At 39.2% G+C, this 71,624-nt stretch overlaps 4 protein-coding genes across 7 annotated transcripts in view; all 4 read left to right on the plus strand.

Annotated features, from left to right (window-relative positions):
• The first annotated feature begins 13,981 nt into the window (after positions 1-13,981).
• rad50 (RAD50 homolog, double strand break repair protein) lies at positions 13,982-43,744 on the plus strand. Of its 3 annotated transcripts, none has more exons than XM_085174976.1 (28): positions 13,982-14,240; positions 14,769-14,906; positions 15,082-15,165; positions 15,572-15,723; positions 15,855-16,040; positions 16,125-16,329; positions 17,376-17,504; positions 18,179-18,344; positions 18,589-18,647; positions 18,822-18,956; positions 19,426-19,632; positions 21,148-21,330; positions 21,611-21,768; positions 21,883-22,058; positions 22,914-23,151; positions 25,542-25,731; positions 25,950-26,076; positions 26,676-26,869; positions 27,140-27,250; positions 27,557-27,649; positions 27,904-28,017; positions 28,162-28,289; positions 28,465-28,566; positions 30,158-30,280; positions 41,777-41,862; positions 41,967-42,109; positions 42,255-42,388; positions 43,079-43,744. In XM_085174976.1, exons 2-28 carry the CDS (start codon positions 14,778-14,780, stop codon positions 43,263-43,265), a joined length of 3,939 nt encoding a protein of 1,312 aa, XP_085031102.1. In that variant the 5' UTR covers positions 13,982-14,240; positions 14,769-14,777; the 3' UTR covers positions 43,266-43,744. The 3 variants fall into 3 exon arrangements, with proteins under 3 accessions (XP_085031102.1, XP_085031103.1, XP_085031101.1); XM_085174977.1 differs by having other exon boundaries at positions 13,990-14,087; XM_085174975.1 differs by having other exon boundaries at positions 13,998-14,071.
• A 206-nt stretch (positions 43,745-43,950) lies between these two features.
• Positions 43,951-47,063, plus strand: LOC146510179 (uncharacterized). 2 transcript variants are annotated; one of them, XM_085174980.1, is made up of 4 exons: positions 43,951-44,467; positions 44,619-44,663; positions 44,798-44,899; positions 45,028-47,063. In XM_085174980.1, the coding sequence occupies exons 1-4, from the start codon at positions 44,333-44,335 to the stop codon at positions 45,142-45,144; spliced, it is 399 nt and encodes a 132-aa protein (XP_085031106.1). In that variant the 5' UTR covers positions 43,951-44,332; the 3' UTR covers positions 45,145-47,063. The 2 variants fall into 2 exon arrangements, with proteins under 2 accessions (XP_085031106.1, XP_085031105.1); XM_085174979.1 differs by having other exon boundaries at positions 44,616-44,663; positions 45,028-47,056.
• A 160-nt stretch (positions 47,064-47,223) lies between these two features.
• On the plus strand, positions 47,224-50,805 carry LOC146510180 (uncharacterized). The gene is made up of 4 exons (XM_085174978.1): positions 47,224-48,836; positions 48,976-49,023; positions 49,179-49,292; positions 49,459-50,805. The coding sequence occupies exons 1-4, from the start codon at positions 48,702-48,704 to the stop codon at positions 49,573-49,575; spliced, it is 414 nt and encodes a 137-aa protein (XP_085031104.1). The 5' UTR covers positions 47,224-48,701; the 3' UTR covers positions 49,576-50,805.
• Positions 50,806-63,992: 13,187 nt separating this feature from the next.
• Positions 63,993-71,624, plus strand: part of LOC146510181 (uncharacterized) — an 8,938-nt gene continuing 1,306 nt past the window's right edge. Inside the window, exons 1-5 of the mRNA XM_085174720.1 lie at positions 63,993-64,531; positions 64,751-64,798; positions 64,997-65,095; positions 65,319-71,058; positions 71,283-71,624. The exon at positions 71,283-71,624 is cut by the window's right edge and continues 1,306 nt beyond it. Coding sequence (XP_085030846.1) covers positions 64,397-64,531; positions 64,751-64,798; positions 64,997-65,095; positions 65,319-65,450 — 414 coding nt within the window. The 5' untranslated portion in view covers positions 63,993-64,396 and the 3' untranslated portion in view covers positions 65,451-71,058; positions 71,283-71,624. The remainder of the gene's footprint in view (positions 64,532-64,750; positions 64,799-64,996; positions 65,096-65,318; positions 71,059-71,282) is intronic.

Consider the following 71,624-nt stretch of genomic DNA (forward strand, 5'->3'; position numbering starts at 1 on the left):
TTTAATATAAATTTATTTTGCCCGAAATGCCAGAATCTCAGGTGAAATCTCACAAAACTTCAACAACCACCAAACAGCTAAAACAGTAAATGAGAGCAGGAACGCGGATTCTGCACAAAGACTTAAACATACAGCGCAGCCCACGGATCAGAATCAGATGTCGAATTTCTCACAGTCGGGGCTGAAAGCCGACAGCTGCTGATTCTGATCTGTCGGCGGGTCCGGGCTTTGTGTTCACGCCCTTTATGCGCTGATTGTAAAGCTGTTAGTTTGATGTCTCTCCAAACAATATTGACCGAACCAGCAGCAAAAGAAGATCCAAACTACACTTCACATAAACATCGTCATGTATTCACTCTTACTTTTACTGTTTTGCTTCTACCATGATGCACAGCTCTCTCTCTCTCTCTCTCTCTCTCTCCCCCTCTCTCTCTCTTTATGGTTTTCTGCATTATTCGCTTGCTTGTTACGCACAAGTCTACCTTTGTTTACAGCGCTATCGGCCGACTTTTTTTTCTTTCCGTTTTATATACTTCCGAAAAGAAAACCTAATTTCTGCCGTTCAATGCTGAACAAATGTAAACTTTTTAAAATTATGCAAAATGCAAAATGCTTAGCCATGTCTCTAATAAAACCGCTGTAACTTCAGAGGTAATGTTCATATGTTGATTAATGGTTTTCTTTCGTTTTTGATGTACTGCAGAATATTTTTATAAAATCCCAGGCCAGGAAAAATCACCTTCATGTGTTTCTGTGTTTTATCTTCAGCTACTTTGACACAAAGGCATCTGCTGTGACGCTCACACCTTTGACAAAGTCTTGCGTGTGTCAGCTTCCTTTTTATAGATACAAAAATATGTAAATGTACTGATCTGAATTATAATATTTCTGACTGTCAAAATTTCCCAGATTCAAATCGAAGTGAATCAAATCGAATCGAATTAAATCGAATCGTGGATCGAATCGATTCTGGACCTTGTGAATCGGAATTGAATCGATTCTAGAAATCAGTGACGATACCCAGCCCTATTTATGACATCTTTTCACGCATCAGGAAACTAAAAAGATCACTAAATGACCTCACTGAGTCATTAGGCCCTTAATTATTCCTTTAAATGATTTCCCTCAGAGCTAAAAGGGTACTTATTTACACCAAATATGATAATGAGGACAGAGGTGAAAGCAAAAAGATGGTATTCTTGCATGATCAAAAAAAAACCCCAGAAATTATTATTAGCTGATAGGTTTCAAAAGTCTAATTTATAAAATGTAAATTTAAAAACAAAAATCAAGTTTAAAACATTTATATGCCACATCCTATTTACAATTGTATTTACTTTGGTGGAACAACTTCAATGGATACCATTATAATCAGGCAAGTCTTACTATCAAATGTATAATGCAACCTGTTGAGATTTTCTGTCCCTTTCTTCTTCTCAGTCTCTTTTGTCTCTTCCTTTATACCCCAGGATAAAAGAATCATTGCATCAGGACCATCTGTCTGCACTTTCATTTGCTAGAGTAGGTTTATAAAGAAGGGGAAGCATCAGTCACGCAAAAGGTTAATCTCTAAGCATTCTGCAAACACATTTAGATTACTATTTTGATATAATGCAATGCTAAGCCCTTTACTCTAACATTAAGCGTCACAACTTAATGCCTCACTCCAATTTTTTACCTTATCCCCAAAACCAAGTGTTACACTTATTGTCTCTGACTCAATCTCATGAAGCCTTTATGGCTATCTGTGTCATGGTACCGGGTCTATGACTCAGTGTTTCTATGTTTCTTATGTTCTTATTTGGTATTGTTTAGTTCCTTGTTCTTCCTAGTTTATTCATTTGTATTTCTAGTTCTGAGTTTCTTGTTCATGTAGGTTATTCCATTTTGTTCCTGCCTGCGTAGTCAGTCATGTCTGTCATGTATGTTAAGTCCTATCTCCATGTTTAGTCATCTGTTTCCCAGTCATGTCTCTCCCGCCCTATGTTCCCTCTATTCACTCAGTCTGTGTCTCAGTGTGTTTCTTGTGTTTCCTGTTTTATTTTGATAGTCCCTTGTCCTGTGTTCACTGTGTTCAGTTTTGCTTCCTCCCTGTTTCATTGTGTCTGATTAGGTGCAGCTGTTTTCCCTTGTGTTTCCCATCCTGTCATTAGTCGTTAGTCCTCTTTCTTCCTCTGTCTGTGGTCATGTTGTCCCACATTGCTGTGTATGTTTCTCTGTGGTCCTTGTTTGGCTCACAGCTCCTAGTTCTTGTTCCCAGTTTAGTTCATTCCTTTGTGTTTTGAGTTCTGCATTTGGGTCCTACCAATGCCTGCCACGCAGCTACATTGTGTGAACCTGATAAAGGATTTCAGAAAATGCTGATCTAATGAGATTTTCCAGTACACTTATCTCTTGGGTTTACAGAGAATGGTCTGAAAAAGCACAACGTATCTAGTGAGTGGCAGTTCTCTGGGTGTGTGCTGGAGTTTGATTAGTGGTTAGAGTAACAGGTTTCACATGTTAGCGCATTTAAAGTGAGAGAATTAATTCAATTTAAATTTAAAAATGGAGTAAAAAATGCAAAAACAACTTCACTTTCAGTACATTTTGCTTGTTGCACTTAATTTGTTTGTTGAATTCTGTCAACCAGCGATATGACTTTTACAGAAAGGTACGCACATCTCAGAAACACAGGGTTATGTCTTGATTTAAAGAAAGTTTATTATATCACATGTTTACCAAGGTAGTTAGCAGGAGGAAACTCATCTGCAACAAAGATAAATAACTGAAGCTCATTTACTTGCCATTGCTAGCTGTGTTTGTTTACGATAAGCAGATCATAACTGATCTCAGGGCAGTGAAAGCTAGAACAATGGCAGCTTTTCTTGCATATCTGCCTTTGTCTCCCATCAATTTATCCACAATGTGCAAGTGCAAAACACCAGAAAAAAGATTACTGGCCTCTGCACCTGCCCAGCTCAATTATTGTTAAAGGGAGCAGACACGACCATGACATGCAGACATCTACAGTTTCCTATGTTCATGAAACAAGTAGAGCTTTCACACACATTCATGTGATGCAAAAAATAAATAAATAAAGCAAGCAGGCAGACAAGTGACTGTAGATTTTCCTTACTGAACTTATAGTAAGCTTCATTAGTGAAACAATTCAGCAGGAGAAAGACCCAAACATAGAAAACATACAAAAATTCAAGTCTGAAATCCAAATTTTTCATCCAAAAACAGGTAACGGTCATACATCGTGTGGCAGTCAGTAAGACAACTACTCCAGAAGAGGAGCAGTTAAAAGTCTAACAAACAGTTGAGAAGTTCGTACACAAGAAAACAAGAAAAACGAGGAACTCTAGAAAACTAGAAGAAATAATAGCTAGAAATCTTGAGTAAGGAATCAAAATGTTCCTGCAAACGAAAGAACAACTGCAGGTATAATGACTAATTACTGGTTGAACACAGGTGGCAGGGAAGGGGGGGAAACAGAACAAAGACTGAGGAATAAGACAGAAATTTCAGGAAAAAAAATACGTGACTAACACAAACTGAGCAAACACAGTAAAAACTAAAGTAAGTAGACCAAAAAATGATCTCCTGCCTCCTTTAACCGATCACTTTTCTTTGACTTCAATGAAAAATGTCAGGAGGTCACGGAAAGGCGTGACAGAGAATTTATAAGGATTTTACTCATGAACGCTCCTTTTGCTATGAACTGTGAGACAAAATTAGCCCACCTGCTTTCATAATGGAAAGTTCATTGCTTAAGGAAGCAATAAAAGAAGCACTGAACCATCTGAGTATTTAGAGGATTTACATAGTAATTATAATGTCTGTCACATGGATACTAAGTGAAATTGACTATTTGACTGCATCCTAACACAAGGATGGAAAACTGACAGCAATATGCAATGAATAAGAAGCTAAGCAGGACATATCTAAACAGTAAACTCCACATCATGACAAATAGTCTCTCTTTTGGCAGCTTGTGAAATGTCAAACAGTATCAACAGAAGCCTCACTTCTTGATGCATTCTCAATCATCCAGGTAAATAAATCTCCAAAAAGTTGATTCTCTTCATCTGGATGTAGCGTTTTCACTACATCCAGTGAGACGCAGTGAGACCTCACTTGTGACAACAGGTCTCACCAAAAATCTCAGCTGCACAACTTTTTGACACACTTGTGGTTACGGTAACTAGTAACACTGAAAATCTTACTAGTTAACTCCAACAGTCAAAACACTGAACTTAAACTATAATTAACTAGTAAAGAACAAAATGCAGGGATGTTCTGGGTTAGGCAGTAAATTGTTGTAGTATCACTAGTAAAGGAGGCAAGCATGAACTAGTCTGAAATAAGGAATTACACTGAAGATGATGTTGTTGAATGAAGCATCTCAAGATACAATTCTGATGATTAATATTGACATATGTATATGAAGTCAGTGCTTCTCACCTAGGGCAGCTATGAGGAATGTAATCAGCAGAGATGAATGGAAACAGAAAAGCCAACACTGGGCAGGATATTTGATGGAAAATGCAAAATTTGAAATGGTACTGAGTGAAAATAATGTTTCCAGAGATGATCATGCTCACAATAATGATTTATTACAGCAGCAGAATTGATGATTTGTTCAATTAGTAGTCCATTAGGATATCAGATAGGGCATTTGCAGGGTTACGGTGCACATCTGCATATTGTTATCACACAGGTCAAACACATAGTGATATGCTGAGGTAGACTTACAGAAGAACAAGGTGGACAAAAACATACAGACACATACCAGTCACACATGTGCAAGCATGTTAAAAAAAATATTTTCACAAATTGCACGATTTTGCACTAATTTATCCTGCACGTGTTTTAAAAGTACATACATGATACTATACATGCTATCCAAAAAGTTACAAATTTAGACAAGTCAGCCAAGAAGGATTCAGTGACATAAATATAGACAAGCAAGAATAAACATTGTTATTATACAGTGTTTAATAAGGTAAGATTAACATTACCAAGAATTAAGGAAGCAAAATGTAGAAAATACTTCCATTTAGCAATTTGAATGATGTTATATGAATTAGTTACTGCTGGGACTTGACAATTTCACAGGGGTATTGTTGTTTCTTATTTATTTTGAATTGTCTCAAAAAAAGGAAGGGAAGCCAACTGGGCTTCGAGGACCGAAACCTCCATGGGGAAAAAAACCAACAATTTAGATGTTGTCATCCACTGCCATGAAAGCGCTGTTGTCACTCTGATACCAGCTGTCACAGGATGCTGTGGAGTCCTTAATAAACCTTCAGAAGAACTGTCAGCACCTGTATGCTTGGTGAAATTGATTTTTGCAGCAAAGTCAAAGTATCTGTGAAATGTCAGATGCAATCATGTCCACGAATCATATTAGATGTTAGCATCACAAATTGATATATTCAAAATTTCATTAGTACAGTTTCTTTAAATTGAAAAAAAAAAACAAAAAAATAAATGTCAGGCTTTACACAAAATAGAAATGCCACCATATAGTGATAAATACACAGACGAGAAAAACAGAAAATAAACAGTTATTGGGGTAAATTAATGTAAATGAATGTGTGTAGTACCCCATGCTTAGTGATAGTCTCCAGTAGGAAAACATATACTAAAACAAATTTTATTAATATGTCTTATATTGTTTTATTATACTTAATCTAGACAACTACAATTGACCGTTACATTTTAGTATTAAATGAAAGGTAATGGTCAATGGTATCTTTGACAATATATAGTCAACAAACACATAATATGATAAACATGAACTACAAAAATGATTTGCCATTGTAACAATTCATCATAGACTTGTCTCTCTATTTCTTTTTTCCTTTATCAAACACTATTATTATTAGATTTCTAAATACAGCAGACGGTACATCAGTAACACCTGAAATATTTAACTCAATTCATTGTCAATTAAACACAAAAGAGTATTAATATCATATTTTAATGGCAAGTAAACCATCAGTATGTACATCCATATATTGCTTTCTGTGACCTTCTCCTCCTTGTCCCCATATAAAGTGCATTAACCACACTGCCATATGTCAGTTGACTATTTTCTTCACTCCCATTGGTATTTATTTCAGTTGCCTCCGTCAAATTTGTAACCCGCTACCTCATTTGCATTCATAGTCTCTCATGAGTGCTTCATGTGGTTTTAATGAGATAAGGTTCCATTTTATGCCATATACTTCCTCCTCAAGCTTGTATCTTGTATCTGAACAGAAACCACATTTGCTATAGAAAGTTGCAGTTGTGAGAAATGTGGAAAGGGGAGAGCGATACACTAGCCACATTATTAGGCATATAAGTTCAACTTCTTTTTAACACAAATATCTAAACAGTCACATGGCAGCAGCTCAATGCATGTAGACATCGTCAAGGCAATCTGCTGAATGCAAACCAAGCATCAGCATGGGGAAGGGTACAGGTAGTACCAACAAAGCTTTAAGCGTCCAGGCTGACCTGAGTATTGTAGCAGACCATAGCCATTCTTTTTTGATCACAGTGTACTCATCTTCCAATACCTTGGGTCCACAATCACTGTTGGGATGTATAGCCAGTAGGCCTGTAGGAACTGTGTGAAACTGTGTGATGCTCTCCCAAAGGGTTGATTCTGTTCATCTGGATGTAGCATTTTTCAGTGGGAGAAATGTTTCGTCACTCATACAAGTGACTTCTTCAGTCTCAGCTGACTGCAGGTTTCCCCAACCTTATAAACAGTACATTGCACAATGACTGAAACTACCACCACTGAATGAATAATGGACTGGGAGGTCCCCGCTATTGTGTCAATATGGACCAAAATGGAAATGTTCAAGAAATGTTTCTAGCAGCTTGTTGAATCTATGTCTCAAATTATTAAGGCTTTTCTAAAGGGCAAATGAGGGTCCAACACAGCACTAGCAAGCTGTACCTAATGAAATGGCCGTTGATTGTAGAGAGGAATGGAAGAAAGCAGAACTGTCCATGTAGCAAGTGTCCAGGGTAGCCAGCAATTGAGCTAGGGACTCTTTCCTTGAAGAGATTTGTGCTTATATAGTATGTGCACCACAACTTTCTTTTTTTTTTTTAACCTCTATCCACGCTCCTTCTTCCTAAAGTCACTGTCAGTTGAGATCGTCACATCTACCACAAGTACTTTCCCTGCATCTTGTCAGCCACCAAGACTGTCTGGTTAGTCTGTCTGGAGCTTGAAGTCCCAAAGGACTTTAACTCTGCTATTCTTACCCACTTTTGGTGGTGTGTTTCGTTGGGATTTGGGGACTTCCAACCCGCAGATGTTCCTTTTCACTGTCCCAGCTACTTTGTTACACCTGTCAGTGTTTGCTGTCCCAGTACACAGCCTGGAACTTGTGTCCTGTCTACTCCTGTCTCCGTGTACTGAGGGCCTGTTTTTGTTCTGCCATGATCAGAACCTAAGAGCTGTTCATCAAGCAGCCTTTTTTATCCACAGGCAGTTTAAAAAATAATAATAATAAAATAATTTAATAAGAAGAAAAGCAGAGACAGCTCACTACAGATAAACTAAGAGACATGAGCACACAAAGCATTGCTTTGTTCTGCACTAGTAATGAGGGATTTTAAAACAACAAAATCATCAGTAATATTTACAACACCTGAGTGTTTCCTACGATAAAAAATCACAAATGGACACTAATACGTATAAAAAACAGTGTACTGTTAAAATACAGTACACTTTTATTCTTGTTTCTACAAATACTCAAGTTTGTAATAGGATATAATGATCTTCTTTTATCGTTCTACCAAGTACTTGGCTTTTTTTAAGCTCCTTCGCTATAACAAGAAAAGAATGAAGCTGATCCTTTCATCCAAGATGCTTTATCAACTTCCCCTTTATCATCAGATGAGCAAGTGCTTCTTTACTGATTATTGAAGCCTCTTCTATCCTGTCCAGCTTGCCATTTAATATCAGACTTTATAAATCAAAAGCAAACATTCTGAGAAAAGATTTGAATTGATAATTTTGTCAGTTTATATAGTTTTTTGTGTCATATTTCATTTTACAAACTAAATATGTTGCTTGGTGAGTCTGGATTTTGGGCATCTCAATAACTGCCTCAAGACAGACCTTCTGACAATGACAAGTGTCTCCCAGCTATCCACCGTTGCCTAAACGTATTTCATAACACTAAGTTTCTAAAACAATGATAGGTTCATACAGCATAAAATGACTGATGCCAAATGTTATGTGGCTAACTGCTTTGACAAAGGGCCATATTCGAAACCCTTCTGTATGAGAACAGAATTGCTTGGATAGACCTTTTACATGAAAGTGTCTCTGTGGGATAAACGCAGCTGCAGCTATGATAAATAACAGTTCTGTCTGATACAGGTGTGCCAGTGTGCGAGCACTGAATAGTCAATTGTATTGTGAAGCAAATGTCGATAATTAGCCCACCTAAATGAAGCATGCACACAAGGTTTATCAGATGCAGCTGCTCATTATATGTCCTTAAGCAGATTTTTAGGTTATGCTTCATTGTTTTAATGTACAAAGTAATTTCTAGGGAATGGAAAAAAAGATATCTGACTGGACATGAGCCTGCAGACATACAGGAAGGACACTCGGTGACCTCATTACTGTTACTCACCCACACCCATTTTCATTATTCCCATCTTCTTTACTAATTTCACTTGTTTATAGCCACCAATCTTTCTCCGTTCGCATAATTACTTGGTTCAAAATCGATGAACTCCTCTTGCCCTAATGATTGGAACGTCACCAGGAGTGGTAACACACCCAAGGGCCTAAAAGCAAGCATGCAGATAAGCAGTTGCTTAGTAAGAAGCGTGTAATTGCTATGCAGACCAAAACAAATGGTCCAGCAAGGCCTATTTATTCTTCAGTTATGGATTTGACTTATTGGGATGCAAAGGACATCTCTGAAATACAGAGATGAAATTAAAGTGTGCAAATATGTTGAGTGGGTAGAAACTGATAGCATGTATTGCATCAGTAAACAGCACAAGCCACTTACAGTTTATCGTAGAAACCTACAGAAGTGCTGTAAAAGAACTTTAAATGAACTCTTCACAAACACCTTTGAATTTTCTCCTTTTCATTCCTTATTGGACTCGATCCTTTTCTTCTAGAAGTGCTTCAGCTGACAAAATCCCACAAATAAGTGTAGCACCAAGTGCAGAGCTATAAAGCTGTGTAGAGCTTGCACAATAACCACAAGCAAGCGGCTGTAAGTAGTGGCCCTGATAACTATGCTGACTAATTTGTGTGTATCACTACACAGTGCCACTCTCTGTCTATGTGTCTTCACATACAGCACTTTGCTGCCCTTTCTTTGGAGCTTTGGACTCAACATTCAGGTGTTGCTATTTGGAACCGGTATAAAAGTTAAGAAGCTATGAAAAACAGTTAAAAAATCACCTTTAAACTCTGTCTGTCTTTGTTAGAAAAGGTATGTTCAGCTGGGGACAGCCTAGCTGTTCCCTCTTTTTACCTTACATAATATTTAATCCTGTCATCAGTCATGTCCTTTCCTGCCTTTTTGACCCAAACTGAGTGGATAAATGTGTAGCCATGCATGAAGACAAAGGGCAGAGTCTTTACTGAAGAACAACAAAAAAGAAAAAAAAGAAAGAAGGAAAACGTCAGACTACGTCAAGGGAGTATTTCTGTTTGTGTTAGCCAAAATTAGCAAAGTGAAGTTCAAAAGGTGTACTGTGAATGGAGAGATGAAAGACAAAACCCTTTAATGTTATCCTTAAAATGTTATGAGGCCTTACCAATAGAAAAAGTCAAAGAGATCAATTGATTGTTACTTTTTAATGCATCAAGAAAAACATAAATGTTTTTGCTCTTTTTCTATTTTTATTTCTTCCCCTTACCTGAAACCCATCAAGTGATTTTTATAGACAGACTCCTCCAGTGAAACTAAAAGTCGTTTTGACAAATCCTGACTGTGTGGGAGGTGCTGTGCTAAATATGCACAAACACTGGGATTTTGAAATCATAAATAAGAAAAAAGGTGTCTGCATGCCAGGGCTCATGTTATAAAGCCCTCAGCATGTCATGAGAAGTAAAACAGTCAAAAATGTCACTCTGACACTGTCACAGTCTGACAAAGAGACTCAAATGTACTGTAGATATCAAGCTGGGAGACGATTAACTGTGTATTTGAAAATGTAACACATGCACCACAGAGGTACGATTTAAATTACGTGATTTTTTCCCCCTTGGTTTTGAAAGGGGTTTCTGTCTACACTGTAAGTTAAAAATACATGTAGAACGAAACAGTAGAAAAAGTGAGGCTGAGGGTGGCAAGAAGAGGACAAGTCACTATTCATTGGATGCTGGTAAGATGATGGAAAAATGTTGCTTTTTCAGAATGTGTTCCTATTTTCGTCTCAGAACACTCTTAAGGCCACTGACCAAAATGGTCCATCCTCAGAGCACTCAGTCAGGTCGAAACAAGTGTAAAGATCACAGAGGAAGATTCTTTTTGAAAATGTCTAATGTATATATTACTTCATGTATAATTTGGTTCCATCACACAGCATTCAGACTGACAAAACACACTTCTTTTTTTTTTTTTGACACTTGACGCCTCACCGATTCTAGGAGCTTTTCTGCTTTTTGCCTTTCTCTATTTCAAGAAGCTTTCCAGTGAGTGGGCAGCACCAAGTCCCCGAAGATTTAATGAAATTTCTTTTTTTGTGAGACAATTTTTCAAATGTCAAAAACAGACGGTTCAGGGAAAGGCAGGTCTGTCAGTCTGGCTTGTGAAATGGTGACTGATGTTGACCGCCATATCAAAATGTTCTATTTATTGATTTTATTTATTTATTTATTGAGCAGAAAAATATAGCTGCTGCTTTTATTATATTAGTTCATTTACTTTCTTCCTCTCTACAACCTCTTCTCCAGGTTTTTTTTTTTTGTGCTTTTCCATCACATCTCAGTAAGTTAGGGTGCTATAAGAGGATATAGGATTAGGTAAGATAAGGCTTTTCACACCATGTATATATATAGATATATAGATATATATATATAGATATAGATATATATATATAGATATATATATAGATATAGATAGATATAGATAGATAGATAGATATATAGATAGATATAGGTAGATATAGATAGATAGATAGATAGATAGATAGATAGATAGATAGATAGATAGATAGATAGATAGATAGATAGATAGATAGATAGATAGATAGATAGATAGATAGATAGATAGATAGACCTCCAGTGGTTCAGTGCAAGGCACATGGCATTTTATGTCAGGACAGGATGAAAATAGAAAGAAGGCCAGGAGCTGGACAGACTGAGGCACAATGAGTCAGTCTGATAACACAGACGGACTGAATCAGTGGGCTGAAAGCAGAAGGCAGTTTGCGGAAGTAAGTGTGTGTGTGTGTGTGTGTGTGTGTGTGTGTGTGTGTGTGTGTGTGTGTGTGTGTGTGTGTGTGTCTGCTGCAGTTTTTCAGAGGGGAGGGAAATGAGAGGACATCAGAGAGATGATGTTCTTGGGTTTTAGGGGTTAGCTGCAGGTGGGGAACACCAGTCCTGCAGGTCCCTGCGGATGTCTTTAAACTGTTCTTCAACCCCAAACACATGCTGAAAATAACTCCTCTCCCTTTATTCCAATTAGATTCATTCTCTCCCTCTTTTTCTGAAGCCATCTGTTTTCTGTCCAGTTTTACTTCCCGACTACAATATGCAAAAATGTGTCTTTTAGCTTTTACATTACATTACAGCTGATTTTAATTTGTGATGTTAAATGTAGAAATGTTAGCATGTTAGAAATAAACACCATCGGCATCCTAACTGATCAAACTGGCTGGGATACTAGTGACCAACCTCCTCACTGCAAATTTATCTTACGTTTGTCTTATGATTTATCTTGTCACAGGAATTCTGAAAGAAATGGTTGCCAAGCTCTGACGAGGGGAGAGGAGAAGAGAGAACCTTGGGCAGCACTTAAATTTCCGCAACTTAACACTGCCCTCCTGTGGTATATCTAGTGAAGAAGAACAGATCGAGCTTAGTCACAGGGAATAGTAAGTATTACACTGAATCGGTCCAGGATTTTTCAATAATATAATATATTACGCAGACCCAGGACACGCTGGAGAGATTATATCTCTCGGCTGGCCTGGGCTATGTACTACAAAGCGACAACCAACAAATTAAGTAGCTACTTACATCATATTTTAAGGCATGTTTACTTAAACATGTTGCTGAATATACAAGCACAGGATAATCAGTTATAACCACAAAATGATAAATATCACATCTAAGCTACATTCACATGACTGGAGCTACTCATTCTGAATCTGAGGGCGACATGTGGGAATGGGGTTACAGCTGCAGAAAAGTTTCTATGCAGGTGTAAAATGTATTCAACATTCAAACAGATACTAGATGGTAGATAACACAAACACTGAAAGTGGCACAGAAAAGGCTGGAATTTTGTCATTTTGTTTAAATAATTGGGGTCAACCATCCAAAAGCAACAGACCGTGCACAAGAGAGGTGAAGAAGAGAGTGCAGGGTGGAGTGTGTGGAGATTAGTGTCAGGGGTGATTTCTGACAGAAGGACAACAGCAAGAGGGAAAGGAATGTTTTACAAGATAGCAGTGAGGCCCGCTGTGATATATGGTTTGAAGATGGTAACACCTACAAAAAAAAAGAAGGCAGAGCTGCTAATATGCTAAGATTTTTAATGGGAGTGACCAAAATGGACATGAGTACATCAGAGGGAAAGCTCAGGTTGAGCTGTTTGGAGACAAAGTTAAAGAGGCAAGGCTGAGATGGTCTGGACATGTGCACTGGAGTGAAAGCAGATGTAATGGAAAACATGTAGCAGCCAGGTTTATGGATGTAAATGTGAAGGAGGGTTAGTTTGAAAGTGGAGGATGCTAAAGAAAAGGTGAGATGGAGGCAGATGGTCTGCTGTGGCGATCCCTAAAGCGAGCAGCTGAAAGAAGAAGAGAAAGTTATGCCCTGTGTGGAGAAAGGATGAACTCATTCAGTGTATAGCAATGTTTTTATATTCCGAGTAATCAAATGAAACTAGTTAACTGAAAACAAACACGGTTTGGAAAAGTAACTAAAACTACACTGCGCAGATATAAAACAAACGTTTAAAAAAGTGTTTTCAGCCTTGTTCTAGGTCGTGGATATCAAACTCATTTTACATGATGGGCCACATGCAGCCCATTTTAATCTTAAGAGGACCAGAAAAGTGAAACTTTCCTTTCTGTCACTGTATAGAAATTTCTTTGCATATTTAATCTTAGAGATATCTTAGTTAAAGAAAAGCAAGTGCAACTGCTACAGCAGCTTGTTTTTCTACACAATGAAGAAATGCTGACGTACAAAATGAAAGAAATCTGTCAGCAAAACCCGTTGGACTTAAATTAAGAAATAAATATGTACAATTACATTTTTCTTTTTACTGTGGACACATTGAAAAAAAGTCTATATTATATAGTGAAAAAATTGATTTTCTGTAATGTAATTTTTGATCTATTACTTAATTACTTTAGTGTAGTATGGCTGTGGGAGAGGCCTATCAGCATGAAAAGCTGTAAGACCTACAGTTAAAAGTCACATTTTCTAAAGCACTCCAGCGGGCAGGATTGCAGTCTTTTCTTTTGGCCGATTCTGGCCCTTGGGCCTTATGTTTGACACCCCTGTTCCAGATATTACATCCATTCCAGATATTAGAATCTAACAAATACCCCCATGCTGTGATAAAACGAGTAAAAAAAGTTATTACTTAAATGATAATTAAAAACTACAAAAAAATACAATGAAATTAATCATTTGCACAATAAAACAATAACTGCAACAGGGAAACTACTTTAAAAAGGGTGAAAAGTTTGCAGAATAAAACACAAACACGGGCTACAGATGGACAGATCTATGGTAAGCGTGCCGCTCTATGTTCATATTCTACGTTCCTCCTCCCGGAAGTCAGCCTCTGCCTCTCACGCTCCCTCCTTCCCAAGCAGCGCGAAAACTGCAGTTACACGTCCGAGTTGCACGGGGGTAAAAATTGTCTGTTGTGAGTTGAATTCACGTCGTATCTGTGGCTGTACACTACTGTTGCGAGCGAAATTAAGCCCTGTTTCACGCTGCTGTGGATCAGTGTGGCGCTAGCTGCTAAAAACACTACGACGTAGCATGAAAGCTAGCCTCCTGAGTTAACCAACACTTAGTAAGTACTTTGTTCTGCCAGCTTTCCAGATATACCCAATATACTGAACGTCGGGTACATGTTACTAAGATAGCTACTTTATTTAAATATATCCTAAAATAATATTTATTACAGTTTATTGAACGCCGAAGCACCTTTGAAATAATTAATCACCACTAACTCTGTAGTTAAGCTTTATTATAGTCTATTGTTGAAGAAATTAATTGGCATAACAGGTAAAGATTCCAGTTTTCAGCTCAGGTCTTTTTAAGTCATCAAATATTATAGCGGAAGGTTTGTTTTGCTGAAAGACTTGTCAGTGTAGGTTAGTGGTTACACAGCACAAACTGATAACAGTTGAAAACAACGAACGCTGCAGCGAGCACGTCATCTGATGTTAGTTATTCTTTTGATAAGACCTGTTTGTTAATGTGGCTACTGCCAATAAGAAACCAATAACCTGTCACTCCTACTATATTTTGTTGACTCACAGGGAAGAGAATCCCTGTGTGTCTTATTTTCATCACCTCTCCTTCTTTTCTTTTTCAGAAAGCAAAAATGTCAAAGATCGACAAGATGAGCATCCTGGGGGTGAGGAGCTTTGGGATTGAGGATAAAGACAAACAAGTCATCTCTTTCTTCACTCCTCTCACTGTTCTGGTCGGACCCAATGGAGCGGGGAAAACAGTACGAAAGCATTTCTGACAAAAGCAATACTTGACTTTTTGAAACATGACAGTGAACACAAGGGTCGACATAGCACTTTTTGTATTTTCCAAAGGCTTACAGGAAAAGTTGAAGAATAATATTCCAGAATGATAAATGCTGTTGTCATGTATTCATTTCTTTTTGATGCTTTCAGACTATTATTGAATGCCTAAAGTATGCAACATCTGGAGAACTTCCCCCTGGATCTAAAGGAGGTGCATTTGTTCATGATCCAAAGGTTTGTTTGTGTTGAACTAAAAGTACATTTCTCTATTTCTGACTGCAGTGGTACGCTTAAGACTCATAATGTGTGGCATGCATCTGAAATTACTTTTTGCAACAGATTTGTATTTGTAATATTTTATATGTTTTAAATGCAAATTTAATACTAGAAAACATAAGACGGGGATGAAGTGTGTGAAAAAGCCTGATTTGAAAATGACAATAAAACTCCTAACTGCTTGGTGCTAAATATCTTTATCAGGTTTAGTTTGTCTTCATACCTTAAGAATTGCTATGATTTCTCAAATTTAGCATTTTCTGAACATGTTAAAATTCAGTCTTAGCCTTTACATCTTCTTCAGGTCCTTGTCAGATGATTTTTACACCTTTATTCACGTATAACGATGTTCATATGATTCCAGGATGCCCATGAGACGGACGTGCGTGCTCAAATTCGCCTCTTATTCTCAGATGTCAATGGAGAGAAAGTGACCATCCAGCGCTCTATGTCATGCACTCAGAAGGCAAAAAGCTACACCTTCAAAAGCTTAGAGCAGGTCATTACCAGATGGAAGTAAGTCAAAATCGCATGTTTCTTATGTAAAGTTTTGTTTAAAGATTAAAAAAAAAGAGAAATATCTGTGGATTGTATACTAAGGTTTCCTGACCTTTTTCTTATGCGACTGTCTATTATAATTCATCCAGAGATGGTGAGAGAGTCAGCTTGTCTTCTAAGTGTGGTGAGCTGGACCGGGAGATGATTTCTGCATTGGGTGTGTCGAAGCCTGTCCTAAATCATGTCATCTTCTGCCACCAAGAAGAGTCTAACTGGCCCCTTAGTGAGGGAAAAGCACTCAAAGACAAATTTGACTCCATTTTTGCTGCAACCAAGTAAATGGACTACACAAGTGTTGCATTACCCAGTTTTAGTCTAAAATGAATTTCTGTTAATGTCAATTTCTCTCTCCTGATCAGGTATATCAAAGCTCTAGAGACAATGCGTCAGCTGCGTCTCAAACAGAGTCAGACAGTCAAAGAGTGTCAGGTGGAGCTGCGCTACCTGAAGCAGAACAAGGAGAAGGCCCAGCAAATTCGAGAAACTGTGGAAACCAAGGAAGCCCAACTAATGGCCTCAAAAGACAGCGTCCAGCAGATAGAGAACCAGATTGAGCCGCTTGAGGTGGGCTGGTGTATGTGTGTTTTGTGTATTTATTTATTTGTTGGCTGCATATCCATGAGGCCAAGCTTCCATCTCATCACATCCCAAAGGTGCTCTGTTGGGTTGAGATCTGATGACGGTGGAGGCCATTTGACTGCACTAAATCATTGCCATGTTCAGTAAGCCAGTTTGAGAAGATCTGAGCTTTGTGACAGTGTGTTTTATCCTGCTGGAAGCAGCCATCAGAAGATGGGCACGCTGTGGTCATAAAAGGATGGATATGATCAGCACTCAGAGAGGCGGTGGTGTTTAAACGATGCTCAATTGTTACAATGGAGTCCAAAGTGTGCCAAGAAAAGCTTTCAAGTGGTTATTTAAGTTATTGTTGTCTTCCTATCAGCTGGAAGCAATCCAGTCATTCTCCTCTGTCCGCTTACATCAAAAGGCATTTTCAGCCAGAGAACTGCCAATCTCTGGATATTTTCTCTTTTTCAGACCATCATCATCACCTTTCTTCTCCATTCTGAAGCTCAGTTTAAATTTTACCAGGCTGTTTTGACTGTGTCTGCAATGAATGTGTCTAAGTCTAAATGCATTGCTGCTATGTGATTTGCTGGTTACATACTTGTGTCACTGAGCAGTGCAAGAGGTTTACCTAATGAAGTGTATGTATACATGCATACATATTGTGGTGTAAGCAGATTTCAAACCTTGCAAGTATTTCTTCTTGAGTGGAAGAAGTTGAGTTGAGGTTTTTTTTTTTTAATCCTGTGTCAAAGCATATGGGTGCAATGAGCACCTTGGAAGGGGATAAAATATATAAAATAACTTAAATATCTTATTCTTATTAAATCAACTGACCAAATATATTTTTTATATTTCACTGCAAATACCTCCCTGTAGGAGTCTGTCACAAGTTTATTGTATTTCACTGCAAATGAACAACCAGTAATGCTTTGAGTAACTTCATTCACTGAATCGGCTGAATAAAGCTTATAGCACAATAATATTTAAGGTATAATGGTAATTGTCCTGTTTTCTCTTTTTTTTTAATATTTCTTTTTCAGAATCGACTGATGGATATTGACCTTAAACTCGGGAAAGTGATGAAGCTAGATAATGAGATCAAGGCTTTAGACAGCAGGAAGAAACAGATGGAAGAGGACAATAAGGAGCTGGAGGAAACAATGGAGCAGGTAATTTGATAATATACGTAGTATATATATTTTTATTTTATTTTCTGATGAAAAACCTAAAGCAGAAGAACAATTAGGAATGACAACTTTTCGTAAAGGAGGAATGCTGGGATGAAAAAGACTGAAAAATTAAGTATGAGACAACTAATAAAATGCATGATCAAAGTTAATGAGGTTGTATTATTAATGTTTTTCTCCCTTATAATAGGCTTAATTATATTTATGTATTTATGTAAATATGCCAGACTTGGCCACACAGGCTAATTTTCTTCTGCAGGAAAAGCTTAGCAGTTGCCTCATTGTACTCTAGAGTCCACTTTGTATGATGTGTCATTATCTTCAGTGAGGAACTAATAAAAAATAAAAAAAGCTACAGAGGGTGAATGAGATTGTTTAACTTAACAATGAGCCAGTTAATCTTTGGCTAGCATGACTACTCTATCTTTTCACTTCTCTGTTTGTTGGGTGATGGGATCTATTCCCATAGTTAACAGTATCAGGACTTTGAACTATATGGAACCAGAGCAATTGGGGCAGATTTATGACTGTGAAAGACCAAATTTATTACCACTATATACTGTTTTTATTTTAAAGCATTTATAAAAGCAGGTCCAAATGTCTATATTAATTGCACTCGGTGAGCCACTCTGAAACCAGTTTACTGTGTGTGGCAGGTGTTTCAGGGTTCAGATGAGGAGCTGCAAGAGATTTACCAGAACCACCAGAGGACAGTGAGGGAGAAGGAGCGAAGGCTGACCGAGTGCCAGAAGGAGCTGGAGAGAGCTGGCAGAGAGTGTCAGAGACTCAACAGAATCAAAGCTGAACTTCTGGTTGAACAAGGTACCCACAGCTGTACACCTGGTGCTACCAGGGTAGCTAAACATCTGTACCTGAATGTGAAAGCACACGCACAATTGAATATATTCCAGCATTCTGGCAGAATATCACACTCAATCCTAAATAAATGATTAACCTCAAAATATTCGTATTATTAAGGCTATTTTTTTCAGCATAAACTTTATTTTTCTTTAGTACAGGTCTAGCTTCTTACACCTATTTTGCTTTTGTTTTTCCTTCTTCCCAGGTCGTCTACAGTTGGAAGCTGACCGCCATACACAAAACATCAGGAACCGTGACACTCAGGTAATGGGGGCACAGTCGCAGTTGTTCTAATGGAGGCTTTAAATGAATATAATCAAGTGACAGAGACTAGGAAAATTTCATCACAGCAGTGTCAAGCAAATGTTAGGTTGTTCCTTGAACAAATCACACATGTTGGTATATTTTTCCTCCCTTTTCCTCCCCTTTCCCACACAGGTTCGCTCTCTGTCAACCTATCTGGAGATGGAGGGCTATGACCGACCACCCTTCACTGCTCTTCAGCTTGAGAGCTTTCATTGTCACGTAACGCAGAGACTGGAGCAGGAAAAAGGGACACTTAGCCAAGTTATGGTAAGAAATTCTCAGTTGAAATAAAAAACCAAGAGTTTTCCTGAATTCATGTTATTTACAAACAGAGTTAAAAAACAAAATGGACGAGAATTCTTTTAAATATTTTCATTTTTTTCATTTCTGGTTAATGCTGTTAAGCAGTGCTATTGTTTTCTCTCTGTCTGATCATCTGCAGAGACTCTTAATACATAAATATATCTTTATTATTCACTAGTGTCTTAGAAGGTTTTTCCATAAAACATTCAGTAATATAGACAGAAACTGTTAAGACGATGTTGGCATTTCATGTGCAGTTTTCTCTTTTGTGAAAGACTTTAACTACTGAACACAAGAAGCCACTGAAAATTCCACTCTTACTATATTCACAGAAGTTTTACATCAGTCGTGAATTTTGGACTGTGCAATTACAAATAAATATGCAGGTCATGTTCATGGTGCCTTATTCCTATGTTTGCTTTTGTGTCATAAGGTCGATCTGCAGGAAAAGGAGCAGCAGAAGCAGCAGTCTATTGATGAAATGAGGGATAAGAAAACTGGCCTGGAGAGAACAGTGGAGCTGAAGAGAGACATGCAGGGAAAGAAGCAGCAAGAACTGAGGAGTGTCAGAGCAGAGCTGCAGAGGCTGGAGGGTTCGTCTACTCGACTGCAGGAACTGGAAAATGAATTGGCTAAAGTGGTGAGAGTATTTGGTTTTGCTGTGAATTTTAACAGGTGGTTGTTGTTGTTTTTTTTTTGGTTAATTTGCAGAATTCCATATTAAGGATTACACTTTGTTTGGGACACACAGAAGATGTGAACCTACACACAGTGTTCTGGAAAATGATGTTGGTGCCCTCCCTACACATTCCCTCAAAAATGTTTTTAATTTGTAGCATGTTAGACTCTTTATTCACACCAGACAAAGAAGTAGCAATGCTCAGGTTGTAACTTGATGTTTTGTCAGTAATGGTGATAACACTCGAATAGGGCTGGGCCATATCATACCGTTCATGGTAATACCGGTATAATGTTGGGCAATGATAAGAAAATGAAATATCGCGATAGAATATGGGTAAAACGCGCATGCGCAGTGCCTTTGTTTTCATACGCACATGGCGGAAAAAGCATTTCGGCGACGGAGAATGAGAAGGGCGAAAGCGGATCATTGAATGAAACGGATGAACCAGAACTGGTTTGTAAAAATGCTGCAACTTCAGTGGTGTGGAACTGGTTTAGCTTTCGTCCGTCAGATATACAACAAAGCACTATTTTTGGTAGAGCATGCCAGCGGGCCGTCGTTATTACCGTGTTTTTTGGAAAATACGGCACACTTAAAATTAATCCTTTGATTTTTCTGAAAATTGACAGTGCCCCTTATAATCCCGTGAGCCTTATGTATGAATTCTGGTTGTGTTTACTGACCTCGAAACAATTTTATGTCATACACGGCGCTCGAAAATCTTGTCAAATGTTTTAGTACGACTTTGCTAAGCTACGAAGCCACACCACTTGATGGATTGTCGGAGCATTACGGCTATCGTAGGCAGGAGCCTCGCGGAGTGATACGTACTGTGCTTCAACATAATATTACCGTATTGTGTGTGCATAACCTCTTTTTAAGTTTTGTGGATATTCTACATGGTTATGCTGAGGATATGTCAGCCAGTTTCCACTGGAAATGCCTTTTGGTTAAACTGTCAGCAATGATTTTGCATTTGCACTGTAAAATTTTTATATAACTTTAATGCACATAAAAAACAGCTGCTTGTTTAAGTAAAAATATATTGATGGGGTTTTTTTTGTTTTTTTTTGCACTAATAAAGTTGTGGAGTCGTAAAGTATTTTGTCTAGTGTCAATTATATCGTCAGTTATATCGTTATCGATATAAAATGTATATAGTGATAAATATTTTTGGTCATATCGCCCTGCTCTACACTCGAATAACAGATAACAGAGAGGACACACAGAAGGGGAGTAAGACAGAGAGATATACATTTCCTGAGCTTTCTCGAAGAGATTGTTTGCATAATGTTCCGAATTTTTTTTGTCAAACAGTTGTGCATTATTCCTACAATTTGTTATTATCATTTTTTGAATGAAGTTTTAAAATTTTTGCCATAGAAAGTTTAGCTGGAACTATACTGCTGACACACTGTGTTCTTTTGTTGTATAATTGATGCCATTTTTTTCAATGTTTGTTTTCCTGTTCAGGAGCGTGAGCTGCAGAGTGCAATCCAGAACTCCAACGTGGAAGAGCTGAAGGCTGAGGTTTCAGAGCTCCAGAGAGAAAAAGCTGAACTTGACCGCAAACAGAGACGGCTAGATCAAGAGATGGAGACGCTCAACACACACATGACTGCACGCACGCAGATGGACATGCTGAAAAAGGATAAGGTAATGTGTGATCTACAGTTAAAGAAAAAGAGTCAATGTTGATTACTGCAGCCTTTCTTAGAGTTGACCCCCTCGAAGGTGATGTTAAAAAATGTTGCAGAAACTCACCCAACTTTACTGTAGTGGTAGTAAAACCAAGTAACCCTGCATGGTAATCTAACCTTCGTTCTCTGTGCTTTTCATCTTCCCTTCTTCGTCTTTCCCTTTTATGCCAGCTGCCCCATCATGTTTCCTTTCTCTGTAGACTATCATTTCTCCGTTTGCTCTTTTAATCTTCTAGGGCGAAAAGGAGGAGCAGGTACGCAAGATCAAGTCCCGTCACAGTGAGGATCTGGTGTCCTTACTGGGCCACTTTCCCAACAAGAGAGAGCTGGAGGACTGGATCTATTCCAAGTCCAAGGAAATTAACAGCACCAGGGACAGACTTGCAAAACTCAAGTTAGTAAAATGAATTTACGTTGAAGCACACACACAACGAAAGAAAATGCTTTTAAAATATATTTTTCTGAGGGACTGATTGGTGTTATATTGCTGTTTTTTCCTACATTTCAGTAAGGACTTGGCTTCAAGTGAGCAGAACAAAAGTCACATTTCTGCTGAGCTGCGTAAGAAGGAGCAGCAGTTAACCAGTGACGAAGAGAAGTTCTTCAATGTGTGTGGTAGTCAAGATCTAGACCAGGACCTGAGCAAACTGCAAGAAGATCTGGAGAAGATATTCAAACAAAGAGGTTAATGGCCTAAAACATTAACTAGAATTGGCACCTTGGAGTTGACAAGATCCTTAATTGCAGTGTGGACCTTAACTGTAAACTATAAAAATTCCTCTTTTTCACTAGTGCTCTGGCTGCTTGTATAGAACTTACTTTGTCATAATTACTTTCCCAATAAGTTGCTAGTTGTTATTCCTGTTTTATATAGTGGTGTTCATTGTAATAACCCAATGTAGTGTAAAAATGAGGATAAAGCAGAGTAGCTACTTATTGATTAGTCCTTGATCATCATGTCTTGTCTAAAAAAACTTTAAAAAAAACCCAAGATGGCCACAGCCAAAGTACCAGACTTATTCTTTAAAACTTGGCAGATCAGCAGGTGATGAACATGTCCATCATTAATATACATTTTATCTTTTATGTAGATAAGATGTTGCAGAGGTTGATGAGGTTCATTCTAAAGAAATACAGAATCCTTTGTGTTGCTGGGTGGATTTAACAGGTTCAGTGTGTCACTCTTTAAATGCCTCTTCTGTGCGTTTGACTACATTATAAATTAATGTAACAACATCTTTCCATCTGCGCTATAACCTCGAGTGAATCAACTTTGTTAAAATTGGTTGACATATTCAAAAGCATCACACAATCAAGAAAAGTATTTCCTATTGAATATAACTATATATGGATTCTCTGGGTATGCAGTAAGTTAACCAAGGAAGTGATTACTTGACTTTAGTGTGTATGCCCATTTTAACTAAAAGCCTAATGTATAGTGGGGTTGGTTGGCGTCTTTTCTAGTAATAATTGTCAAAGCAATTCAAATATTACACAATGATTAATAAATTTTCTCTTTCTGCACCTGTCCTGGTATAGCCATGCTAGCTGGAGCCACAGCAGTGTACACCCAATTCATCAGTCAGCTGACAGAGGACAGGGAGCCCTGCTGCCCAGTGTGCCAGCGGACGTTCCCCTCTGAGTCTGATCTGCAGGAGGTTATCAACGACATGCAGTCGAAGTTACGCCTGGTGCCGGACAAACTGAAAAATACAGAGCAGGACCTGAAGAGAAAGGAGAGAAAGAAAGATGAGATGGTGGCTCTCAAACCTGTGAGGTACTGAACCAGAGGGTCTCTGATCTGAGTTTGATTGTTTTTTTCTGCTTCTGAACTCGAGTAAAAACAAATGAAAAAACAAATGTCAGGTGATACCCTCAACAATATTAGAACTAGAAAAAATTGAAAAAATAAAGAGTAATAAAAAATAGAAGACCAGAACTGTTGTTGTTTAGCATCATAGTAATTTAAAACTCTACCATAAAACAGTGCAAAGAACAAATCCCTGATGTCTTTTCTGTAGTCACCCAGTTGTAATAAGCAACAGGCATTTAAGCAGCACTGCATATAGACTGATAAACATACACAAAATATACAGAGTTACCAATTAGCCTGTGGACAGTCTCTTGTTCTCTTTCCTTTCCAGTAGATGGAGCTAGAGTGTCATAGTTCTAAATTCTGGACACACACACACACATACACACACACACACACACACACACACACACACACACACACACACACACACACACACACACTAGTGTATTTTAAATCTCTGAGATGAACATAGTTTAGTAAGCCAACAGACACTTTTTTGTTGTTCTTGTCAGGACAACCTTTCATGTTAACTTTTATAGTGAGTGTGATGATAGTCAGAGAAACATGTATACAAAAAATTAAAACATTTCAGTGTCATATTTACAAATATTCTTATGTAAATAGTCAAGTGCTTAAATGTTTTGAGGGTTTTCAGCCCCACCTTGTGGCTGCCTGTATATTAGGTTTGCTTCTTTTGATTAATGAAGATGGAAAAACTTTTCTCAGCTGCCATCTTTCAAAGGGTGTGAATATTCTGCTACAGGGCCGTGTGACAATGTATCCAATGAGTTCATGTGAGCTGATTTTATGCGTGCATACTTAATTAATTCACCTTATATAGCTGTGATCTCTACAACCAGAGTCAGAGTCGAGCCTCTGAGTCATCTGATATGCCATTACTTTTTCTTTTGATTGTATTATCACATGAGGCAAGCCTGTCTTCAGTGACCCTGCAATGCACCAAATGTCTTGGCTGCCTGTGGTTCAAATTCAGGACATTGAAGTAGGCCAAGAGTCTCTCAAAAGGGATGTTTGTTTTTATTAGGTCTCTTTAACTTGAAAGCAATAAGATGATTAAATGCTCAGCTAAATGTAGCTAAACTCATTAGTAGGTGCAGCTTTACAGTGGAAACACTAGATAAAGTTAAATTAGTTAACTCTGACGAGTGTTTCCACTTAAGTTAGTTAAGTAGAAACACTAGTTTAAGAGGTGTCCCCTTTCAGCACATACAGTATGGCCACTGTGTGCCGTGGGACAGGATATCTTATATTATATGTTTGTTATCTCTCTCCTCTCCTCTTTTCCTTCAGAAAACAGACATTATAGACACAACAGTTTGCTTTCAAGAGTTTCACAAAGTTATCAGCAGATTGTTTTCCTAATGTTTTCAGGTGGGCTATTCCACAGTTTGGGACATAAAAGTCAAAAACTGTAGTAGCAAAGTTCTGAAAATCTATTTATGAAGATAAAATGCAGTAATCCTTTTGTTAATGTCAGTTAAATGTATGGCCAGATAGTTCAGTACATCATTGTCTTGGTAACAAATGTTATGCTGCCTGATAAGGGTGGTAAATAGCAACATGTACAGTAACGTGAGAAATGTAACTACTGTCAACTTCAATGACAACTGCCGTGTAGAACATCACAGAGTGATACTCAATCTCCGCCAAAGATGAAGAATTTCCTGTCAGTGATACGTGATTTGAGCCATTCAGGAACGTTATCTGAAAAATCTACCCAGCGACTACACAGTCTCTCTGTAGAGGCTGCCTTTATTCAAGTGAAATGACGTTAGCAACCTTATCAGAATTGTTAGTCTAAGAACACTTACCTTTTTGTGGGATGTAGTACACCTTTTTAAAGTGTTTTTGTTTTTACATGAATTCAACTTTGTCAGATAACAAAAGGTTGACTATTGGTTTATAAATTAGTATATTAACAGCCATTTCTATGACAGAGACTGATGAAAAGGTGGTTTTTCATAAGATGAATCGTGAGAACTGTGGGGGTTTAAGAGTTTTCTTTTTTCCCCGCACCCCCACCATCTGCTCAAATGCCCTTAAGGTTTATTTTGGTTTGATTTGGTTTTTTGGGGGTGGAGATTGACGTCTTTTAACTATTAATAATGTTGAATAATAATTCTGTTATGTTTTGCAGTTGTATATTATAATAACTCAAGTGTACGTGCGACATGACTCCAAAACTCTTCTTTCATAGTTATGTGACAGATATTTGAAAATGTGCCTCCAAATATGCTTGTAGACTTTAATAACAAGGTGTCAAAAGGAGACATTGTTGTACATACAGGTTTTTAATAAGTGTATTTACTTTTCATTGTCATGTCTCTCAGACAGTCCATCGTGCAGCTTCAGGAAAAGGAGCTACCGGAGTTGAAAAACCGTCTACAGACTGTGAATAGAGAAATTGAGAGGTTGAAGGGTGACGTGGAGGAGCAGGAGACTGTGCTTGGCACGCTGATGTCTGAGGAAGAAACTGCCAAGGCCTGCTTGCAGGACATTTCTCTCATGGACAGATATCTGGTATTAACCTCCTGCCTGTCATTCTGGACTTGCACTTATATCTTTCCCGATCTCTCTTTACCCAGCTTAAACCTTTGTGGGCCTTCATTTTCTCACCTTTCTTCATTCTCTTCTTTGTTTTCCTGATATTTAATTGGCTATAAATTATTCTTGTTAATTGATGTTGTTATTAGAGTTCCATTTAAGTGTCCTTTTTTGGATTTTCTTTTGCTTTTCAGATGGACCTTAAGGAGGTGGAGAGGAAAATCGCTCAGCATGCAGCAAAACTCCAAGGAGTAGACCTGACCAGAACCACACAACAAGTCAGTCAGGAGAAACAAGAAACTCAGCACAAGTTGGACACCAGTAAGATGACACAAAGCAAGCACATCCATTCACGGGGGAATTGTGTCTCTTACATTCTTAATTTTCTAACTTTTGCACTCAAATCTTTTATTTCTTTCTTTTTTTTTTTATTTAAGAATTTGGCTCAATTATCATGCTCTGGGGACCTACATAAGGAGTGTGACTGGGAGGGGGTATGAAGATATAGAAGCTGTTATTCAAGAAGGGCTGTTTATTGATTTCGCTCAAACACTAGATTACTTTTCTCACTGAAACGGCTTAAACAGTTTTACTGCTTTGATTCGTTGCTCATACTGCTAGCCATTCTTTAGCTTGTTTAAGATGTCCACGTTCAGTCAGTTGACGATGATTTAAGTGTCTGATTGGATTTATTGTTACAAACATTTATGTTCCACCTGCGATTTACTCTCATATAACTGTTCGCTTGCACCGCGTATGCATGTTGTTCATGAATAAAATGGTATGCATTGACCCCTGCCGGTCATGAGTGACCAAAGATGCTGGAAATCGTGGTGATATGGGGTCCCTGGCTGGTTTGTTGATGTGTCTCTAGTTGCTAGTTGTTTTTTCTTTCTCTTTACCTCTTTGTATATTTTCAGCTTCCAGCAAGATGGAGCTGAAACGTAAGCTGATCCAGGACCAGCAGGAACAGATACAGATGCTTAGAAGTGCAGTGAATGAGACACGAGCAGAAAAGCTCCAGCTGAGCAGTGACATGCAGAAACAGCAGCAGCTGGAGGAGCAGTGTGCCGAGTTCACCACTGAGATCCAATCCTTGACCAGAGACATCAGGGTAATTTTTTCTTTTTTTTGTTGTGCTTACATATTTTATATTCACATGAAGATTAAAATGTTTTACAGTTTATTCTCATACTCATAATACAAAAATAACAGAAATATACCATAATCATACAATCAAGTCTTATATATTCATTATATATGGCTACCAGATGTTTGGTGAACATTGTTTATTTTTAGTTGCATGGTTTCTATAAATTTTCTATGTTGTCCCTTTTTTGTGTGTGGGTTTTTTTTTTTCCTGTTCCACTTTGTGGTTTACCAGGAGGCAAAAGAACAGCTGTCCCCTCTGTCTGCCGCTCTGGAGAAGCTACAGCAGGAGAAACAAGAGTTGCTGGAGCGCAAGAGGCAGAAGCAGGAAGAAGGGCAGGAGAAGGTGGACACAGTCTCACTTTTGTCTCTTTTGGAACGTGCTTTCTCTATAATGAAAAAACAGCACAGAACTTTACATTTACGGAGCTATTACTTGTTATCGGTTTTCATTTAAAGTTTCTTTTCCATTTAATTTGCTGTGCATGTCATGTCATAGTTTTTTGTATTTTACACACACACACACACACACACACACACACACACATTAATAGATAATGACAGAGCATTATGTTTTTGTAAGACCTTTGTTCTGCCACAAATAAACTGTGAATATCTGTTCAAGTCTGAGTTCTGACTGTGTTTCTGACAGATCAGCTCCATTAAAGAGAAATTAAAGGCGATCACCACTTTGGAAAGAGACATCACTAAATATGTCGATGAGGGCAAAGATGAATACAAAGAGGTAACATGTTTGGCACTGTTGCACAAGATGCATCACAACCCCCACCCCCAGTGATTTATTCTGTGACATATATTGAATTGTAGCCTCGGAGTAAAAGGTACGCATATATTTTATATAACTTGAAACACCAACTTTTTCATTTTAACACTTTAGCATTGTTTCTTGTGAGATTAGCTGTAGAAGCTTGACTGTAAATGTGTTGATTTTATTATTTCTGAATGTGTTTAACCCTTTCATGGACCCTATCATTGCAGCAAAAAGAGTCTGAGCTCCATGAAACTAACACTCAGCTCCATGAAGCTGAGAAGCATAAGGAGAAAATTAATAAAGAAATAGGAAACATCCGTCAGGACATAGACACTCAAAAGGTACAGGACAACAGAGCAAACACTGTTTCATGTTTCGTAACTTTAAAACGAAGTTAAGAAACTTTATTTTAGATTCGCCTAACTCTAGCTACATGAGTACGGCAAGCACTTTTTAAAAGTGTAAACCTTCTTAATGAATCTTAGGTCCAGGAGCGCTGGTTACAGGACAACCTGACATTGAGAAAACGTGTTGAGGAGTTAAAAGAAGTTGTGGGTAAACGTGAGGCTCTTTTGAAGGACATGGGCGACATGCAAGTCATGCAGCTACGCAAGTAAGAGCACCACACCCATTATCAATTTTCCACATGATTGGTGAAGCAACCAAGCAATTAAAATAGTTTCAGTCTCCATCACATCAGAAATGCCACACTTGACACTTGTAAATGTTACAGAGCTGTTTGTAGTATTTTAAATTCCTTCCCTTTATCTCTTTCTGTGGTTTTCCAGAGAACGGCGTGAAGCAGAGCGCAAGCTGGAGGATTTGAAAAGAAACCGCAGTATTGCATTGGGCCGACAGAATGGCTTTGAGGAGGAGATACTGCATTATAGGTGAAACATGCAGATATGCGGCACTTACACATACAGAGCTTACTCTATACACATATGGTCATGCAGAAAATGAGGAAATAATACAAATAAGAAAACTGATTGGAAAATTGTGGAAAAACACGATATCCCAAAAGCAGCTGTCCATTCAGGTTCTGTGTAAAACAAATGAGGAGGACAAGAAGTGAATGTCCAATAGATCTTCCTTTCTGACAGACGTTGAGCTAATTCAGTAGAAATAAATGTTATCATATAATAAAAACACAGCATGATTAACCATTATTGTTGATGATTTTCGCAGCGATAACACCTCTGCTATATCTGTATATATTCTGGATTAGGCTGCTGTGAATTAGAACTTTATTTGCTTTCATTTGTAAATACTGTGTATTGTTCAGATCCATGTCAGAATATTAATACCAATACTTATGTGTACCATAGAGTGTACAGCCGAGTGTGTGAAGTCATCCTATTATGATACACCGCTGTCTGTTTGTCCAAGAGTTTCTCCTCTATGATCAGGTGTTCAGTAACCAAGGCACACAGGTACATCTTAGGACCCCAGAGGTTCTTAGCCACCAACCCATTTTTTACAGTTTCTGAGCCTGCAACATGTTATTTCCCACAATTGTAACGTCGGATTATAAGGTGCACTGTCGATTTTTGAGAAAATTAAAGGCTTTTAAGAGTGCCTTATAGTCCGAAAAATACGGTAATAACGACGGGCGGCTTGCATGTTCTACAAAGAAATGTGCTTTGGAGCTATCTGATGGACAAAAACCAAACCAGTTCCACATCACTGAAGTTGCACCATTTTTACAAACCAATTCTGGTTCATCTGTTTCATTCAACAATCTGTTTTAGCCTTTCTCATTCTCTGTATGTGTGTATGAATACAAAGGCACTGCGCATGCGCGTTTTACCCACATTCTATGGGGAATTTTCATTTTCTTGTCATTGCCTAACATTACAGCGGTATTACCTTCAACGGTATAATATTGCCCAGCCCTACTGGGAATGATCTGGCATTTGACTATAATGACATGAATGTGGTGGAGCATAACTGGACTAATATTTTGCTGTATTTAAGGGCTGTATCAAACATGAAATAATTGTAAAAATGTACTCAAAGGCAATGGAATGTTAAGCTACGTGAATTAGTCCAGCTTACAAAATCAACTTTTCAAGCATGTAATTTGACATGTGTAGGCAAACCATAAGGCACATAAACATAGTTTTAAGTGCTGTTGTGGCAATCTTGGGGTATTCTGCCACAACTTTTATCCAGAATACCGGCAAAGTTGATGTCTTCAACATACTTTTAAGGCCTGTTGTGATCTCCAACAGTTGATCTTCTTCTTGCACAGACATGCTGGATTCACCCGGTGTATTGACAAAAGGGTCGCAGATCCATTCCGTGTCAGTTCGTGGGTCTTTTGTGATTAGGAAGTAGCACTCAAACTCTTTTAAAGGCAAAGACGGGTTATCAAAGCCCTGGGTAATGTTGAGAAACTGTAACAGAAAACCATGTCATTCTCTATTATTCATGATTTATCATTAAACTAAAAGTGCAATGTGAAATTATTGCTTACAGGAAAGAGCTGCGAGAGGATCAGTATGACAAAGCTGATGAGCGCTACAGAAACAAGATGATTACAATGAGGACCACAGAACTAGTTATTAAGGACCTGGATCTCTACTACAAGGCTCTTGATCAGTAAGTTTTGTCCTAACATATGCATATATACAGCTTGTGGTTATAAACAAAAAATAGTTCTCCATACATAACATCTGATTTATGGTCTTCTTTTAAAATTCTGTAAATAGTTTTCATTTGACAGCTTTGTTGAATAAAGAAAGATTTCTACCATATTTTGTGATACTTTGCAATGTCAACAGGAAATGACAGTGTCAACTGATGCAAATTATCGCAGTTCTATCTTGTGCAGATTTTTGTGCTTTTCCCTCACGTATAAGAGGGTGTCACTTGCAGAAACATGGCTAAGCAGTTAAGTCAGCTACTTACTCAGCTTGGGAAAATGGAAGTGTATGGTGACACGTACTGAAACAGATGAGATTGATTAGTTTCAGGGTAAAACCACAGATAAATAACATGAAATGTGTGTCAGGAGTTCAGAGTTTTTGACACGTTCCCTTGTATTAGAGCAGTAACTTGTTAATGTGAGACTTGTGAGTCTTCATCAGAGATCAAGAAGTGCTATACATGCTACACAAAATATACATAATGCATATCTATAGGTGAGTCTACAATAAATATAAACAGATATACGCAATAAAAACCATAAACCTCAATTATAAATATACAAACCTCAGTTTAAAAAAAACAAAATTCATTAAATAAAAAAAAATTATAGAAGTAAATGTGTCTGTGTTTGCACAATAAAAAGCCAGGATAAAGCAAGTAAAAATAAATAGGTTTTTACAGCGTTTTCAAAATGACTGAGAGATTGGGCAGCTTTAATGTCTTCCCCCCTTTCTCACTGTCCCTCTCCCCTTCTGTTTTTCTTTTCCTTCCTCTTTCTTTCTCCCTTTCCTATCCCTCACTCATGTCTGTCCCGTCTGTAACAACTGAAAATAAAATAAATAATAAAAACAAAGGTCGATCAAATGGACCAATACGGCAATGCCATGATGATCCATTTGGCAAAATAAATCCATTGGGTATCCTTGTTGGTCTTCAGACAACAATTCTGATGGCTAAAGAACCAAATGGGACAGGCGAGAAAAAAAAAAAAAAAAAAAAGTAAATGTGTCTGTGTTTGCACAATAAAAAGCCAGGATAAAGCAAGTAAAAATAAATAGGTTTTTACAGCGTTTTCAAAATGACTGAGAGATTGGGCAGCTTTAATGTGAGAAAGCAGATTGTTTCACAGATAAACAGGCCCTATCACCTCTGCGTATTAGCCTCTCTCTAGGAATGTCCAAGAGCTGTTGGTTTGTAGACATCAGGGCTCTGGTAGGACTATACGGCTGTAAAAGTTGAGTTAAGCAGGGTGTTGTAAACTTCAGACATTACATGGAACCTTTCTTTCTGAGTTGATGTACTGTTTGCATTGTTGCAGTTTGTACAGTACTAGTAGGTCTTGTGTCAGAACTTCATTAACTAGTTAGGCCTTAATTGGACGTCTATGCATATCTGAGGGAAAAAATTCACTTGCTTCAATTTCAAACTTTGCTTAGAGAGAGGTTCATTTCCACATCAAAGTATAGTTTTATTAATATCTGCTGAGATGTGTTCTTCTTCAGTCACACTTAACATCTAGACTAAAAATTTCATTTTATAAAATGTTGGATTCATGGCTGCTGGTTAGAAAGTGCAAACCAACTTTCCATGTCTATTAATTTTTTTTTTATGTCACAAGATGGTTTAATGAAAGAAGGGGGGAAAAACCTCAATGTGACCTAGTAACATACATGACCTGTCAAAAGTTTGGACACACTTTCTCATTTAATAGATTTTCTGTAAGTTAATTACTTTCTAAATTGTAGATACATACTGAAGACACTAAATACAGTGGGGCAAAAAAGTATTTAGTCAGCCACCGATTGTGCAAGTTCCCCCACTTAAAATGATGACAGAGGTCAGTAATTTGCACCAGAGGTACACTTCAACTGTGAGAGACAGAATGTGAAAAAAAAATCCATGAATTCACATGGTAGGATTTGTAAAGAATTTATTCGTAAATCAGGGTGGAAAATAAGTATTTGGTCAACTCAAACAAGGAAAATCCCTGGCTCTCACAGACCTGTAACGTCTTCTGTAAGAAGCTTTTCTGTCCCCCACTCGTTACCTGTATGAATGGCACCTGTTTGACCTCATCATCTGTATAAAAGACACCTGTCCACAGCCTCAACCAGTCAGACTCCAAACTCCGCCATGGCCAAGACCAAAGAGCTTTCGAAGGACACCAGGAAAAGAATTGTAGACCTGCACCAGACTGGGAAGAGTGAATCTACAATAGGCAAGCAGCTTGGTGTGAAAAAATCAACTGTGGGAGCAATCATCAGAAAATGGAAGACATACAAGACCACTGATAATCTCCCTCGATCTGGGGCTCCATGCAAGATCTCATCCCGTGGGGTCAAAATGATCATGAGAACGGTGAGCAAAGATCCCAGAACCACACGGGGGGACCTGGTGAATGACCTGCAGAGAGCTGGGACCAAAGTAACAAAGGTCACCATCAGTAACACACTACAACGGCAGGGAATCAAATCCCGCAGTGCCAGACGTGTTCCGCTGCTGAAGCCAGTGCATGTCCAGGCCCGTCTGAAGTTTGCCAGAGAGCACATGGATGATACAGCAGAGGATTGGGAGAATGTCATGTGGTCAGATGAAACCAAAGTAGAACTTTTTGGTATAAACTCAACTCGTCGTGTTTGGAGGAAGAAGAATACTGAGTTGCATCCCAAGAACACCATACCTACTGTGAAGCATGGGGGTGGAAACATCATGCTATGGGGCTGTTTTTCTGCCAAGGGGGACAGGACGACTGATCCGTGTTAAGGACAGAATGAATGGGGCCAAGTATCGTGAGATTTTGAGCCAAAACCTCCTTCCATCAGTGAGAACTTGAAGATGAAATGAGGCTGGGTCTTCCAACATGACAATGATCCAAAACACACCGCCCGGGCAACAAAGGAGTGGCTCCGTAAGAAGCATTTGAATGTCCTGGAGTGGCCTAGCCAGTCTCCAGACCTCAACCCCATAGAAAATCTGTGGCGGGAGTTGAAAGTCCGTGTTGCTCGGCGACAGCCCCAAAACATCACTGCTCTTGAGAAGATCTGCATGGAGGAATGGGCCAAAATACCAGCTACTGTGTGTGCAAACCTGGTAAAGACCTATAGTAAACGTTTGACCTCTGTTATTGCCAACAAAGGTTATGTTACAAAGTATTGAGTTGTATTTTTGTTATTGACCAAATACTTATTTTCCACCCTGATTTACGAATAAATTCTTTACAAATCCTACCATGTGAATTCATGGATTTTTTTTTCACATTCTGTCTCTCACAGTTGAAGTGTACCTCTGGTGCAAATTACTGACCTCTGTCATCATTTTAAGTGGGGGAACTTGCACAATCGGTGGCTGACTAAATACTTTTTTGCCCCACTGTATATGAAGCAAGATATGGAGTCGTGTATACTGTGTACTATTCTGATTTATATTTTTACACGGCTCAAAAAATGTATACATGTGTAAATATTACCACTTTCCTGCCTGCAGGAAGAAATATTGGTAAGTTTTATGCACGTCTTCTGTCTTAAAAAGCTTTTGTAGTTTTACTGTAATGACACATCTTGTGCTTGTCTTCCTGATGAGGCTCTTTGAATTTAGGTCACCGGAACTACCGCAGAGTTTTTAGCTTCATAGCTGGAACGTCAGCAGCATTGACGGGGTGGGAAGTGATGTCAGTGTCTTCCAGTACTTTGAGTTGGTGGCCGAGTGCAGGCTGAAATCTGATACAGTTTAACTGGTATTGCATAGTGACGTTTTTATTAACTTTATCTTTATTTTTCCTTTTTTTACTGTTTTTGAAAAATCTTTATCTAAGTATTCCTTATTAACCTAAATTCATCAAAAGTTTTGGAAGAAAAATGTTTTAAAAGAATTCTAACTCAATTAAATCAACAGGGCATTGCTTACACTTTTACATTGTGTTACATTCCTGGTAATTAATTTTTGCAGTCAAACAAGGTGTTTATTTTGTTTGCCTTTCCTAGAAGCAAGCTTTAAAGTTTGCTTTATGATGGATGTGAATAAAACTTGTAGCAAAGCTACAACTGAGAGAGCCTTCTGTTTTTCACCTGCCTTGTTTTGCATACATGATAGCTATTGGGATGTTGGAAAAATAATCACATTATTTTTGTCCATGGGGTTGATCATTTCTGTGAGGTCTGAAGGTACTTCTTTAGCTTAGTGGACAGCATGCCAAATGGAATGCACTTGTGTTGGTGATTTCAGTGCGTCTTTGTGGGCTTAATAGATGTGCAGATATGCAGGTCTGTTATCTGTAGTATATCACTTCAGTCAAGTGCATTCAGGAAGCATCATGTCTCGCAGGCCAGCAAACAGCTGTGATTGGCACACCATCAAGCGGTGATTTGAATAGCGCTTGAGTGCTTTTGCTTTGCGCTTTGTTGGCAGAGCACACATTTGAAATATTATTTGATCGTGTTCATTTAATTGTGGGAAGCAAAATGTCTAATTGTACAGCCTATTAATAACAAGCAGGGCTCGCTTTACCCCAGAGGATGGTGCTTCCAAGAATTTCAACTAGATCACAGGGCAGTTTTCCACTTGATGTCTTACATCACATTAGCTTGTCCAGATAACCTCTGTTTATTGACGTTGACTGAACGTATTGCCTTCGGTGGTGGTCTTGTTGACGCCTCAGTGAAGGGAAAAAAAAAGATTACTCAGCCACCACTGCAGTGACTTCACAGTCTTGCACAAAGTAGGTGGCCGTTAGTCATTCTATAAATAAAATAATTTGAAAATGAGTCATGTCTTTCATGTGAAGTACCACGCTCTTGAGTAACTAAACAGATTCTATGGATTCCAAAAAGCAGATTCGTTTTAAATTAATATATTAAAAAAGCTAGTTTTGCTGCTCAACTTCTTCGTCTTTTTTATAGTTGCCTTTATAATGCTGTTAATTTATCTTGGGAAAACCTTTTTCAAGACTATGTGACTGCATTCATAAACTACAGCTATGAATCATTTTCACATTTTATTTTAAACTTTCATAATGTTTCATCATTTTCAATGAAAGGTCATTGGTTTTTAGTTCTGACACTTTGCTACTGCATGCTTTTTATCTTTAGAAAGATATATATTGACCTGCCTAATAATGCTAAATTACACCTATAATTACAATTTGCAGACTAATTAGCAGCCTGATTTACATAATGCAACACTTGCATAAGTTAAGTTTTCGGAATTATCTGGCTCTTGACCTATATGTTCTGCTTGCATGTACTCATCCCCCACTACATTTCATGGCAACAAACTTTGTCTAACTTAGAGTTAGGTATGAAACAGTACACTTTGTTGTGTGCAAAGAGTTCAACTATTCGGTGCAGTCAGCAATTTGAAAGCATGTTTGCGTGTGCAGAGTGCAGATGCGAGCACTTGTTTTGAGTTCAGGTCGCTAAAGCCTTTCATAAATAGAAACCAATACAGGCTTTTGACTTTTAATTGTAGGCCCATAGATTATTACAGATATAGGTAGTTTACTTTAGGATGCTAAGATGATATGTTATCTTTCTGTATTATCTTCAGTTATGTGTTATTCTATGTTATCTTCATTTACATGGCTAACCTTAAGTAAGCTCCCATAACAAATTGTATCTGATACCCCAGACCTGGCATATTGTGAACTTTCACAATACACTTACTTACTTTCTCACCTTTCCAGTTTACTGTATCCTAATGGATTGTAAGATTGATTAAAAAAACAGAATTTAAATCCATAGTTAATCGTTTGAATAACTTTTCAGGAACAAATGCTAAATAATTGCAGAGCCTGTTTTTTCCGAGTGTTTTGAAAAGCAACTCGACTTAATGCCGAGTTTTGCTTCCATTTTTTTCTCATACGTCATTGTGTAAAGACTTTCCAGCAAAGATGACTAAAAAAACTCAAAAACAACCCCCCACAGAAATTGTTAAACTATACAAAGATTAGATCAAACCCCCACAGCAACGGTTAAATCTATACTGGAATAAATGTGGCCGGTCACAACAGAGTTGCTAACAGTGTAGCTTTGTACCTGATGTGCGTCTACCACTACCAGGGCAGGGTTTTTTTCTGGATTAATAGAACTGATTTTGATTTACTTTCAAAGAGCACTCACCACTATTTATGCTTTTCGAAATGACCGCCTAAATTCCTAAAACATAATGTTAGGTTTACTATCTCAAGCCGGGTAATGCTGCAGGACAGTGAATGTAAACATCAAAGGAAAGACACAGCTGAATCCATCTTTCAGAGTGGCTCAGCCAGAGTCTAGTAGGAATACAGTTGAGATATAAGAGTTGACTTATTTTTCTCAGAGTGCACAAAATATTTAACATGTGTATTATTTTTGTGTTAAGCACAGTTCAATACCTGTGACTTGAGTAATGGCGAAGTAAGATCTTATCAAGAATTAATGCAAAAAACAAAGATTGTACATGTCTGTTTTTAGTGCTGCATACTAACCAGTTAATGGATAGTAGATGAATCACTAGTATTATCTGCTAATCCATTTACTTTGAAGGTTCAAAAGAAGTCTCATCTAATGATGACGTTTTTTTTTCCAACAGGTTTTAAATGACCTAAAAGAAATTTAGACTTACTTAAACTTACTTATTAGATTAACCTAAATTTGCTATTGTGGTGAAAAATATCCTGCTCGACATGCAAGCCTTCCAAGTACAGAAAAAAAAACATCTCATAGAGCAGAGAGTTCACTTCCTATTTTGTATCACCGCATAACTATCAATGCCATCATTTTTATGTGGCTTCAGCATTTGCAGTGCTGATTTTCATGATTGAAATGTGCAAATAATTGAAAATTTATCAGCAAGGTAGCAAAGCATGACATTGTACACAGTGAGGCCCTTGCCAAATGTTGTACAGATATGTCTGGGTTTTCTATTTAAATGCAACTGTGTTATAGCACGTCAAAAGCACCTGAAGGTTACTTTTATTTGTCAATGTATCAGGCTTTTTTTTTTTTTTTTTTTAATTATCCTTTCTTTCTTTTAAAAATATATTCATGTTTGCAAACTGTTTATTCTTGGAGATCAGGATACTCTGAGAGACACTTAATAAGGATAAAAGGCCTTGGTAAGGATGTGTGAGCTCACCATCACTGATACCATCTGAGTACGGTATCTGAAGAGAGCAGAAGCATCATTTACCCATAAGTGTGGGTTAGAAAAGGCATGACAGCCTGCAGTGTTATCAAGATTGCAAGCAAGGCATAGAGCCTTCCATCAGACATTACATCCAGGTCACAGTTTCTATTTGAATACGGAGAAAATGGTTTCTATGGTAAGATGTTTTGATTTGGACGCAAAAAAATGAATCGGTGTGCAAAAATTGTCTGTGCAGAACTGAGCAAAACCTAGAAGTCACTGATAATGTGACTTTCAATAAAGTGAAGGTAGTTGAAAGTCAAAGTTAAAGAGTTTGTGTTTGCTAATTATTGAAGAGTCAGCAAAGCTTTCGTTGTATTCTGGTCAAAATAACAGTCTATATGTGTTGGCTCAGCGGTTCTTAAACATTTTCTTTCATGCCCTTCTTCAGAAGTCCATGAAAGTTCAAGCCTCACACTCTAACTTTTAGCAATCATTAAAAGCAAAAAGTTATCCAAGTATAATTTGAATTTGTAAATGTCGGTACAGGAGCGTGAGTCATTGTATAAGAAGGAAATCTGATTCCTTCAGACTAATCTCGCTTCATACTTTTCAACTTAGATTGTCAGTTTTGAATACATTGCAAGCAGTATTTAAACACATCTGGGAAAGCGAGGGCATCTCTAAGAGATACCAAGTTTACTGGGTCACAGATGTAGAGCGGGCTCTGTAGATTTGTGAATGTAAACGTTCGTCAACAAAGGAAGTGACTTGCAGCTACCGTATAATGAGAGTCAGCAACTTCCAGTGAAAAGGGGTGGAGTAACCACTAATGATCTTTAACTCTTTTTGAAGTGATTACCAATGAGAGTGCAGAATGTCATTTTATATTACCAAAGCAAAGTCTCAGGAGATCTGAGTGACAACAATTACCTCTTCTGCTGCATCTATATGATACACAACAGTAATTTAGTGCGTTTGCAGAACTCATGGTACTCAGCCTGATTGAGACGGACATTAAACAGACGAGTCTATGCACGTCAGACTTTGGGAAGTACCCCTCACGTATCTCAAATTAAAATGAGGTCGTTCTTCAGCTTATGCAGCTAGTTTTAAATCATGGTCCTACTTCAAAATTGCAAAACTAATTGAATGTGTTGAGGATATTGTGGGCTCACAGTCACTATCACTGCATTATCATAGTGTGCAGGGAGTTGATTGGTCCACTTCTGGACTCTTTTTCTCCTGCAATCCAAGACAGATATTTTGGCACTTTTTATACATAGAAATTCATAGAATAATGGCTACAGTCTTCTATGAATTTACTGTGTGTATATTGTTGTAAATATGCATAGCAAGAGTTTTTAGCAATGTGACTTGAGCTGAATGCCCCCCTGGTCAAAGTTGGTTGTCTGTCCAGTTTATGCTCTGCTGCCAACCCTGAAAACATGCCTGTATTGAAGCAATGTAATGGTAAATGGCCTGTATTTGTATAGCGCTTTACTTAGTCCCTAAGGACCCCAAAGCGCTTTACACGTTCAGTCATCCACCCATTCACACACACATTCAGACACTGGTGATAGCAAGCTACATTGTAGCCACAGCCGCCCTGGGGCGCACTGACAGTGGTGTAATGTAAAGCCTTTTCTTCATGTTTCTCCTATATGTGCAATAGGTTCTACAAAGATTACTTAATAACATTTTGTTGTAAAAGTCTTGATGCATGCTCAATCATCCAGGTAAGTAAATCCCAAAAGGTTGATTCTGTTCGTCTTAGACGTAGCGTTTTCAGTGGGAGAAACTGATACTGGTGATGTCACTTGGATGAGTGACAAAACATTTCTCCCACTGAAATGTTTCGTCACTCAAGCGCCGGTGTCCTGCAGGTTTTAGATGTGTTCTTGATCCAACACAGCTGATTCAAATGGCTAAATTACCTCCTCAACATGTCTTATCGCCAGGCCTCTTATGTTCTCCAGAGGCCTGGCAATCTAAGTGAACAGAATCAACCTTTTGGGATTTTTTTCTGAACTGGAAGATCATCAAAATACAACAGTTTTAGTATTTCTATAGCAAAGTTCATCAAGAAAATACTGAATTCTGCACTAAACATCCTGAACATTTGAAACCTAATGTGATTAAGTCAGCCTACTAACGTCAGTGGATGATAGACAGTGCCCTGCCTTCTGTTATATTCTAGGATATTAGTAGACATCTTGAGACTAAATGTTACCTAATGCTAATGTAGTATTTTCATATAAAAAAATGCTGCATTATTATATTACAAGATAATAAAACTCAAAATGGGATTACTTTTTAAAGGGACAAATATTACACCACCCTCACATAATGGAAGTCATTAGTCACACCTTCCTTTTGTTGCATGAGCAGTTCTGTAAATAAGATGTAATATGTTGGACAGGCGGATACTTGCTCTACTATCTCTATTTTTACTTCATGGTTTATTCACTATATATGGTCTACGGAAGACATACCGTTAGTTGTACTGTTATCGCTAGTTTTTTTTTGCAAACCACATTTCATGTTTCTAATCGGTTTGTTAGATTATAGACCAAAAGTTTCTTGGTATTCAGGAAAGTGAAAAAAAATCCAGTTGAGCTTGTATCTTATGTATGATTTCATATCCTGTCAATATTATAGATACATTTATTGAAAGATAAAAAACTTTGCTGTTTTCATTTTTGTAATCAGTTGATCAGATGCTTATTTTCTGCTTACGCAGTAGCAAAATAATTTAACCTATGCAAAGCTTTATGATGGCTATTTACACAATTCACTTTGAGAGAAATAATCATCTTTACATCTTCTCTTTTGAATGTTTCAATTTTGTGCAAACGTTTGTTTGTTTTTCTCGCATTTATCCACCGTCGAATAAATGATAAATATCTGGAGATGTGCAGACACGGGGATTGCTTAATAACTACCTCACACATAATGGTAGGATGTGACCTGTTAATATGTTCTTGAAGTTTTTATTTTAGAATTGAATATTTAGTAATCACTATCATGGTTCTGTTTTAACCCTTTTACCTGATTGCGAATAGGGAAATAGCACTTCAATAAACTTCGGTATCCCATGCAGCAATGTCTAGTATAAGTGGCTTTTTGGTAGATAAACACATCTATCTTTAATTAGGTTTATCCTTTATATATTGCTCAAAAATTAAAAGAACACTTTTTAATCAGAGTATAGCATCAAGCCAAATAAACTTTGGGATATTGACCCGGACCCTACAGACATTGCACAGGTAATCCAACTCCTCCAGGATGGCACATCAGTATGTGCCATTGCAAGAAGATTTCCTGTGTCTTCCAGGACAATATCTAAACCATGAAGGTAATTCCAGGAGACAGGTAATTACTCCAGGACAGCTGGACAGGGCTGTTAGAGGTTCTTAACACATCAGTAGGATCATAATCTGCTACTTTTGTGCAAAGAGGAACCAGATGAGCACTGCCAGAATCCTACAAAATGAACTCTGGGAGGCCACTCGTGTGAGTGCCTCTGAACAAACAATCAGGGTGGCTTGAGAGCCCGGCATCCTTTAGTGGGCCTACTCTAGTGTGCTCACTGCTGGGCACTGTTAGGCGTGATTAGCATTTGGCTGAACTGATTGGCAGAACTGGTAGATCGACCACTGACACCCTGTGCTTTTCAAAATGAGAGCTGGTTCACCCTAAACACATTTGATAATGTGAAAACGTCTGGAGAAGCCATGGAGAACATTATGGTCCCTGTCACACTGTTCAGCATGACCAGTTTAGGGTGGGTCAGTGATGATCTGTGGAGCCATATCCATGGAGGGATGCACTGACCTCTACAGGCTAGGCAACGGCCGCCTGACTGTCATGAGACACCGGGATGAAATCTTTAGACCCATTGTCAGATGCCACACTGGTGCAATGGGTCCTCGTTTGCTCCTGGTACACAACAATGCCTGCCCTCATGTAGCCATAGTATGTAGGGAGTTCCTGGAGAGTGAAACAATTGATACCACTGACTGGCCTCCACACTCGCCTGACCTAAACCAGAAAAACACACGTGGGACATTGTGTTTCCAACCCCACCAGGTTGCACCTCATACTGTCCAGGAGCTCAGCGATGCCCTGGTCCAGATCTGGTCATCATCTGTCCCCCAGGACATCATCTGTCATCTCATTAGGAGCCCTGACATTGTCAGGCAGGCATGTGGTGCCAATACTAACTACTCCCATAACGTCCATATCAGTAGATATATCCAGTATAATATTTCTTACCCCATTGTGATCCTTTCCTTTAATTTTTTGAGCAGTATATTAACTTTTCATTTTATTTGTTTTCCACAGAACCATCATGAAATTCCACAGTATGAAGATGGATGAAATCAATAAGATCATACGAGACCTATGGCGCAGCACCTACAGGGGTCAAGGTGTGTCTCGCATTAACAAGAGAGAGCTATTATTATTTTGTGGCATTTTCAGAAATACTGTTTTACCCCCTTACTGTCATTTATCTATTCTCTTCTCTCTCCAGATATTGAGTATGTCGAGATCAGATCTGATGTGGATGAGAATTCATCTGCTGGAGTGAGGCGGAGGGTTTACAACTACAGAGTAGTTATGGTGAAAGGAGACACAGCTCTGGATATGAGAGGACGCTGCAGCGCTGGCCAAAAGGTAAAAAAATGGGTTGTTTTTTTCTGTTTTGTGGTTGCATCGCATGAAACCTGCATGTAACATGCAGTAAAAAGGTCAAACTTCTCAAACATGATGTGACCATTTTGTTGTCTTCTTCTTTAAAAATATGATTGTGTGTGTCTAGGTACTGGCATCGCTGATAATCCGTCTAGCTTTGGCAGAGACGTTCTGTCTGAACTGTGGGATCCTAGCTCTGGATGAGCCCACAACCAACCTGGACCGAGAGAACATCGAGTCACTGGCACATGCCCTTGTAGAGTGCGTATATACGGATTCAGTATTCTTACTGCTATACTAGTGAAAACCCTCATTAATAGGATGCAACAGCTCCTAACATTAACTGACAGCTGTCTCTTTAGCCCCAAAACCAAATCCTTTAAACAGTTTAAGTAGCAAAGTGTCAGAGTACACACTTAGGGAATGTCTAATGTGCTTGGTCCCATTTATAAGCCGCCTCATCACATCTGGAACCTCATTTGGGCTTAAAAGCTGTTATTAAATCCAAGTTAACTTTGTACCAAAAAAGGCCCCTTTGATGTAGATATGTTGCTATAGATACTGAGCAGTAGATGGGCTTCAAACCAGGAAATAAAAAGAAGTACACAGCTGGTGATACTGAATTAAAAAGAACTGTTTAATTATTGCAGTAGTAAAAAACAGACTCCTCTGTTTTAACGTAGATTGGTACTATCCTTCAAGCCTCATACTGTGTCCCTACACAGTGCCCAGTGAAGTGTTACAGGATGTAGAGGTTGTCATTTGCCCATTCCTCTTTAAAAGTTGAACTATTTTGGCTTTACTGGAGCAGACCGTGTAATGTATCGGACAGAGAAACCAGCATCCGACCTGTCAAAACATTAAACACACAGACTTCTAGTTGTATACCTTGGCAGCCACTGTCTTCCTTGCAGTGGGATGTAACTCTTTATCTCCTGCTGTTTTCTTCAGAATCATTAAGAGTCGCTCTCGCCAGCGCAACTTCCAGCTGCTGATCATCACTCACGACGAGGACTTTGTGGAGCTGCTCGGGCGATCCAGCTACATTGAACATTTCTATCGTATCCGTAAGAACCAGGATCAGAACTCTGAAATCACAAAGTGCAGCATCACTTCCCTCTCATCCTATCTTCACTGAGCACTGAAGTGATTCGAAAAGCTGCTTTGGAAATGTAAACTAATGCTTTATCTCTTTGCTTTGATTTTATTTGGGCAAAGACCACGTTCAGGTTTGCTTTTCAGGAGGCATGAAGAAATCTCATTCGCACATCATTTGTTTAATAACTGACTATAATTTAACTGATATACAAAGGTATGTTTGGTTGATAGTGTTTGTTTTTGAAGTCAGTCGTCAATAACCTTATATAAACGTATTATAACCGTTATAACCGTAATTATCCTTAAGAAACTGTTGGAAGAAGTGCCAAAACAAAAGCAATAGGCTTCTGTTAACATCAGAAATATTTAAGGACAAAAAGCTTGATTCTAATCCATGAAGAGTTTGCTTGTTGTTCTGGAATCCAGCGTGAGTAAAGGAGCTGTTTGGGTTTTTTTGTTTTTGTTTTGGGTTTTTTGGGGGGGAAATAAAACTGCTAAAAACTGACGAAACTTTTCTGCATATTTATTGAAATACTGCTGTTATTCATAGTCTGACTAGTGCCCAGCAGCCATCAGATGGCATTTTCAGCAACAGCACATGCTTTGCTTAAAAAAATAGGGGGAAATTACACATTGAAATTCATATATAGCTTTAAAAAAAAAAAAGCCCCTAAAGAAAACAAGTCACATATCAGATTGTGATGAATGGAATATTCAACTTGAAATTCTTAGCTGGTGTACATTTGTCATTAGCTGAGAATAAAATTATAGAACATTCAGTGGAAACCAAAGTTATTGACCTATTATCACACCACAAATCAAAGGTAAGATTATTTAATTGCTGTAGATTTATTTCAGAGAAACACAGCGCCTTTATCTCAAAGTTGCTCATTGACCACAACTTAATCAAGAATTATGTCACACAATCCGTACATTTTTTTTTTTTTGCAATTGGCAAATGTGATAAGGCGTGGGCAAAGCAAGTATAAGTAATCTGTTATCTGCCAAGACTTCAGAACAAACTTGAAGCTGACTACAGCAAAACAACCACTTCAAGGGCTTTGTTTGAGGACGAATCTTCTAAAGGTTTTCACTCTAAGTACAAGTATGGAGATGATGATGATGATGCTTGTGCTAGTGTCTGCTGCGCTGATGAGTCCGTGTGCTGCAAATCCCGTCCGGAGTCTCAACCTAGACCATATCATTGATTTGGCTGACAAATACAATAAAACTATGTATGAGGTAAGGGCTCATCTCATAAGCACGAATGTTTTCTTGACTCTTAGCTTGAACATTTTATAATGTTTTTGGTGCCTTGACTTGTTAAAAAACTTGAAATTGTGTTAAAATTTTAAATGTTGACAAATATTTTTTCTATTCAATGTGGAAGAAGTTCTATGTTGAGGATGTGACTAATCTTGCTGAGGATGGATGTGGGGTGAGAGGATCCTTTTCCATCTCTTTGAAACTGTGTTCCCTGTAGAGCATTCAGTTTTATTGGATTACATTTTTAAATGTCATTCATTTTAAACACGTCTGAAGTGAATATGTTCTCGCTCCTGTTGCATACAGAATAAGTTCTTCTGCAGAGTGCAGGACATCCTGAAAAAGCATCACAGAACGGAGGATGAGAAGATCGTGAGAAACCTGAACGTGTTTTTTAAAGAAGCAAATGTAAGATATCTTTTTGCCAAATTAAAATGTGCCATCTATGTTACAAATATGTAAGGATTATGTACTAACTGCATTTGCAATACAGTGAGCGAGATCATACTGAACCCAGGTGTTTTCTTACCTTTTAGGTGAACTGCACAAAAGAACTAATTAACGTGCCTCATGCAACAACCGAAAAGCCAATACCGTTTTTGCTGGAAAACCTTGCAAACTGCATTCGCCAGAGAAACTTCATGGGAATTTAAAAACAAAAATGCCTGAATAGCTTCGTGTTCCGTGAACTGTCTGACATGTGGTAACGTCTTCAAATGTTTTTCATAGTCACAGTTTGATACAGTTGAAGTACTGGATATTTATTTTCTGGTATAGTTTTCTCTTTTATGCAGTTTATTTGTTATTTAATAGCAACTACATTCAGTGCTTTCACAGGGATATTTTTGGTTGAGTTATTTTTAAGCTGCATAAGTAAAAATTCATCTGTCGCTGGCATTAAACTTTACAACAGTTAAGGCAGCAACTGCACATTATTGTAAACTGCATATTTATATTTTATTTAAAACAAGTTCAGTTCACATTTTGATATGTTTGGATGTTTGTTGTAGTTCTTTCACTCCACATTGAAACAAGTGTTTACAGAACAAGAAGTTGTTTTTCTCACAACTTGCATTTGTATGGAAATGCTTTGTACCTTATGTTAAGACAATCAGCTTTAACAGACATTTTGATCCTGTTTTATTTTTATATTAAATTTTGATGACGCCTTACTTCTGACAAGCTGTCTGGTATCATTCAGTCCTTCAGTCCCTATTGTCTGAAAAGGGGACATACTTGTCAATATTTTCAGTTCAGTATCTTGACTTCTGTTATAATTACTTTGCATGATTGGTTCAATGCTACACTCCCTTTAAGCCAGCTGTCTTCTGATTGGTAGCTTCTCCTACATAGAAGGTTTAGGAGAAGCTGGTTGTATTCACAGCCATAACTGTGTACAACCAGCTTCTCGTACCGAATTTTTCGGACTATAAGGCACACTTAAAATCCTGTAATTTTCTCAAAAATCAACAGTGCGCTTTATAATCCGATGGGCTATATGTGGTATGCTTACTAACCTCAAAACAATTTTATGTGGTATACGGCGCTCAAAAATCTGTCAAAAAATGTTTTAGTACAACTTTGGCAAGCTACGAAGCCGCACCACTTGATGGATTGTTGGAGCATTACGGCTACTGTAGTCAGGAGCCTCGTGGAATAATCTGGGTCCAAAACTCCGTCCGCTTTAGGTCCCAAAGTCAGACAAATACTGCAGCATCACTGAGAGTTAAAAACTGTCTAAATGTTTTCATCTTTAATAAAATGATCAGCGTTGCTGCTTCACTAGGTGTAACAATTAAGTTTAACATCCAGACATCCATGAAAACAGAATTTATTACATTTAATGGAGTAGGAAGTTAGCAGGACTAAGCTCACTAGTTTCTACCTAAACATGATATAGCATGTTCTGACTGAGAGATTTCTAAAAAAAAAAAGCTGAAGGATGAACGCTAACTTTTTTCCACTCACTAAAAGTTAACGTGAGGGTTCCCGATAGTTGGGGACAAATGCAATCGCATGTCGTGATGCTATAAACGAACCAAACTTCAGTCAGGAGAACAACTGAGATATTCCATCCACAATACGAGGTTAGTCATTAATATACTGAGACAACATGGGAATAGAGCAGCTGCGAGAGAATTCTGATAACATTGAGACGGTGTTGTGTGGCAGGTGTTTTGTTGCCAGACTTTTTAACGCTTGTGGGGTGACTCCAGCTCAAGAGACACCACAGATCATCTGCTGATCAGAGGATTGGTGGTTTGAGTCCTGGCTGCTTCGATCTGCATGGCAAATATGCTTATGCAAAATACTAACCTGCATCCATTGGAGCATTAATGTGTGTGATTGGTCATAAGCATAGAAGAAAGTGCAGGTGTGAATGGGGCATGTTGGATTAAGCACTTTAGGTGTTCTGGGAGTGGAAAAGCAGAATCGGTCCATTTACCACTTCAAATCAAATCACTTGTATTGTCACATCACATGTGAGTGAATTTCTTGTGTGCAAGCTTCACAAGCAACAGAGGTGTGCAAAATACAATGACATAAGAACAAAGAAAAATATAAGAATGGGAATTCTGAGAATTCTAAGAACAAATATAAGAATGTCTGCGGTGTCCCTTGAGCTAGAGCCACCCCACAAGCGTTCCAAAATCTGGCAACAAAACACCTGCCACACAACACCGTCTCAATGTTATCAGACCAAAAAATCGATTTCCAGTCTCCTTGTTTCATTTTGGTGAGCCTCTGTGGACTGTAGCCTGAGTTTCCTGTTCTTAGATGTCAAAAGCAGAATCTGCTGCTAGTCTGTTTGATTCAAAGGGCAACATGATGCTGTAGCTGAACAGGTGTACCTAACAAAATGGCTGGTAGTTGCATATACACAATGGTGGATTCTCGTAGGAATATGCTTACTGTATTTTTCAGACCATAAGGCGCATTAAGTGAAACAGAACAGCCAGATAAGTCAAACTTTACTCAACTCATTCTCCTTACTTTCTCCATTTCTATACCATTGATTCATTAATGTTGAATGTGTATACCAACTATGTATATATACAAGTGTGTGTGTGTATAAAATAAAATATACAATATACAAAGATTAGCAGTGGATGCACTGGTACTGCATTCAGCATGATATGGTGCATTTCCAGCAGGATAATGCACCATATTACCTATAAATCTCTCCTTGGGCTGGTTCCCTCTTATTTATGTGTTTATATGTGTAAAAACCACAACCAGTACAGCCTTCATTTTCACAATATCTGTCCCAAAAATCAGAACAGAATTGGGGGAAAAGGCATTTAAATACGCTGCCCCTGCTTCCTGGAATAATCTGCAGAAGGAACTAAAATTCTTAGAATTGGTTACCTTGGGGGAGTTTAAGTCCATCTTAAAGGAACGAGGGAATAACTCTTTTACTCGGTGTGATTGTTTTTAATGTCGCTCTTAATTTGATCTGTTATTGTATATTTTTTACATGTTCGTACGGGGATATTGTGTTTGTTTTAAATGTTATATACTTATGAGGTACATGTATTTTTGACTTTTGTTGCCATGATGCCAGGTCTCTCTTTTTTAAATCTCAATGAGATTTTTACGTGGATAGATAAAGGACTAATAAAAAAATAGTGATCATAAATCACAAAGCTCAAATCATCTCAGACTCGTTTCTTGGTAAGAAAATTACGGCAAAACTGCAGATTACAGTTACTATTTGACCAAACGATTGTCGAAAATTTTTTATAGCCAAACTCTGTGTAATCTGTACAGTAGAAACAGATGGAATAGTAATCAGTCTAAACAAAAACCAGCACCTGTATGAGGGCGGGATTAAAAACCACACCAGAAATCAAACTTCAGACTATTCAAGTCTTCTCAACTTTATGAGCATATTTTCAAGTAACCATTGTAAATAGATGTCTGTTGTTTTCTTCTTCTCCTTTTTTGTAATGCAGCTCACCGTATAGACTCATTTCAGAGAAACTTTTCTTCTTTCTCAAGCTGCGTATTGACCACAACTTAATCATGAGTCTTATCTCTCCATCGCTGCAGACTGCATTTGGGGTTTTTTCTGTAATTGACAAATGTGGTGAAGACGTGGGCAAAGCAAGTATAAATAATCTGTTCATCAGCCAAGACCTCACAGCAACCTGCAAGCTGACAATTGAGCAGAAATACTTTTCAGCTTTTCAGCCAACTAATAACAAGTATGGAGATGATGACATTTGTGCTGGTGTCTACTGTGGCCCTGCTTATCAGTCCATGTGCTGCAAATCCCATCTACAATATGAACTTAAACAATATCATTGACCTTGTTCAAGAATACAGTAAAACTTTGAATGAGGTAAGATCTTATACATTTAACTGCCTCTTAGCATTCATAGAGCTTTTTGTTGTTCTTGTTGTTAGTTTACTTTTATTTTTTCTGCTTTGTTCAAGTTTTTAAAACTTGATTGTGACAATTTGTCTCTCCAATGTTGCAGAATTTCTATGTCGAGGATGTGACAGACTTGGTTGAATCTGGATGTGGGGTGAGAAGACTACTTTTCATGTCTTTGAAACAGTTTGCAAGCTTTCCATTCAGGTTTCTTTTTTGAGAGACTGCAATAAGAACAGTGATCTCTTTTTAACATTTTAATTGGGTTTATTTGTAACGCTAGTAGTTTCATGTTTATGTTTCATACAGGATAACTTCATCTGCAAAGTGCATGAGATCCTGGAAAACCATGCCACAAAGCAGCAGAAATATAAAGAGAAGGAGATTGTGAGAAACTTGAAAGTGTTTATTAACGGCACAAATGTAAGATATCTTCTCTGACATATTTCCTATATAAGAACATCAAATCTGTGTTACCCACATTTAGAGACAATGTACTAAATCTACCTGTTGTGTCTTTGGTGAGACAAAGAATCTGCAAAACGATAAAACATATTGTACTGAACTCAGCTGATTTCTTGTCATTTAGTTGAACTGCACTGAAGTTCTGAAGACTGTGCCGAAGGCAAGAACTGAAAAGCCAATACCGGCTTTGCTGGAAAACCTCAAGATATGCATTCAGATGAGAAACTTCAATGGAAAATAATAACACGCCTGGATACCTTCCAGATCTGTGGACTGTCTGTCATAATGCTTCCAAGTCATTTTCTTTGTTCTTTTTTTCTTTTTGTAATTTATCACAATTCAAGCATTGGATATTTATTTCATTCTATAGTTTAAGACAGTATTTTCCTTCCTTTTTATGCAGTTGATGTTATTTAATAGTAGCTATATTCGGTACATTAGCAAAGACATATCTGACTGATGTTTAACTGCATTTGTAAAAATGTATGTGTAGCTGTCATCAAACAGCACAACAGATCAACTTGACATGTTATTGTACAACTGCGTATTTATTTTTTATTTAAGTTAAGGATTTTTTAATATATTTGTATTACATATTTATTGCAATTGTCTCACATTGCATTGAACCAAGTGTTTACAGAACAATAATAAATCACTTTTAACCACAAGTCCAGTTTGTATGGAGATGCTTTGGGCTTTATAGCAAGAAAATTAACTTTTACACACATTTGGCTGTTAAGATCACATTTTGATGATGGCGTCATTTGTGGCTCAGTATTTTAGTTCTTGGCTTCTGTTAGCATAACTTTGCATGATTCATTTATACTGAACGAGCTGCAGACTCTCAGTCCATCCACTGTCTTAAATTAGCCTTTTGCTTGAAAACTACACTCCCTAAGCTACTTTTTTAATTGGTTGCTCATCCCTAACGGAAGATTTAACCTGCAGGTGGGTGGAGCTGCTGTACTGACTGACAGGGCTGTGTACCTGAGATAACAATATTAAGGATACCACCACCTCTCACTCTAACATTGTGTGTATGCATATACACTTACTGGCCACTTTTTTATGTATATCTCTTCTACTGCTCATTAACAAAAATATCTAAGCAGTTAATCACATGGCGGAAAGCAAATATTTATACATGTAGCCATGGTAATGATGCCCTGCTAAAGTTTAAACAGAGCATCAGAATCAGGACCACAAGTGATTTAAGTGACTTTGAGCGTGACGAGTTTCTTGGTGACAGATGAGTATTTCAGTAACCACTGATATACAGGGATTTTCCCACACAACAATCTAGGGTTTACAGACAATGATCCGAAAAAGTAAAATCCAATTATCTGTGTGAAAATACTTTCATGATAGCAGAGATCGGGGGAGAATGGCCAGACTGCTTTAAGCCAGGGGTGGGCAACTCCATGCCTCGAGGGCCCGTGTCCTGCAGGTTTTAGATCTCACCCTGGGTCAACACACCTGAATCAAATGATTAGTTCATTACCAGGCCTCTGGAGAACTACAAGACATGTTGAGGAGGTAATTTAGCCATTTGAATCAGCTGTGTTGGATCAAGAACACTTCTAAAACCTGCAGGACACCAGCCCTCAAGGCATGGAGTTGCCCACCCCTGCTTTAAGCTAATAGGAAGAACACTCTAAGTCAAATAGCCAATTGTTAGATTGATCGTATGCAGAAGACCATCTCTGAATGCACAACACATCTTATACTGTAGCCCAATTGCACTGAACTTTGACGCAGAAAGGTTACATCCTCAGAAGACACATAAGGTGCCACTCCTGTTTGCTAAGAATAAGATAGTGAGACTACAGTTTACAATTCAACAATAGAAACATTTAAGTCATCGCCAAGTATGTTGAGTCCCAATTTCTGCTGCAATATTTAGATGGTAGAACCAGAATTTAGTATAACAACATTAAAGTAAGAATCCATCCAAGGGATTAAGGAAACATTTAATTAGGCGGCAGTCAGAGGCGGAAGTGACAGTCAAGGTAAGCGACTAATGTTGTAACTGACGTCAGACGCCGGAGATTTTGGCGGAAAATTAAAGCAAATGGTAGTTTAGATTTGAACAAATTTCTTTAAGCTTCAGTATTACCAAATACACTTATCAATTGTCTCATAACTAACAATATTTGTCTAAATTATCTCCAACACCCTGGAGAACAACGGGGAGAGTTTAGACGCTCTCCAAGATTATATTGATCAGTGCTTTCAGGATCTCGTGATGAAGAAGGCCCAGAGTACAGCTTCCCCGGCCAAATCTGAGACGCCGTCGTCGAAAAGACAACGCCCGGCAGATTCCCCCGGCACAACATCGCCAGCTGGCAAAGATATTGCCGACATACTGGAGTCAATCGACAAGCGATTGTCCAGTTTCGACGCAAGGCTGTCCCTGGTGGAGATTCTTCACCGGGAATTTAAATGCTTGCGAGAATCCCTGGAGTTCAGCCAGCAGCAAGTGGAAACGCTCGCTGCTGAAAATGCCACGCTAAGGGAGTCGGTGAAATCTCTCACAGAAAATGTTACTCAGCTAAATAGAGAAAATAAAAAAATAAAAGAAACGGTTATTGATCTACAAGCTCGTAGCATGCGTGATAATCTAGTATTTTCTGGTATTCCAGAAGCCGCTGGAGAGGACGCGGAGACCACGGTAAAAAGCTTCATCAAAACCCACCTGAAGCTGCCGGAGGACATGGTGAAGAACATCGTCTTCGATAGGGTGCATCGCCTCGGCCCCATTCGGGCTACGGCCGGGAGACCACGTCCTATCGTGGCCAAATTCGGCCACTTCAAACAAAAACAACATGTGAAAAGCCGCGGCAGGGAATTAAAAGGAACGGACTTCAGCGTGAACGATCAGTTCCCCAAAGAGATCCTGGAACGACGCAGGGTCCTCTTCCCACTTCGACGCGGCTTCATCCAGAAAGGCTCCCGCGCTGTCATCGCTGTGGACCGGCTGTACGTGGACGGACAGCTCCACCGCGACCCCAACATCACTCCGTGGCTGTATTAACTTCAGACCAGATAAGAATCCGCTACACCCTTTCCCTATCCACTCACACTAACTTGGATTAACATTTGTTTAACTTACCGGTATCAAATCACATCTTAAGTGTGATTTCATAGCAATATTAACACCGTCACTCTCCGTCAGTGATTTAATTGGAATGTTTACGTTTTCTTTTCTCTCTTCTCGTTTTTTTTTTTTTTTCCTCTCTTTTCCCCCTCTTGTTTTTATGCTGCTCACCCTCGTCCTTGGTTTCTTTCTTTATTTCTTTCACTGCTTCGATCACCTGCTTCCACACTCTTCCACAAACAACATCATTTATTTCGACACTTACTCACTGCACGATCACGCACAGTCATGCGCTCAACGGCAGCACATTTACATCAGTCAGACAGCGCACACAGACCTACAGGATACACACACTTAAGCCAAGCATACTCATATTAGTAAATATGCAAACACATAGTCAGACTCGGGGAGCATCTCGCCACACATTTTTTCTCTCTCTCCCTCTCCTTATTTATGAACAAGTGATATATTCTCTCCACCTGTCTAAGCGACACACACAGAGTACACCCCTAGTTATGCACAGACATCTATGGGTGCACTAAGATTCGTTACATGGAATGTAAATGGAGCTGGCTCCAGAGAAAAGAGGTTAAAAATATTTAACCAACTCAAAAAACTACAGGCAGATGTTGTCCTTTTGCAAGAGACCCACAGACCTCTTAGAGGTTCGAATGAACTTAAAACACCTGAGTTTCCTAATGTGTTCTCAGCCTGTTATAATTCTAGACAAAGGGGAGTAGCAATTTTAATTCATAAAAAAATTAATTTCACAGTACTCGATACAGTTATAGATCCAGAGGGCAGATTCTTAATCATTAATCTATCTATACTTGATAAAAATCTATGTATTGTAAGTGTATATGGTCCAAATGTTGATGATCCCTCATTCTTTCACGGTTTTTTCAGTGCACTCTCTGAACACTTAGATGGCACACTTGTGCTTGGAGGCGACCTCAACCTTGGACTGAATGAAGAAATGGATAGGCTCAATACAGCAGGAACTCAGCGTAATTGGCAGTCCACAAATATAATCAAACAGTATATGAGCGACTTTGGTCTTTGCGATGCATGGCGCTCCCTTCACCCCACCAGTAAGGAATATACTTTTTTCTCACATGTTTATCACTCCTACTCTCGTCTGGATTATTTTTTGGTCAGCAGCTCACTGCTGAGCGACATTTCAGACATTGAGATTCATCCTATAGCTGTCAGCGATCATGCTCCTGTATCTCTAACACTAATGCACAAGAATAATACTATGCCAAGTAAAAACTGGAGATTTAATACATCACTGCTTAATGATGAAGACTTTATTAAATATTTTAAAAAAGAGTGGACTTCATATTTAGACTTTAATGACACTCCCGGAACATCAGCTTCTGTTTTATGGGAAGCAGGGAAAGCTGTGATGAGAGGTAAAATAATTTCTTTCTCATCACATAAAAAGAAAAAAGAAAACAAAAATATTCAGGAATTAGAAAAAAACATCAAATCACTAGAAGAAGCCTACGCGTCCCACCAAGATCAGGAAACATTGAACAAAATACGTGTTGTGGAAGTTTTCCCACTTAAATAAAGTCTGCAGACGAGCGGTGAGCGGTAGCTAACATTCTTTTATTCCCATGCACACAACATACAAACAAGCTTGTGAAGCCCCTGCATGACCACGGGGCAGGGTCAGCAGAGTCTCCCTGAGCCAAAGTCAACCTCTCAGTTAAATACCTTCTCCAGGAACAAAAGGCAGTACACAGCTGTTTCACACTCCCTTGCTACTTCCCAGAGTCCTCAAGAGACAAAAGACTGGTCCTCTGGAGTTCCTGTTTTCCCCCCAACATCTTTGCTACACCCCCTACCATTTGTCTTAAGTATGAGTGTCAGACATGTTAAAACAATGAAATAATGTGATTAATACCTTAGTGAAAGAAATTCCTCTACAATCCCACCCTTTGATTCTAAAATCAAGAATCACATTAAACCAGAATTTCTTTCCTGACATTCTGCATATTACATCAACATTATTGTACACTTAAAGGAGTTTCACACTGTGTATCCTCACTTCACTGTTCTCCCACCACCCTTTGTTCATCTTTAATCTTCCCCACAATCTAAGCTCTCACATGCAAATGGAAACACCAATGATACAGAGGAAAGGTCTTCTCCAGAGTGTCAAAGTACTTTGCATGGCAAAGTGAAACAGCATTAGGTGGTCATTCTCTGTCACAGTCATGGCTCCTGGCGTCTGTGCCATTTACAGAGTCATAACTCCAACGCTGATCTTCCTTGCGCTGTCACTTTTGGAGCTTGGCACGCTCTCTCCATCCCTCGATTTCTGTTCCAACGCGGCTGTAGATTTAAGGCAGAGCACGTCGTACACCTTAGTTGTCTTCCTCAGCGTCAACGTCGAAACTCTTTCATTTTATTTTAAGATTTTGCTGTTCAAAATCTCCTCATGACAATCCTTTGGAAGCCCACTGTCGTTTGTCTGTTGTCCTGCAGATGGTCCCTGCTTCTCAGTGGTCCTCTTGAAGCGTTGTCTCCCAGGCATGGTCTGCATCTGCGCCTCAGTCAATCCTTCCATATCCCTCATGTCACGGTTCCTGCAATTTAAAAATGAAAACTTCCCCGGAAAAAACCCTCTTTTGCCCTATGTTAGCTTATCACCATTAGACATACACAATAAAGTTGTGCATTGTCTCTTAAAAATTCTCAGGGCTTCTCCCCTGAAGTAGCTTTACTCCAGGCCCTGTCGTAAGAAAAAAAAACATTAGCCAGTGGTGTGTCCTGCTGTAAATCATGTGATTAGATCATATGATTATGCTCTCTGCTGTGGAAAAAGTGATATAGATGTTAGCGCAGCGCGTCTGTATGCACACTTTCTCACAGTGACCTCTGCACTGTAAACAATACAAGGTCATGAATAACACACCGCTGGTAAATTCACAAAGACACAGAAAGTGGCAATTAAAAGGTTAAGTCAGCACGGCTCAAAAGCCCATGCAACCCAGGATGTTGCTGTCACCTTTCTGCTCCTGTAACAAAGAAACATACATATATACATCCACCCTTTTGTCTCTCTGGGTGGAGGTGCAATCTTGCATATTGGTGTCAAGTCAGTCAGGTTTTTGTCAGTCCAGTCAATCCCCGTGTTTATTGCTGATAGCAGAACCTCTTGTGTCGCAATAAGTTTCTACTGCCAGCAATGACGTCATTTCAAAAAGGAAATAAAAAAGAATTTAGACTGGATTACCTCGCTGAATCCTTTTTGCCAGGGACTTGTTTTCTGATTGTCCCAAATAAGTGGCTTTCTCCTGAGCCCATTTTAATTTTGGAGAAGCTCACTTGCGATTGTTCAACATGTTGTATAGCGCTTTCGATCCCGATCTTGCAGGCCTGCTTGAAAAAGAGAAAATTGCCAAACAAAAATCTCAGTGCACTGTTAAAAATAAAAAAAAAACATGAAGGCCTAGTTTTAGAAGTTGTCTAAGCATACTCCCTTAGAATGATAGATCAAAACAAAACTAATTGCCAGGTTCAAAGTGGTACCAAAGGAAAATGCATCAGTAAATCTCCAAAACTTTCATCCACCAGTCACACACCTCACACAACAGCAATATTCTATTAGAAAATGAGTTTTGGTTTTCCCCATGTACCCAGATGTGTGTCATGATAAGACCTCCCTCACACATCAGAAACCAGAAACTCAATAATCTATTAGTCCCCACTCATCTGACCCTCCCGCAGCATTCTGTTCACCCCTGCAATGATTCAATCATCCTTCCCCAAAAATAATACTAGTTCACTAGTCTATGTATCACTGCTTAACCCACTAAGTGAACCGGACAAGATGACGGTAACAGAAATGCATGCTTTAAAATGCTATTTGGTCTTCATGAGCTTCATTGCATGTGTGTTTGTGTTAGTAGGATTAATGCATTTTCTGTTTGTGTAATTTTTTGTGTACCTCTCCTTTTTGCGGTGCTCCAGACACTTTTCAATTCTCCACGCAAGGCAGTCGTTTTTTCCTTCCCAGTTTTCCTAAACCCAAATTTTATTCCCACACTACAACAGCATTCCTCCATGTTGTCCCCTTCTCCTTTGACTGTGGTCTCATCTCATCTCCCCCCTTGCAGCAGTCCAGTGAGAGTCAGTTGTCTTTCAGCTTTGTCCTGTGTTTTCCACTGTCTCATTTTGCCATTTTTGCGCCAAAAGTGGCAAATGTCCAACTCAGGCAGTCTTTTCAAAAGTCCATTCACACACAGTGAAGGTGCAGCTCGTTGGAAATGCACATCCATCCATCCAGTCATGATGATGCCATTTTTCTCCTTGCTGTCGCTGTCTTGCACAGCTGTTGCTGCTGGACCTTTTCTTCACTGCTCAGGATGCTGCTGTGAGCTCTTGAGATCCATCTCGTTGTTCTGGAACTGCATTTCTAGTCTTCAGGGAGAGATTCTTGGAGCTTGTGTTCTCAGGGTGACAAACACATGGAAGTTAAGCTGTAAAACAATTTAGCCAAAGCTTGGCTTGAGTGTTTCTAATGGTGTTAACCTATAATTTTCTTCCGACTGCTGCATGTGGAAAATTGATCCAGGTCTGCTCTTCACCTGCAAGTGACACACTGAAACATTTTGATCATTCTTCTCATTGCTTAAAACAACACATCTCCCCTCTCTGGTTCTGAATTCCCTTTTCTTAAAAACCCAGAGAGAGTGTGGTTGTTCTACGTTGAAAAACAACCAAACCCTCTTCCTATTTTGCTTATTTTTATCAACAATTCTGCTAAAAAAAAGAAATTTTCGTGTGTCCACCCTAGGGGAGCTGGTGGCCTGCAGTACCACCTTCTCCCTCTAGTTGGAAACAACTGTTACACACATTTCTACACTCCTCTCTCTTTTTTTTTTTTACTTTGTTCCCCATTTTCAACATTTTGAAACCCCATTTCTCACTGTTTTTACACACACATCAACGTTTCCCACACAACCATTCTCTGCAATCTTACACACCACACATTTACTCAATTCTTACCACAGTCACGTATTGAGTTTTGTCTCTGGCCGCCTGGTGGAAGGTCTGCCGATCTACTGGATCTAGATCCTATTTTACTACACGAGGCGTCCCCCGTGAGGCCCTTGCCTTCTACGGACCAAGGAACGAACACCGCCACTCCGTGCACTATAGTACACAGAGATGGATCCCGACAGTGTACCCGAGTTGCTGTCCCTGTGACGTACTTGGACCGAACACAGGTCTGGGCCGGCTTCTCCCCAACAACGTGCGCGAGCCACTGTCCTTGTGATGAGCCGTACCCAACACAAGCCTGGGGCCTCAAACCACCAGGTTTTTTCTCCCGGAGACTCGAACTCCGGGGTCGGCCAGCGTTCCCCCCCTCGGCCAGACAAAAAACTCCTCATAACTGTATACAAAGTTAGCTACAACTCACCCATCTGCAGAAGTCCCCTCAAAATCGATGATCTCGGTGGTGACTGAAACACACGGCTCCGTGACTCCTCCATTTCCTTCGCTTCAACAGCTGGTAGGACAAAGGTACCTTTTCCCTCAGGGGTGATCAGCCCGTCCACGGAACCGTTGTTCAGCGACCACACGGACCACCCTGCTCACAGCGCCATTTTGTTGTGGAAGTTTTCCCACTTAAATAAAGTCTGCAGACGAGCGGTGAGCGGTAGCTAACATTCTTTTATTCCCATGCACACAACATACAAACAAGCTTGTGAAGCCCCTGCATGACCACGGGGCAGGGTCAGCAGAGTCTCCCTGAGCCAAAGTCAACCTCTCAGTTAAATACCTTCTCCAGGAACAAAAGGCAGTACACAGCTGTTTCACACTCCCTTGCTACTTCCCAGAGTCCTCAAGAGACAAAAGACTGGTCCTCTGGAGTTCCTGTTTTCCCCCCAACATCTTTGCTACACCCCCTACCATTTGTCTTAAGTATGAGTGTCAGACATGTTAAAACAATGAAATAATGTGATTAATACCTTAGTGAAAGAAATTCCTCTACATACGCAAAACAAAACTAGAATTAAATGAGATAATTGATAGAAAAACAAAATTCTTAGTACAAAGACTACGCTTACAAAATTATGAACATAGTAATAAATCCGGTAAATTTCTAGCAAACCAGTTAAAAATAAATAAAGAAAAAACAACTATATGTGCTGTTCAAGATTCATCTGGGAACACAATATATGAACCGAAACAAATAAACAACATTTTCAGGGATTTCTATAAAACGTTGTATTCACCACAAATAAACCCATCTAAAAAGGAAATTGATCAATTTTTAGACAACATAACTCTCCCAAAATTATTAGAATCTCAAGCAATGGCACTGGATTCGCCACTGACATCAGGTGAACTCCAGGAAGCCCTGATAAATATGTCCAATAATAAGGCTCCAGGTCCAGACGGCTTTCCTGCAGAATTCTACAAAGAATTCTGGACGATTCTAGCACCAGTTTTTTACAGAACGTTGTTAGAAATCAAAGAAAAGGGCAGACTTCCATCAAATATGAATTCTGCAAACATTAATCTCCTGCTAAAACCAGGCAAAGACCCTGTATATCCCTCAAGCTATCGTCCAATATCCCTTATTAATGTAGACCTCAAAATAATCTGCAAAGCTCTCTCGAAGAGACTAGAGAAAATAACCCCCCTCTTAATTCATCCTGACCAAACTGGTTTCATAAAAGGTAGGCACTCATCAACAAATACACGTAGATTACTTAATTTGATAGACTACTCATACAGTAAAAACCTTGAAACTACAATATTTTCCTTAGATGCAGAAAAAGCGTTTGACAGAGTTAACTGGAAATTTCTATTTGCAACTTTACACAAATTTGGTTTTGGATCTTCTTTCATCAACTGGTTAAAAATATTATATAATTCCCCAACAGCTTGTGTCAGAACAAATGACCAGACATCCTCCAGCTTATGTCTCCTGAGGGGCACCAGGCAGGGATGCCCACTCTCCCCTTCACTGTTTGCAATTTTTATCGAACCACTAGCAGCAGCAATTAGACAGAATTCAGCAATTAAGGGCATAAAATGCAAGAACGTAGAACATAAAATCAGCCTTTATGCTGATGATGTGTTACTCTTTCTCCAAAATTCACAAACCAATATCACTGGGGTGATTGAATTGATAAACTCTTTTGCAAGAATATCAGATTACTCAATTAACTGGTCAAAATCTACAGTCCTTCCTATTAATTGCTGCTTCCATAATTCCTCTTCTACTCCACTGCAATCGGGAAATATAAAATATTTAGGTATTAATATTTCTCCCAAGCTTGCAGATCTAACTAAATTAAACCATACCCCACTTTTAAAGAAAGTAGAAGGTGATCTGGCTAGATGGAAATGTCTACCCATATCACTCATGGGAAGGGTTGCTGCTATAAAAATGATGGTATTACCAAAAATAAATTATTTATTCTCAATGATCCCAACTAAACCGCCGCAAGATTGGTTCAGATCTCTAGATTCATATATGTCCAAATTCCTTTGGAAAAATAAGCCCCCACGTATAAGCTTAAAAACACTACAAAAGACCAAGGATAAAGGAGGATTAGAACTACCTAACTTTCAGCACTACTTCTTAGCCAACAGGCTTCAGTTTATCTCAGGATGGCTAAAACATACCCTCTTAGATGAACCTTGGCTAGATGTAGAACAAGCACTTTGCAATAATCTAGAGATTTCAGATCTACCATTTATCAGCTCAAACATCCAACGACATGAATGCTTCAAAAGCATCAACATCAGCTCTTCTCTGACAGCATGGTGGGAGTTTCTGAAGTTGACAGAGTCTTCATTAATCCCATGCAAACGTACACCTATCTGGAACAACCCTGACATATTACAAAACAATAATATGATAAACTTTTCAGATTGGAATGGTAAAGGAATCAAATATGTAGAACATATACTAGAAGGAACAGAATTTATTTCATTTGACAGACTAGTTACACAATATGGGATCAACAAGAAAAGATTTTTAGAATATCAACAAATTAAATCCATAATAAAAAAGAAATTTAAACTGGGTCAAGTTGAACTACAAACACCACCAAGTGTGGTTCAATTTTTTACTCTTAAAACCCCCAAATTACTATCCAAAATATACAGAATGCTTTCTAAAACAGATGAATCAATATCACTTCCTATTGCAAAATGGGAAGCGGATTTATCAGTTAACTTAGACCAAAACTTCTGGTCTCAGATTTGCTTAAAAACCTTTCATCTAATCAGAAATCCCAGTCTTCAATTAATTCAATACAAAATACTACATAGAGTGCACTATACAGGTCATCGGATGTTCAAGATGGGCTTTGCATCTACCAACAACTGCTCACACTGCCAAACCAATTCACCGGACAATTATATCCACGCTCTTTGGTTCTGTCCACCAGTTCAGAAGTTTTGGCGCGAGATATGTGAAGACTTATCAAAGTGTCTGAAATGTAACATTCCAACTTCCCCCTTAGTGTGTTTGTTGGGCAGCTTAGATAATGTCACTTCAGAAAAGAATATAGCCCATATGGTTTTCACTGCTCTATGCATAGCCAAGAAAACAGTCCTCATGAACTGGAAAAATAAAAACAATCTTAATTCTAACCAATATAGAAATTATCTATTAGATTACATTAGTCTTGATACAGCCTCTGCCACCACATCAGATCAATCGCTCTGGGCTCCTCTGATCAGCTCCATCACCTAGTGGGGGTGGGGGGTCATATTTTGGTCTCGCCTTCACTGTTGTGATTGGTGTGGGGGTAGGGTCAGGCTTGGGGCGTCGGGGGGTTCCCCGGGAGCATCTTCCTTGGGGGGCTCAACCCGGGGTAGCGGTCATGGCCAATTAGGGGCTCTGTTGGCTCTTAGGTGACGGCTTCCTCGTGGCTACGTGCAGCGGGGCTAGGGGAGGGTCTGTGCTGACGGACGGGGGTTACTGACCTGGTAGCCTGGCTGCCCCTGGGTGGGTCCGGGACGGGCGTGAGGTTCTGGGGGCGCTCCGGCTCTGGCCTGGGGCCCTGGCCGGGCCTCGGGGGCCTGGGTCCTGGTTGGTGTGTTGCCGGGGTTGTGGGCCGGTGGGTATATGGGGGCCCGCCACTGGCGCAGGGTGCCGCCGGTGCGCCGAGCCAGCTGGGGGGCTCTTCAACTGGTGGGGGGGGGGGGTTGTCACATCTTGCAGGGGCTTTCCTCTCTCAGGAACTCTCTCTGCAAGAGGGGGAGATACAGGAGAGGTGGAGGAAGATCTCAGCCTGGGCGTCTATTGTCTTATGTAGTCTGGAAGATGAGTGGATGATGGGGTGGGTGCAGTTTTCTCTGTTGTGGGGTTGAGTGGACTGCCCCGGGCTCTGTGGGGCCGGGCGGCGCCGCTGCGCTGGGCCCCGGTTCGGATGGGCCTGGGCCCCCCTTCCCTGGTGGGTCGCGGAGTATGGGGGTGCCTACTGGGGTCAGCGGGGGAGCTGGCCCCAGGGAGGGGTCACTTGCTCCTCCCTTCCTTCCCTCCCCATCTCCAGCTGCCTCCCTCTTCCCGCTCCACCACAACCACCCACACATGCAGGGCCTTGGAGTGGGGGTGTGTCACCAGGGTGCAGAGGAGGTAACCCCCCCCCCTCTGTCCCCTTCTGGCTGCCTCTGCCTCAATTTTATCCCGCAACTTAGACATTCACATTACTCACATTCTCATTACACATAAATATAGGATCTTGGGGGTGGGCACGCTACACGGAATCCCAATTACCATCAGGGTGTACACCTCACCCCCGGCGTCGTTGCCCACCTCTCAATTTTAAATACACGTAGACATTGAGGGCTAGCAGGAGGGACTATGCGCTTACCTGCTGCTCTCTGGCAGGTAGCTCCATGCCCTCCTGGGTTTTAAACGCACCTTAGAACACACATACATCAACACTACAATGAGCGGGTGGAGGGAGGTTAGGAGTCTTCTCTCACCCTCGTTCTCTGCTTTCTGCTGGAGCAGGGGGGCTAGGAGGAGGAGTTGGCCGTCCGACTGGGGTCCGGAGTGTGGGGCCTCCCTGCTGCTGCGGAGTCGGGGCGGTCTGCTTCTCCCCACTGCAGGGAAAAGGGTAACACAACCTGGGTCTGGGTGCAGTTCCCCCCTCCAGGGGCAAGGGTACCTAGACCCGGTTCGTAGAGTACGCTTGGGGAGTGTGATTGTGTGTACAGCGTCTCTTTATGTCTGTCTCCACGTTGGTTGAGTGTGGAGTAAGTGCATATGAGAGCATGAGGGTGGGAATGGATGTTTGTATCTGTGTGTGCCTGTATGTCTGTGTCTGTATGTCAGGTTGGGTATCAGATGCCACCTCTCTGAGGACAGCTCAGGCCCTCCAAGGTTTGGAGGCCTATCTCCCCCCACCACTTCCCCTGCCGGGGGCGGACTCCCTCAGACGTCGGTGCGTTGGTGGTTCTTTGTGTCCGGGGGTGGGCGTCCGGGTACACACCGGCTCACTCCTTGGCGGCTGCTTATCGGGGCCTGGAGCCTGGGGCTCGCTTGGGCCACTTCGGAGGTGGGGTGCCCCCGGCCTCTCGGCCTGGGGCTCGGTCACTCAGGCACAGCTGGCTGCCGGCGGAGCTCACGGGCACGTCACTGCAGCCCCCCCTGGCTTCTGCTCCGTGGCTGCTGGGTGACCCCTCATCTGGGACTCTCCTCAGCTCTTTCTGGGACAGTGGCGCGGCTGCCCCTCTGTTGGTCTTCCTTGGTCTCTTGTGTTCTGGGGGCCTCTGGATGTCTGGGGTTTTGATCTCCTCCATACCTGCTTCATGCCCTGGAGGACGGGGCAGTGGCCCCCCACACCCTCTAGCAGATCATTACATGAGGGAACCTTTTAAGAAAACAAGCGCGTCCATGCTCACAGGTGTACACACGGGTGATCACACACACAAACTACACCCTTTTTGGCTCCTACCTCAATGCACACTGTGCTGTCGATCTTACGTGCTGCACAATAATGTTTAATATTTAGTATTTACTGTCATATTCCCATATATCATTGTGATGTGGTTTATTGTATTACTCTCGTTTTCTTCTGCTTGTTTTCTTTTTTCTTTCTCAACAGGTGATCCAGGTGATCGATATATGTATTTTTTTTTTTTTTTTTTTTTTCTTCTGCTTATTCTGTTGGTTTTTGTTTTTTGCCCTTCTCCCCCGTCCCTCTTCTCAACTGTTTTTCTTCCCCTCTTTCTTTCTCCCTTTTCTTTCCCCCAGTCAAGTCTGTCCCGTATTCAGCAAGTGAAAATAAAATAAAGAATAAAAGGTGAATCAAATGAACCATTACGGCAAAGCTGGGATGGTCAATTTGGTAAAGAAAATCCGTTGGGCATCTTTCTTCGCCTTTAGACAATAATTCTGATGGCAAAAGAACCAAACGGGACAGGCAAAAAAAAAAAAAAAAAAAAAAAAAAAAAAGGAAACATTTAATTAACGTGTCAGATTGTGAATGAAATACTCAAGTCAAAAATCTTCACTACCATTCACTGTAATTTGTACAGTAGGAAATGATGTAACAATTTTCAGTGGAAACCAAAATCATCGGCCCTTTGGCCAGATTTAAAATCACACCGCAAATCGAAGTTAAGATTGGTTGAGTCTTCCCCCATTTTTTTCAGCAGTATATTTCCAAGAAATCACTTTGCGTGGATCACAGTCTGTAATGAAGTTTCTTTTGAAAGTACCATTTTTTTTCATCTTTTCTGTAATGCAACCAAGTCTATTGGTTATTCTGAGAAAATAGTTTCTTTTCTGCTCATTGACCACAAACTAATCGTGGATCTTATCGCCAAGGCGCTGCAGACTGCTTTTTGGTTTTTTGTAATTGGCAAACGTAATGAAGGCGTAGACAGAGCAGGTATAAATAATCTGCTCTCAGCCAGCACTTCACAACAACTTCGAGGACTTCTGCTTTTCAGCAAACGAACAACAAGTATGGAGATGATGATGTTAGTGCTGGTGTCTGCTGTGGCCATGCTGATCAATCCATATGCTGCAAATCCTGTCAGTAACAACAACCTAAACCGTATCATTGACCTGACTGAGAAATACAACAGAGATCTGAATGAGGTAAGGGTTCATCATATAAGCACAATTGTTTGAGTGACACTTAGCTTGAAATTTTTTTTGGTGCCCTAACTTGTTAAAACCTTTAAAAGGTGTTTACAGTGTTCAGTTACAAATATTTTTTCTATTAAATTCGATTAAATCTTTTGGTGCCTTATCTAGACAAATGATTCAATATGTTAAAAGTGTTAGCTGACAGTAATTTTTTCTTGGATCTTACAGAGGTTCTTTGTGGAGGATGTGTCTTACCTGGCTGACGATGGATGTGGGGTGAGGAGACGTTTTTCATGTCTTTCAAGCAATGTTCCTTTTAATTCATTCCATTTTCTTGAATTGTTCTGCTGATTGGCAGTTTGAGTTGGTTATTTATTTATTTTGACAAACTGCAGAAAAACATTAGCCACCTTGTATAATTGTAAATGCACGTGTTTTTAAAAGCTCACAAATCCGTCCTTGTGTTCCATACAGAATAACTTCTTCTGCAAAGTGAATGACATCCTACAAAAGCATGCCAAAAATGACAAAGAGAAAGATATTGTGAGAAACCTGGAAATATTCATTAAGAATGTAAGTTTTTGTTTTTTGACACATCTCCAACTTAAGAACAACAAATCTGTGTAGTCTGTGAAGGTTCTCAGTCATCCAGGTCATCATAGTCTAAGGAGCTTGGAAAGAAAAGCGTCCATCTGTGTTGTAAATATTTAGAGACAATGTGCTAACCTCACTTTAGGTAGACAAATACATCTGCAAAACTGAGCATATATACTGAACACAGATTCCTGTCTTTCAGATGAACTGCAAAGAAGTACTCAAGAAATTACAGCCGTCAGAAAAAGAAAAGCCACTACCTGATTTGCTGGGAAACCTCACCAAATGTATTCAGAGAAGAAATTTCACGGGAAACGTAACACAAGCTGCCTAAATACCTTCAAGATCGTTGAACTGGCTAACGTGATAACTCTTTTAAGTGTATTTCAAAAGTCATGGGTTTTCATAATTCAACCCATGACTTTTATGAAATATTTTTCATATTTTAGGTTTTTTTTATATAGTTTAGTAAGTTATCACTGATTTGTCTCTTTCTTTTTTATGCAGTTTTTATTATTTATTAATACTAAATTCAGTACAGCTCAAAGATTTAGTTTGGTTGAACTATGTTTAAACTGCAAAAGCAGAAATATATCTGTAGCCGTCTTTGATCATTACAAAGTTTAAGAAAGCAACTTAATGTGTTTATGTACAACTGCAAATTTGCTTCTTTTTTAGGTAAAAGTAATTCTGGTTGTAATAATATATTTGTGTGATATTTTTATTGTAATTCTCTAACGCCACATTGTAACAGTAAAGTGTTTACAGAACAATAAATCACATTTGCCCAGAAGTGGAATTTGTGTGGAAATGCTTTGTGTCAATCTACTGTAACAAACATTTCATTTTCTTTATTTTAAACCTGAATTTTTATAAAACTGAACCTTTCGCAGACCGTTTCATATCATTCTGCCCTTTCAACATTTTAATAGGGCGATATTATATTCATTTGCAGCAGTTCTTTGTCTCTGTCAGAGTTCCCTATGCCATCCAGGCTCTGGAGTGAACCTTTGGCTTCGATACTACATGCATTTCAAGTCAGCTTCCTTGTGATTGGCAGTCCAATCAAAACAACCACTAGCAGCACTAGCAGCTCCACCCAAAGCAGGTGGGTGGGCTGCTAACTCACAGCCACAGCTGTGACATCCCACAGCTCTGTAAATAGAAAAGAACTTGCAAACTAAGCATTCATAGTGGTTTGAAGCTTTCAGTATCACGTATATATAAACTTTCCTCATAATTTGAAAATTTGGCTAGGTTTAATATGTAACAGTATTAATATTAATCAATCAATTTATTTTTAAGCACATTTAAAAACAACACAGGTTGACCAAAGTGTTGTACAAAGTAAAAAAGTAGAACAAACACTAGAGTTGGATGTCTCGAGACCACTTTTACATGGTCTTGTCTTGGTCTCGACGGACTTTGGTCTTGTCTTGGTCTTGGATCCCTCGATCTTGTCTTGGACTCGCTGTCTCGGTCTTGCTGTCTCAGATTGACATAGTGGTCGGGAGATTTGGAGTCAACAGTATCCATGATACACAACGTTCGATAATGTGTCATGAGCACACAAAAGCATCAGCTCTAAATGCCGTGCTTAGAGAGTGCTTTGTAGTGAATCAGAAGAGACGACTCCCATTGAGCGAGAGCTGGCTCCTCACTTAATTTCCTTTTGCTGCTCAGCTCTTGCACAGTGGCTCAGCTATGCTCCAATCCCTCCATATTGTGGCCAATCACATGCGAGGATATAGGATTTTATCATTATGTGAAAAACAGAGAGGGTGAAAGACGCAACAGTCAAGTGGAGCGTGCATCTGTCCTCTCAGTAAGTGAGTGAGACAATAGACAGCGGTGAGGAGGGTTGTGTAGGTGCATCGCAAAAACACATAAATATGCCTGACACCCATAAACGAAGCAGCATCTGGCTGCAGTTTAAAGACTTTTTTTTGGTCTCTGACTCGTCTTGACTTTGTCTTTGTCTTGACTCGGTCTGTCTTGGTCTTGGTCTTGTCTTGGTCTCGATACCCTCTGGTCTTGGTATTGTCTTGGTCTTGGTTTAGGCGGCCTTGACTACAAGTCTAACAAACACACACAAAGAACAAAGCAAAAACTCAGTCACAATTAAAAGCTAGTGAGTAAAAATGTGTTTTCAGACGGATTTTAAAAATGTCAAGTGTTGGAGAGATCCTAATTTGAAGAGACACTGTTACAAAGTTTGGGAGCAGCAATTGCAAAGGCCTGGTCTCCACTGTTTTTTTGCCTGCTTCAAGGGACAACTAGAAGCAACTTATCAGCTGACCTATTTGGAATAATTTTAGTTTAAAGAGCAGAGAGGTCTGATGGAGCTAATCCATTTAGAGACTTAAAAACAAACAGTAAAATCTTAAAATCAATTCCACTGTACTGTAATCTACTGGAAGCCAGTGTAAATGAGCCAAAACTGGGGAAATATGGTCATGTTTATGAGTGCCTGTCAAGTGTCGGGCTGTAGCATTCTGAACAAGCTGAAGACGAGAGAGCAGAGCCTGGCTGCTACCAAAATAACGACTATTACAGGAGTCAAGCCTGGATGAAATGAATGCATGAATCACTTTCTCGAAGTCAGCAGATGACAAAATGGTCTTATTTTTTGCAAGGGCCCTGAGCTGGAAGAAGCTGGCTTTTACAACAGAATTTATTTGTTTCTCAAATCAAAAATTGCTATTAAAGAACACTACCAGATTTTTTGCAATGGGAGTTCTAGTCTTTTCCAGAGGCCCAAGATCACCCTTATACGGTGGCCCTGAAAACCCAAAACATGGGAGGTGTGTTTTATCATGATTCATTTAATACTGATGACGGATTTTTAGGCTAATAGTTAGGCTAATAAACTTACCTCTCACCTTTTCTTTCCTCACAAAACCGATAGATCCTCCACTTCTTTTAAGTGTCTCCCAGCGCAATTCTTAGCATATTTTGGTTCATGCAACTGGTCCGACGGGTTATTGTCTCCACAGAAACACTTTCCTTGTGCTTTTGGAAATCTGTTTTTTCCTATTTCTGTTTTCGTTTGTCCTATTTCTGTTTTCGTTTTTCCTAGTGCCGTTGTCATTTTTCCTATTTCTGTTTAGTTTTTTCCTATTTCTGTTGTCGTTTTTCCTATTTCCGTTGTCGTTTTTCCTATTTCTGTTGCGTTTTGTGTGCTTTTGCAGTGTTTTTCTTATTGCTGGTGTTTTCTTAAATTGCAGTCCGTTTGGTCTTTCAGGGCCACCGTTAAAAGAAAAATGAGGGTCAGAAGGTCCAAATAGTACAATCTCAGTTTTTTGATCATTTATATTCAAAAAATTGAAAGCAAACCATGAATTAATGTCATCAAAGAAGTCTAGCAAAACTTTTAGAGAGTCTGTAGAATTCTTTTAAGAGGAAAGTAGATTTGAGGATCATCGGCAGTCAAATGAGATTCCATCTTTCCTGAAAATAGAGCCCAATGGGAGCATGTAAAGAGAAAGAGGACTGGGCCAAGGATAGATCCTTGAGGGACCCCACATGTAAGGGGTGTAGATGTGGATGAAAAGCCACCGAACCTGACAGAAAAACTTCTATCAGTTATATATATATATATATAATCACCAGCCATTTTGTCAGGTACACAACTGCAACAAGATGTTGAACCTTGAATCAAATTGGGTACAGTAGCAGAAGACTGCACCAGGTCACACTCCTGACATCTCAGAACACGAAACTGAAGCTGCAGATCACGCAGGCTCACCAAAGTTGGGAAATAGAGGATGTGAAAAATGTGGCTTGGTCTGATGATTTAGTTTCTGCTGTGACATTCAGACAGTAGCTTCAGAATTTGGCGTAAATGACATTAAAGCATGGATCCATGCTGCCGTGTATGAGCGCTCTAGGCTGCTGGCGGTGGTGATGCAATGTGAGTGATATTTTCTTGGCACACTTTGTACTAGTGGTGGGCGGTTCGATCCAAATATTAATTGTATCAAGTCATCGATATCGGATCAATACTAGCCTGGTGAGATTGATTCTTTACTTTAAGTTCCGCTCTTGTTTGCAGTGCTGTGGTTTCGGAAAAGACGAAACAGCCAGGTCGCCGGACTCGCCACTCCTGTGTCAGCACAGATCAGGCACACTTTGCTCCCCCTCCCCCCTCTTGTGTTTAGATGTTGCGCCATCATGTGAAGTGACTCAGATGCTTTGGGGGTTGTTAAATTGTTTACATATTATTTATATTATCACCAGCTGGTTTTTTGTTGAAAATTTTAGATGTAATTTTTGTGTTATAGTTTCTCAACAGTACTTGTTTGTTTTAATTTGTTTACTGGTTTGCGTGCACTTTTTATTTTAGGTTTTGTCAAAATAAATTGATAATATAGATTTTTTATAAGTATTTTCTATTTAATTATAAACTTTGTCCTAATTATGTCCTAGGTTTTAACTATTTCATACTAAAAAAGGAAACATCATAAAAAAAACTTAAGGTCATGAAAATTAATTGAGTTTTAGCAATTCAATGGTGCATTCACCTTATTTATTGAAAAGTATCAGTATCGGCGATACTGGCCCGTATTTACTTGGTATCGAATCGATACCAAAATATGCAATGTCGCACACCACTACTTTGTACTAACTGAGCATCATCAAATCATAAAAGCCTGATTGAGTATTGTTATGTTCATTCCTCCCTGTAGAATCACAGTGTACCCATCTTCTGATGTCTGCCTCCAGCAGGACAAGGGAACATGTCTCACAGCTCAAATCATCTCAGACTGGTTTCTTGAACATGAAAGTGAGGCAAAATTGCCAGTTACACTCAATATATGCTCACAAAGTTAAAAACAAACAAACAATTCAAACATCTGATTTTGCTGAATGAAATATTCTTGTTGGAAATCTTTAGTGCCATATTCTGCGTAATTTGTTGAGTAAAAAATGACGTGACAACAGTCAGTGGAAACCAAAAAAATCAGCCCATCAACTCAAACATAAGATTGTTCAAGTCTTCCCTTAATTTCTTTGAACAGTACATTTCCAGGTAACCACTTCGAGTGGATGACAGTCTGTTAATAAGTTGCTTTTTATTTTTTTTAATTCAGAGAAACGCTTGCTTTTCTGCTTACTGGCCATAACATCATCATTTCCCTTATCTCACATTCACCTCAGATTGCATCTAGGCTGTTTTTTGTAACCAACAATTAGGGCGAAGGCATGGGCAAAGCAAGTATAAATAATCTGTTCTCATCTAAGACCTCACAACAACCTGCCAGTTGACATCTGAGCAACAGAAACACTTTAAGGGCTTCTGCTTGAAGACACGTCTTCTAGAGGTTTTCAGCCAACAAACAACAAGTGTGGAGATGACGATGCTCATGCTGGTGTCTGCTGTGGCCATGCTGATCAGTCCATGTGCTGCAAATCCTGTCCGTAATCCTACCCTCAGAGATAGTCTTAACAGTATCATTGACCTTGTTGAACAACACAGTGAAAATCTCACTAAGGTAGGAGCTCATCTTATAAGCACAAGTGTTTTCTGGACTCTTAACACTCATAGAGCTTTTTGTTGTTGTTGTTAGTTAACTCGTGTTTTTTCTGCTTTGTTCAACTTTTTGGTGCATAAAACTTGTTTGTCTTCAATGTTGCAGAGTTTCTATGTGGAGGATGTGACACATTTGGTTGAATCTGGATGTGGGGTGAGAAAACTTCTTGTCTTTGAAACAGTTTGCAAGTTTTCCATTCAGGTTTCTTTTTTTGAGAGACTACAATAAGAACAGTGATCTCTTTTTAACATTTTATTTATGTTTATTTGTAAAGCTTAGTTTACTTATTTATGTTTCATACAGAATAACTTCTTCTGCAAAGTGAATGACATCCTACAAAAGCATCCCAAGAATTACGAAGAGAACGATATTTTGAGAAACCTGGAAATATTCATTAAGAAATCACATGTAAGTTTTTGTTTTTTGACACATCTCCAACTTAAGAACAACAAATCTGTGTAGTCTGTGAAGGTTCTCAGTCATCCAGGTCATCATAGTCTAAGGAGCTTAGAAAGAAATGCGTCAATCTGTGTTGTAAATATTTAGAGACAATGTGCTAACCTCACTTTAGGTAGACAAATGCATCTGCAAAACAGTGAGAGATATACTGAACACAGATTCCTGTCTTTCAGATGAACTGCAAAGAAGTACTAAAGAAATTACGGCCGTCAGAAAAAGAAAAGTCACTACCTGATTTGCTGGGAAACCTCACCAAATGTATTCTAAGGAGAAATTTCATGGGAAAAGTAACACAAGCTGCCTGAATACCTTCAAGATTGGTGAACTGGCCAACGTGATAACTCTTTTAAGTGTATTTCAAAAGTCATGGGTTTTCATAATTTAAGAATTTTTTCATATTTTCGTTTTTTTTTTTTTAATTAGTTTAGTAAGTTATTACTGATTTTTCTCTTTCTTTTTTATGCAGTTTTTATTATTTATTAATACTAAATTCAGTACAAGACAGTACAGTACAA

Source organism: Neolamprologus multifasciatus, chromosome 10, assembly GCF_963576455.1.
Source record: "Neolamprologus multifasciatus chromosome 10, fNeoMul1.2, whole genome shotgun sequence".
Taxonomy (NCBI): domain Eukaryota; kingdom Metazoa; phylum Chordata; class Actinopteri; order Cichliformes; family Cichlidae; genus Neolamprologus; species Neolamprologus multifasciatus.

Coding starts and splice junctions, on each gene's coding strand:
- LOC146510179 (XM_085174979.1), top strand. CDS start 44,333: ATGGAGATGATGATGATGATGCTTGTGCTAGTGTCTGCTGCGCTGATG. Junction 44,664..44,797: donor TTGCTGAGGATGGATGTGGG/GTGAGAGGATCC, acceptor TGTTGCATACAG/AATAAGTTCTTCTGCAGAGT. Junction 44,900..45,027: donor TGTTTTTTAAAGAAGCAAAT/GTAAGATATCTT, acceptor CTTACCTTTTAG/GTGAACTGCACAAAAGAACT.
- rad50 (XM_085174976.1), top strand. CDS start 14,778: ATGTCAAAGATCGACAAGATGAGCATCCTGGGGGTGAGGAGCTTTGGG. Junction 21,331..21,610: donor ACATGCTGAAAAAGGATAAG/GTAATGTGTGAT, acceptor TTAATCTTCTAG/GGCGAAAAGGAGGAGCAGGT. Junction 27,251..27,556: donor AGGAAGAAGGGCAGGAGAAG/GTGGACACAGTC, acceptor TGTTTCTGACAG/ATCAGCTCCATTAAAGAGAA.
- LOC146510180 (XM_085174978.1), top strand. CDS start 48,702: ATGGAGATGATGACATTTGTGCTGGTGTCTACTGTGGCCCTGCTTATC. Junction 49,024..49,178: donor TGGTTGAATCTGGATGTGGG/GTGAGAAGACTA, acceptor TGTTTCATACAG/GATAACTTCATCTGCAAAGT. Junction 49,293..49,458: donor TGTTTATTAACGGCACAAAT/GTAAGATATCTT, acceptor CTTGTCATTTAG/TTGAACTGCACTGAAGTTCT.